This window comes from Rosa rugosa, chromosome 2, assembly GCF_958449725.1.
Source record: "Rosa rugosa chromosome 2, drRosRugo1.1, whole genome shotgun sequence".
Classification (NCBI taxonomy): Eukaryota; Viridiplantae; Streptophyta; class Magnoliopsida; order Rosales; family Rosaceae; genus Rosa; species Rosa rugosa.
The window spans coordinates 19,660,130-19,731,644 of record NC_084821.1 but is presented as its reverse complement, the minus strand read 5'-3'; the positions used below and the strand labels follow the sequence as shown (position 1 = coordinate 19,731,644).

Below are 71,515 nucleotides of genomic sequence, written 5' to 3'. Positions count from 1 at the left end.
TATGATAACATTAAGTTCAATCAAGTATAAGTACTCAAAAATCTGTAACAAGCTGTACCTTCTGGCAAAAGCTTGTATGCACCAGTTGATAATTCCTTTAAATTTACCAGAACCATGGCATTTGGTAATGGTTTCGTAAGCTGCTCTGACAATGGCGTTATAACACCCATACTTACATCTATCAACCTTTTGAGAGCCAGACGCTGATCACAATTTAAAGAATATTATCAGGTCATTGTTCCAGTGAGCTAACTAACAAATAAAATTGAGTTCAATGCTTGGAAAATGTATTCAAATGTAAATCACAATATGTGAGTGTGTGTGACTAGAAATGAAGAAAATTTCAGTAGGGTTCTCACAGAATCATCGTCGTCAACAGGTGGTAGTTGTCTCAATAAGATCGAGTCAACTGTTGCCAGATCCTGTATCAACAGAACTGATATGTCAATGATTGTGGTAAATTTTGATATTGTGCAATCTATCATGCTAAAAAGTGTAATTTGGAAGATAAAAATAGACCTTAAATGGCATGCCCAAGACAAGTTTTGCTGCAAGTGACTTGTACAGAAGCTCTGGTGTCTATAAAGAAGGGAAAAGGTTAACGTACTTTCTCACTAATATCAGAACACATTTCAATACCTACTCCTCTTTTCCATTGGAAGGGAGAGATAAGTAGGAGGTAAGGGATGAAATAAAGGATGTTTGATGACCACTGTACCTTCAACTGATCAAGGGAGACTGACATCAGAACTGAGCCATCACGATGCAGGACCCCTCTATAATCCACCTCATCACCCTGCATATTTTTATGTATCAAAATATCTGTTAAGGGAAGCATTATGAGGCAGAAAGTGGTTCCATATCAAGATCTTAGAGGCTAACCTCCTTTTGCACTGGCAGTTGACCAGATCGCCGCTGAAAATCAAAGTAGTGTCGGTGTTTCTCTTCAAATGGATCCTGATACAGGTAAAGTCGAAAGTTGACAAAGTGTTCCAATTTTTTAAATAAAGGAGAATGAAGGAAGTATTACAAGACAGGAAGTCATAGAATCCTACCACTCCTTGCTGGAGATCAGCTGCTCTTTTACCAAGGTTGGCCAATCTTTTGCAAGGATCGATCTCCTCCTCGGGTGCTTCAGTAAGTGAAACCCTAATTGTATCACCCAAACCATCCTGCATACATAATTCCAAGTTCCATTAACAAATATAATACTTAGTCTAAATCCAACTACAGAGAATAAAGTGCTGGATCACAACCACAGATGCTACCTAGCATCTATTATAGGCACAATCGGCAGTTCATAGAAAATTGATATAGACCTTAAAGTCGGATGCTACCTTATGAAGGTTTAACAGATATCACATTGCTGGCACGGAAACCAGGATAATCCCTTTAAAATTGATGATTTTACACCCATGACAACACCACATCATTAAAATTCTCCACGAATCAGTCATTCTATATAATTAAAGACAAGAATCATACCTGAAGAAGGGTCCCAATACCAATTGCAGATTTCATCCGTCCATCCTCACCTTCTCCAGCTTCAGTGACACCCAAGTGTAATGGATAATCCCAGCCTTGAACATACATTTCAGCCACAAGAAGACGATAAGCTTGGACCATAATAACCGGATTGCTTGCTTTCATTGAGAAAAGAAAGTTATGATAGTCCAACTTCCTGCAGATCCTCGCAAACTCAAATGCAGATTCTACCTGTTTGAGGAATGCCACATAGATGACAACGAATGATATTGTAGTTAGATCAAACAAGCTCGTAGTAGTTTCAGCAAAAGACAGAATATTTTACTCACCATTCCTCTAGGTGAATCTCCATAGTAGCTCATTATACGATCTGAAAGGCTCCCATGGTTTGTGCCAATACGCATTGCTCTTCCATACTTCTTACATTTTTCAACCAATGGAGTAAAAACCTGTTGAAGTAAGAACAAAATTTTCATTACATTGAAAAGAACTGAATGAAAGCAAGTGCTCATTGGTCATATCTGCTAATGACAAATCCCTTTGCATGGAGCAGGTTTATTTCAGTTAGATCAGATTTTCTGCAAATCTGAAGCGAGCTGAGGCATGATACGAAGTCATAAATGTAACAATTATTAATTTGTGAGAATTCACATAACCCACGGAAATGATTTGCTTATTGAAATCCCCAGTTCATCTACACTGACAATATTTGATGTCAATAAGAAGCATCATTGTACTCGACAATACAGCAACATGGGTTTCATAGTTTGTAAAAGACTTGCCTCCTTAATTTTATTTTCAATAAAGCTCGGTGAACCACCTAGCCACCTTATGTGACAGTTAATGTGGCACATCCGCATCATTTAATGGAAATTTACGATTGGTCTAATAGTTTAAGTGGCTATGCCACACTAGCTGCCACATAAGGTGGTCTCTAGGTGGCACGCCAAAAGGTTATTATTCTCCTAGCATTACTCACATATACATACAGGGAATAGAAGCTTGTAATCATGCATATTAGAAAAGACCACATATGTATAGAATTATGGTTTAACCTGCTCAATGTGCTCAAGTTCTTTCTCGTAGTCATCTTCTGTGTACTCTAACTTCTCAAATTGTGCGCGTCTATCAGCTGCAACAAAACACCTCAATGAAACCACAATCACTGCTTTCATTTAGAAAACATACACCTCAATTGAACTTGTTTACCAAAATTTCCAGGGTTGACACGAATTTTGTCAAAGCATTCAGCAACTCGCAACGCAACAGAAGGAGCAAAATGAATATCTGCCACCAGAGGTATATTGTAACTGCACCAACAGATTACAACATGGTTAATCCTTATACAATGTATAAAGTAGATTCTAAATACAAATGGAAATAAGAGAAAGCAAGCCTACTTTTTCTGCACCAGGGAATTTTTAATCTCATAACAAGCATCTGCTTCCTTCTTCCCTTGAACTGTTATCCGAACAATATCTGCACCCTTGTCTGCTATTCTCATCACCTACCAACAGCACAGTTATTTTAATCAAATTTCAGGTACCAGTAACAAGTCTCCAGCTTTTTCAAGTCATTACTGATATAGTTGCAGTTATTCTCTAGAGTTCAAAATATTAAACAATTTCCGGTTGAAAAAACATTGTTAAGTTGTTATCCATAAAAAGAAAACAGTTTGACAATGCCAAGGATGTCATACTAACACATCTTCAGCTAATTTAAGAATGGTTTCACACTTTCAATCAAATCTTGTCTTTGGCAGTGCAACCTAAACCTTTCTCATTATCATACTTTGTGTATCTAAACTTAAGACTAAGGATTTTGAAAACTCATATACTAGATTTGGGATTGAAGTAAGGAAAAGTAAATCCGACTATCAGAGTACACAGAAAGAGGAGAATTATGCCAGATATCAGAGTTTGCTCAAAACTAAGTAGTTCCACTTACCTCTTCAACTGTAGCAGATACATCCTTTGTGTCACTTGTTGTCATCGTTTGAATCCTTATGGGATGCTCACTGCCAATAGCCACATTTCCAACCATCACTGTCCTTGTCTTTCTTCTGACAGTTTTGTGTATGGATTCACAATACTTTTGTCGAGGAACTACATTAAAGACAAAAACAAAAATTTAGATAAAATAAAAGAAACCCATAGAGGTAGAAAGAAATACATAGTTGTGCTAATATGTACTACCAATTGCATCTTATCTGCTTAGCCAAAACGAACACAGAAGTAAACGATAAAGCAACCACTACCTAATATCCCATTCAACTGAGACGTGCAAATCAGCCATTATTAACCAAGGCGAGGCTTAGTTCAACAAATCTAATACAATAACTTGGTCCACTTGAGGGAAGACTTCTACTTCTCATAATTCAGAAGGTTTTGGGAGTTACTATGTAGTTTTCTTCAGAAAAATATCCAACGAAAGCAAGATCTTTTCCTACGTTGCAAATGAATCATTGACCAATCGTAGACTTACAATCAACTAGTAATAACTAAAATTATCTCTCGTTCAGCATTTCTAGATAAACCAGGAAGCTGACCAAAGCAAACATATTGATCACTGCATATCTGCTTTCCCTTTCCTCCAAATCATCAGCTACTAAAATAGTTTGAATTATTAAAACACAACAATATGCATTAAAGCAAAGGCGGAATAACACTAATTGATCACGAGGCAGTTTAACAACCTAACAAAGGGCTGCCTTCAGATGCAGGCTTGAGTTCAGCGATATCCGATCCAGGATTCGAGTTCCTTATCACTGAAATCCTAGTTCTGCCAGACTTAAACCGCTTCAAATCAGAGAGCCTCACAAAATCCATGCTTTTAGTGAACCCCAACCTCGTCTCCCTGCCTTTTAGGCCCGTAAAGGAAGCCGGTACAGCTCCGGTAGCCATTTCTGCAACACCAAAGCTTTTACCTTCACAAATTCCAAAGCAAAAATTTCCACAAACTCAGTACACTCATCATTTCTTAATTATAACAGAAACAAAATACAACAATCGCTCATCATTTTATCTTAGAATTTAAACAAATAGCAAAACTTCAAATTCTTAGAACTTAAAAATTTGATCTTTCCCAGCAACCAAACAGTAAACTGATTCACAGCAACTGAATTCTTCCTTTTGTGGGTAAATTTCACATGAACATCAAAACAAAACAAAAAAACTACCTTGAATCAATTGTACTGAAAACATGCAAACCCAAAAGCGTGTTTCACAAAATCAACAATCAGAGAGAGCTTAAAAAGATGCCCAATTGGTGGATTGTGTACTTGTGTTGATGGTTTGCTTACCTTGGTGTTGATGTTCAGACAGGTACTGAGAGTGAAAGGAGAAGAATAAGAAGGCTCTGGATTCTGGGAGGGAGAGGAAAACTGGTGGTGGGATTGAAATGGGTTGTCAAAGGTAGAGAGAGACTTGTGTTTTTCTGAGGATTTGGATTTTTGGAAATGCGTTTAATTTATTGGAGGAATTTTGTATTGTTTTCGTGGATTTCTGGACTCATGCAAAATGGACAAAACCGTTTCTTTTGGTATCTTTTTTTTTTCGGTAATTGTTCCCTTTTTGGTATCTTAAAATTTAAAAAACCACACACAAAATGTAGTCATTAACGAAGTGCGTGTATTGTTGGTTGTAGTTTATTTGTTTATATCCACTTACTATGAAATTCATTTTATTTACAGTAATTAATAACTGTCGCGTTCATCTTAGCAAAACTTTATACCACATATATCGCGTGTTGTCTAATTATGTAGATTATTTTTCACTCTTAAATTGATCTCTTGAGATAATAGTTGATGTTGATAGTATAGTTCAATCATTTGTATAAATGTACTCCATTGCTATTAATCACTCTGTGAGTCTGTGAACAAACTTATATGTTTAGCTAGCGTTTAATTCACTATCGAGATTAGGAAAAAATGAGTTAGGATGAAGATTCAAGACAAGTTATGGAAATTATTCTATGCACCGACGGTGCAAGGTTAAAATTCCATTTAGGCAAAACAGCATAGACCTATGGGAAATGATGGGATTGGAAAAACTAGGAATCTAGTCAGCAATGTTATGCGAGATTCTGTTTCTGTCGCGGGAAAGACGACTATCCAAACAAACTGCCTACAATATACCTAAATCCTAGGTCACGTGAAGACCACGCGCTCACCCCCTAAAGTGGATCACTATTTTAATTTTTTCTTAGTGGTTCGTTTTGGGTGGATCACTATTAATTCCCTTCTTTTATTGACCACCAAGTCCAAAACAAAACCATATTTATTTTGTGTATGAATACACAAAATAAATGTTTATTTCGTGTTTGTAGAGAAACTTGTCACAAGATGTATGATTGAATCAAGGACAGGGACACGAGAAGCAGAGGAGAGAGATTAATGGTCACGAGGAATAGTAGTTGAGGACTTGAGGTCTTCTATTGCATCACAATCATGCACATATAGAAAAGTAGGGTTAAACGAAAATCCAACCCAACAATTAGTTAGAGCATCTCCAGCAACATCCTGATGTAGAAAACTCGGTTTAATTCTAGGGAAGCTGTTGAGAAATATTGCTCCCCAACAGGCTCCAACATGGATGGGACAAGAACTGATTATCGCATTTTGCACTGCCATTAAGCATAAGGCCATATCTAGTAATGGAGGGCTATATTGGGACCGGGTCTAAATTTTAGCCCTCAAAATATAATTGTTTAATAAATTGTTTCCAGCAACGCATGACCAAAATTTACCTCTTTCTAATATTTTATTAATCAAATAATTTTTTTTTTTTAATTTATGATCTTATTAGTTGTAACTATTCTAAGCTAGATTATATTTTGAGATGTAAATATTTTTTCTAACGTGCAAAATTTTGACAAGATAAAAAATATCTTTTTTTTTTTTTTTTTTTGAAATAAGGGCGGTGCGGCTGCCCTCAGGCCTTTACTAATGAAACGAATGAATACATAGGGGGGGACATGATGCCTAAACCCCTCATTACAATACATATCAAGAGAAACTCCGGAATAATATCAGCAGTCTCTACAACTACAATGTATTCAAACATGCACCTGATAGCAAAGAGTGTCATACCGACTACTCCATTTGCTTTACAATGACGGTAGCACATCGGAAAGATAAGGTAGTGTCATAGTATTAATAGATAAGTAGCTTTCCCCACATGCTACCGATCGAGAACAATACCGACGACACGTCGTTTCATCCTACCACCAGGAGGTTGCAACCAATGCATGATTTCCCGCCTCGCTAGGGCAGACAAGGCATACTGAGTTTGCAGACAAGGACGAAGCCCACATGTCCTCACCAAGGGTCGGCAAGGATTTATTGTATGTAAAATACACCTACAATTGAAACCTACTAAAAGGAAAACATAATACCTAGTACAGACCCACAAGCAAAGGCCCAAAACCACAGTGGTGGCCCAAAGCCGTCTGACAAGCCCATAGTCACATAAGAGGCCCAAACCCGCAGGACGGCTCCACGACCCGGACCCGACAGTTATCTCATTCGCGTCCCCTCTGAGACGAACCACCATCGCTGATGAAACATGCCGCCAACTTGTCGCAACCGGCATTAGTGGCCGGACCAGGTGGTGATCTTGTGAACACCGACGTTGCAAGAACGCCAAAGATCTCCAAACACGGTGGTCCTCCATGGTGCCCAGTAGCCAGGTAGATCCAGAACTCAGCCCTTCACCAGACCGCCAAAGTCCCGGGAAGAGTGGGATGCCGGCCTGGGTGACCCACGTTGGTGGTTGCAGACATGGCCGCCAAAACACAGTGCTCCAACTCCGATTCTTCCTGTCCCCGTCGCCACTCGGAATCCGGCCTTTACTTGACAAACGAAACCTACCACATCGACGAGTACGACGACCACGTCACAGGGACGGGTCGCCGAACGGAGCAACACAACCTCAGAAACCTCCAAGCACGAAACCGCTTCTAGTCCTTTGTAACCGTATTTGTTTTTGTTTTTGTTTTTGATAAAAAATATCTATGTTGAGGTGAATTATAAAGGAAAATAGAAGGTGTGAAATAATAGAGAAATGATGTATGTATTTATAGGAAAAATGAGATTTTGAAAATTTTTATGTTTTGATAAGAAAAAAACAAAAAAAAAAAAATTAATTAGTGGTTGCATGTAATCCTAGCTATTCATTTAGTCCCTTTAAATTTGGCCTGAGCTAGCCAAAGGGTAACATTTGGCCATTTTCTAAGCCCTTTGGCCCTTTTATAGTCCTTTAGCCTTTTTCTTGGTTGTTGTTGGAGATTAAAAAGGGACTACAATTTAGGAAATGGCCCTTTAAACCCAATTACAAGAGATGGCCTGATGATCAAATCTTTTGCGTTGCCTGGCAAAAAACTGGTTGTTTAACTTGTTTTGAAGGTGTCAATGAGTAGTGTTACTACTTACTAGTAATCCACCTTGCTGCTTTTGGGGCTTCGATTGCCACAGGCATTTTATCAGTAAAATTACAATCCCTAAACCAATGAAGCTAATAACAAATATCGAGGCCAAAGGAGGTTCCCCATATCCCCCACACAACTTAAACTAGCACTGAAAGCATGCGAGCTAAGGAGGCAGCTCAATTTGTTATATCACGTGGATCATATATAAGGACCTACGAAGCGGGTGTGGGGATTGCTCAGGAAAAAAAAAAAATACACGCACACACACACATATCAAGTATGAGAACAATTCTGGTGAGTACAACTGATGTGCCCAAAACCATAACAATCAATAAACACATACTGAAGGCCAAAAGGTTAAAAATAGCAAGGCAATTTATGGAACAATATCAGCAAAATGAATCAGGTATCTACCTGGTGCAAGCAGTTATGAGATAGAAATAACTAACTAGTCTCGGGTGCTTCACAATAAATTCATGTTTTCTTAAGGGAAAATTTTGCAAACAGTACACCAACTAAAGGCCACTAATAATTTCTATACATAAAGTTCCAAACCGAGCATTTTGGTACATGAAATATGAAGATCGACCCACTATCTAGACACGACGTCTATGACGCCGTTAGTTTCAGTGCCACCTGGCCTAATTTGAAGGGTAATTTGGTCTCTTCAAGTTTTTACTCTGAGCACCCTCTCTCTCTCTTACTTTGGGCACCCAGAGCTCACCCTCTCTTTCTCTCTCTCTCTCGCTGGGCACCCTTCGATGCTCAAGCTTCTCCGCCGAAACCATCTAATCGCAATCCCGGTAATTTCTTACCAAACCAAAGCAGCACAAGATAACAACAGGGGTCTCTCATCTCATCAATCTCTCTCTCTCTTCTCCTTCTTCTTCTTCCTCTTTTTTTCTCCTCACTCATTTCTCTCTGTAATCAGACGCTCATCTATGGAAACCTCTCCCAGAAGAGCGACCAACACCAACCCAAACGCTCTCCCATCCCCAAACAGCCACACCTCCAACAACAATAACAACAATGGACTCCAAGCATCCCCAATAACCCCAATCGCCCAACCCCCGAAACCCATGACCAGATCCGACTCCGCTAACATACCCGACCACCTTCGTCCGGCTTCAAGCTCTACGAGCGCCGCAACAACGCCATGAAGAATCTCTTGTTGAACCCTCTAATCCCAATCCTAGTGTTAAATTCCAACAACAACAACAACTTCGGATTCTCGCCGAGAAACCCGAAGATTTTGTCGCCGAGCGTTCTCGATTTTCCTGCGCTGGTGCTCAGCCCCGTCACGCCTCTCATATCCAACCCGTTTAACCGAAGAGACAGCGATCAAAGAAAAAGGGTTTGTCGCCAAGTACGACGCCGAGGGAATCGGAGCCCCGACTGTTGCCCTTATTCCCAATGAGGTCGCCTAATCTTCCTCTTGAATTACAAATGTTAGTCTGCAAATCAGAGAGAGTCAGAAAGAATAAAATAAGAAATGTAAGCAAGTGCTCCCGTCGCGGCTCACTTTAAGAGGGAGGAAAAGTACTAAATTACCCTCTTGTAAATGAGTAATGACATAAGAGTAAACGGCGTCATTGACGTCGTGTCTATATAGTGAGTCGGGCTTCAGATTTCGTGTACCAAAGTGCTCGGTTTGAAACTTTATGTATAAAACTTATTAGTGGTCTTTAGTTGGTGTACTGTTTGCAAAATTTTCCCTTTTCTTAAAGTCTAAAATCTATGGAGACAATCATGTGACAAATGACACATGCTTCCTATCCTAATCCTAGAAGAGCACTACACATCATTTGTAATCATGCTGGAGTTCCAAATCATAGATGGCAAATTGATCCCTGATACTTCAACAACTTACACATGAGCAAACAAAAACTGCAAATAACTAGCTCCCAAAGCTTTCACAAAATGTCAATTTTCTATGCTTCAGAATTTTTACCAGATGTGAAGAATTCCTTAGCTTCTGTCACCGCATCTCCAACAAAAACAATCCAGGTTTGAAAATAAGAATGAATCAGTTACGTCATTGAAAATAAGAATGAATCAGTTACATTCTAAGAATTAGAGACAAATAAAAATAAATAAATAAATTTAAAAAAAAAAACTGTATATCCTAGAACCTTTTTTTTTTTTTTTTTTAATACCCCCTCTTCAATTGTAAGAGCTAGCATTCAGTCCAACAGAGATGAAAAATGTAGGAGCTATGGCCTTGATGTTCTTTTATTTATGAGTTTTGAGCAAAGCGTTCATGGGATTTGAAAGGCCTCGTAACTAGAATCACGCTCATGATAATAATACTATAGATCAAACCAGAAAAATAACAACAGGAGTGATATTACCATGTACTTTAACACACATATCAATGATCAAGATCTAAGTATCATCAAATACTGGCCAAAATCCCAACGTACTGACAATAATCCAGCAGTCCAAAGATGCGTTGGACTCATGGAAGCTTAACCTAATGGCTTCTTGAGAAGTTTAGCACCTACAATGAGAATTTATCTCACCCAACCTTTAGAAAAAGATCATAATTGTACAAAACCCTTTATCTTGGTGCCACATTGAGCCAACTGAGACTAAGAGAGCCTACTGAAAGTCTTATTCTTCAGATTATGTGACGTGACCTTTGCAGTATGCTTAATAACATTAGTAGTCTTTTCTATCCCATACAAGAGGATGTGTAAAACACCTTGATTAAATTGCAGAGGCAAAATTTCTGCATCACAAAAAAAGCAGTCTAGCTATACATTAAATTCAGCATCTCTAAACTTGGCCGGTTTAATAAGCAAATGTAAAGTATCAAAATATGCATAATTATCTAAAGCCAACAATCCGCCCCAATGAAGATCTTGGTGCACCCTTACTTTTAAGTATGACAATCACAAAACATAGTTAGTCCACTTACAAGTTCAAGATACTATTAGATTGATGAGCCAAATGAAATTAGTCAATACCAAACATTCTTAGTTTTCACAAGTAAAAGCTGAACAGAAAAAAGAGATCGGAATACAATTACCATTTACACACAAGCCAAAGTCTCCATATATTGATAGGCATCTCTCCATCCAATTACTGGATGTGAGAACAAATCACGAAGTGTCTTACAGCTCTTATCCCTGATGTTATAGGAGATGAACTTATCACCTATGCGCAGCACAATAACTGGATTCTGTTCCTCGTTTTCCTCTACATCAAGAAAGAAAAATGGATGACAGGATGCAGCAGGAGTATAAGGAAAGGCTGTCATGAGATTAAGATCAACCCGGTACTTGACAAACCAGCCAGAGTAGTCCTTCCCCATCTCCAGCACATGAAGCTTGTTTAGACCAATCCCATTCCCATACATCTCAATAAGATGCAAACGGCCACCAGACTCCCCAAAACAAATGCATTCCCTTTCCACCGAAAAATCGTGACCAGGAAGACCCACCACTCCATAATGCCCTTCATCTATGTCATAGTGAACCAACCAACAAAATCTGCTGAACCAATGAATCCTCCCATTGCAGTATACACCAGGTAGGAACTCACCAATTGTTGGAAACCTCATATGAGCAGACTTACAAGCCCTCCAGGTTCGAGTCTCAGACGAATATATCTCAATCTCAATCTCCCGATGGACTGAGACGGTACTGGAGCCAGAAACGCAAACCAGCTTATAATGAAGCGATTTGGAAGGATCAAAAGCCAAAGCAACACTCAAGAGCCTTGCGGGTTCGGGTTTAGTAGGAGAGGGAGGTGGAAGAGCTATTTCCGAGAATCGGCTAGTTGTGGGATTGACAACATAGAATTTGAATTGTCTGGAGATTGTGAATTTATCTGCGGGAGAAGTACACAGAAGCAAGCCATTGCAGGACTGAAGAATCATGAGGCCTTGTGGGTCCGGGATGAAGTTGAGATTGGGGTTAGGAAGGAGAGAGATGAACCAAGTTGTGGCGTCTGTTGTGGCGGAGGAGAATTTAGGGATTGGGTTTTGGAGGGTGTGAGATTCGCAGAATTTGGGGCTGGAGATGAGAGAGAGCCAAAGTTTGGAGACGCATTTGAAGCGGATGAGTGATCGAGCTGGTAAGCGCAGGAGGAGCTGTTTGAGGAGGTCTTCGTTGTGACCAACTGTTTCTGCGGCTGCTATGCCACTCTGCATTTTCTGTCTCAGTGTGAGAGCGACGGAGTCATTGAATCAAGCTCACCACATATGTTTTGGACTTTTGGGTGCCCAAAACAGGGAAAACATTACAATCTGTAAAGGAAAATAGCAATTCTTTCTTACTCCTCGTTCACTCTCAGTTTCATAGCATACCAGAGCAATTGATTTCGACCGCAATGTTCATCTGACCACGAAATCTTCAATCCACTGCTAAATCAAAACCCACCAAATTGAATATTATATCAATTGATTGATTGCCTGAAATTGAAGAGGAAGACTGACAGAAGTAGGTTAATTTGATCTCTGAGAGAAGTAGAGAAGGTGAGAATCTGAAAGACTGAGAAGGAGTGAAAGGAGTTAAATAAGACAAGATTGAGAGAATGAACTTTCTGATATCTTATTCGTCTCACAGTGGAGGTATATAAAGAAGATTACCGGAATATAATAGGTAAGTACTAACTATGAAATAATTACAATATATTCTATTCCTAATGTTAAGCCATGACTCACGCTAACACTCCCCCTCAAGTTGGCGCATACACATCAACCATGCCCAACTTGCTTAGTGAGTCATAGAACGCCTTCCAGGAAACTCCTTTGGTAAGTACATCTGCAAGTTGCTCTTCAGTCGGAACAAAAGGAAAGCTAATAATTTTGGCATCTAGCTTCTCCTTTATAAAGTGACGATCAACCTCCACATGCTTAGTACGATCATGTTGTACTGGATTCTGTGATATGTCAATGGTTGCCTTGTTGTCACAATACAACTGCATAGTACTTTTGAGTTTGAAACCCAGATCACGTAACAGATTTCTCAGCCACAGCAATTCACACACTCCGTGAGCCATACCTCTATACTCGGCTTCAGCACTAGAACGTGCCACAACTTTCTGTTTCTTACTCTTCCATGTAACTAAATTACCTCCCACAAAGGTAAAGTAACCTGATGTTGACCTCCTGTCTGTGATATTTCCAGCCCAATCTGCATCTGTGAAACCACAAACCTCAAGGATGTTGTTGTGTTTAGAAAACAGTACTCCCCTTCCTGGAGCTGACTTCAAGTACTTCAGAATTCGCATAACAGCATCCATGTGACTCTCACTCGGATTATGCATGAACTGACTCACCACACTCACTGCATATGCAACGTCTGGTCTAGTATGAGCCAAATAAATCAAGCGCCCAACTAACCTCTGATAGCGAGCTCGATCAGTAGGTACCTGATCTGGATACTCAGCTAAACAATGGTTCTGCTCAATAGGAGTATCAAAAGGTCTGCAATCCAACAAACCTGTCTCTGACAGCAAGTCAAGAACATACTTCCTCTGGCACAGATAGATTCCTTCTCTCCCCCTGGCTACCTCAATTCCTAAGAAGTACTTAAGCTCACCCAAGTCCTTCATCTCAAACTCAGAGGCTAGCTGTCTCTGCAGTCTATCCATCTCAACAGTATCATTACCAATGATTACCATATCATCCACATAAATAATTAGAGCTATTACCTTCCCTTGTTGATGCTTGAGAAACAAGGTATGGTCTGAGTTGCTCTGCCTGTAACCAACCTTCCGCATGAACTGTGAAAATCTTCCAAACCAAGCACGAGGTGACTGTTTGAGACCATACAGAGATTTTCTCAATCTACAGACAAAATCACCAGGAGAAGCAACTACATATCCAGGTGGAAGGCTCATGTACACTTCCTCGGCTAACTCTCCATGAAGAAATGCATTCTTGACATCAAACTGTCGGAGTGGCCAGTTTAAACTAGCAGCAAATGAGAGCAGAACCCGAATAGTGTTCATCTTGGCAACAGGGGCAAATGTTTCATCATAGTCTATACCATACGTCTGAGTAAACCCCTTTGCTAAAAGGCGTGCTTTGTACCGATTCACTGATCCATCTGCATTATGCTTCACGGTAAACACCCAACGACAACCTATAGCCTTCTTGCCTTGTGGTGGAGGCACAAGTTGCCAAGTATTGTTCTTCTGCAACGCCTCCATCTCTTCCTCCATTGCCTTCCTCCACTTTGGATCCCCCAATGCATCCTGCACTTTGTTAGGTACTGACACAGCAGATATTTGATTCACAAATGATTCATATGACTTAGACAACCTCCTGGTGGACATATAATTGGCTACTGGGTATTTTGATTTGGCAGTAAGAGTAGGTTCATATCTTTTGGCTGATTGACCCCGAGTTGTCCTATTTGGTAACACATATTGCTCAACATTAGACTCACTACTACTAGTACTAGTGGGCGGACATACCTCAAATGAGTGATCTTCAGTACCAGGAAGCTGTGGGTCAGGGGTAGAAGCGATGGCAGGAGGGGCAGTTGCGTGTTCAGCTTCATTTTCAGCCATAGAAACTGGTGTGTGGATGTTTGGAGCTACTGCTTCAAGAGGTGGTGAGCTGATGGTCTCATCTGGATCCGTCAAAATACCTCCTGCCTGTGTGACTTCTTCTTCTCCTCCTTCTGATTCCTCCCCCTCTCCATGATACAGTTCTTCAAAATATGAATTCTCCCCCTGAAGAGCTGTATCTGAAGAGGAAAAATAACTCATGTCCTCAAAGAAGGTAACATCCATAGTGACATAGTACTTCTTGGTAGGTGGATGATAGCACTTGTACCCTTTTTGATAGCCTCCGTAACCAACAAACACACACTTAAGTGCCCGGGCATCCAACTTAGACCTTTGGTTTTTAGGGACATGGACAAAAGCAACACAACCAAAGACACGAGCTGGAAGATTATGAAATGAAGGTAGGGCGACATGAGATGCAAGAACTTCAAATGGAATTTTTCCCTGAAGGACACTGGATGGAAGACGATTGATAAGATGGGAGGAAGCATGTACGGTATCGCCCCAAAGATACTTAGGCATATGAGCACTAAAGAGGAGGGCGCGAGCCATATCAAGTAAATGACGGTTTTTCCTTTCAGACACACCATTTTGTTCTGGTGTTTGTGGACATGTAGTTTGGTGAACAATCCCATGGGTTTTGAAAAACTCTTGGAAAACATGATTAACATATTCTCCCCCATTGTCAGAACGAAGGACTTTAATGGTGCTATGGTATTGTGTTTGAACAAGTGTGCGAAAGGTTTGAAAAGCTGGAAATACTTCTTCTTTGGTTTTAAGAAGAGCAACCCATGACAATCTTGTACAATCATCAATAAACAATACAAAGTATCTCATACCCGATACAGTGGGTTCTCTAGAAGGTCCCCAAACATCAGAATGAATCAACTCAAAAGGAGTAACACTTTTATTAGAAATACTAGGAGAATAAGTAGCACGATGACTCTTTGCCAAACCACATGTTTCACAATGTAAAATAGACGCATTCACACCAATAAACAAAGTAGGCATGGTTTTTCTCATAAGACTAAAAGAAGGATGCCCTAAACGGCGATGCCACAACCAAATTTCACTTAGCTTATCAGAACTCGAAGTCAAAGCGGCGCGGGACGGTGCTCCTGGTTTCTCTCCTGTGTATGTCTGATCCAGATGGAACAACCTGCCCCTCAGATACCCCAGACCGATTATCTCCCTGGTGAGAAGATCCTGAAAAATCATATACATAGGATAAAAGGTTACGGAGCATTTAGACTCAGTATTCAACTGGGGAACAGATATCAAATGGGGAGACAAGTCAGGCACATATAACACATTATGAAGTTCCAAGGTGGGAGTAATACGAACTGACCCTGACCCTAACACAGGAAAGGCCTCACCATTGGCATTGGTTACATAGGACACTGGTGGGGAAGACAATTCAGTAAAGTATGATTTGTCATAAGTCATATGATCGGAGGCACCAGAATCAATAATCCATGTATCAGAACCAACAAAGTTAGAGACCTTTAAAGCCATACCAATTTTACCTCGACCAGCTATAGAGGCTGTAGGAGTAGCTCTACCTGCTGTATGATGATCTTGTCCAGCCACACCATAGAAATCTGGTTCTGGGACCAACTGAACCGCAGCCGCTTTCCCCTTAGGTCGATAACCTTGCTTTTTAGGTTTAAGGTGTGGGTTCAACTTCCAACAAGTCTCCCGAACATGCCCAAGGTCGTTGCAATAAGTACATTGAGGATGAGGGCGGTTGGTGAAACCTTGTGGGAAACCTTGCTGATGAAGTGGGGCTGAACTCTGCTGCTGAAGGAAAGGTGCCGGTGACTTGGCCTGAATGAAAGGTGCTGGTGACTTGGCCTGAATGGCTAGGCTAGATACTTCAACCTGTGCTTGTTTGACACTTTCCTGCTGAGACTCATCCTCGCGGATGTATGTAAAAGCTGTGGTCAAACTAGGAGGGTCTGTCATTCTGAGCAATTCTCCCTTGGCACTACTATGCTTCTCATCAAGACCTCTCAGGAATACATGAACCCTTTCTAGCTCCTTCTCCTTCTGGTACCACACAAGATCTTCCTGATTCTTGATCTTGCAAGGACGCTTCTGATCAATTTCAGCCCATACATTCTTCAGCTTGGTGAAATACACAGCTACTGGTTGCCCATTCTGTTGCATACTAGCAGCTTTACACATCAATTCATGAACCTGTATAAAATCAGACTCGTTGGTATACAAATCCCCCAATGTCTTCCATATTGTTTCAGCAGTCTCACACTCTTCCACCAATTGTAACACATCGTCAGTCATGGCTTTGAACAAGAGAGCCATCACAGATCCATCATCATCCTCCCATTTAGCATAGGCAACCACATCATCCTCACCAGGAGCTTTGGTTGTTCCATTTACATGCCCCATCTTGTGTATGCCACGAAGATGGACAGACATAAACTTCTTCCATGTTCGAAAATTGGTACCATTGAGTTTTGGACCACCAAAAGAACCACCATCTGAACTTCGAACAGAAACCTCAATCTTTTGGACCTCATTGATCTTAGAACTCTGTCCGTCACTATCAGCACCACCCATTGCAACAGTACAGTAGCAAAAACAACACACAAATCTCAAAGTATGCAGCGGAAATGAGACGAATAGAATACTCCAATATAACAATAACAGAAACCCTTTTTTTTTTTTTTTTTTTTTTTTTTTTTTTTTTTTTAAGGTAACCTGTTGCTGACCGAGTGAGACTGAGTTGACTCGGTCCGAGTTGGCTAAATTGACTCTGACCGAGTTAGAGTGATCGAGTTGACCGACTGTGGCTCCGACCGAGTAATGCGAGCGACCGGAAGATGACGCCGGACTGAGTCAAGTCTGGGCACAATCGTGGACTAAAGCACGGTCGGAGATGGATCAGGTGGCCGGAAGGGACTGGATTAGGTGGCTGGACGGGACTGGATCGAGATCGGTGCCGGAAGAGATTGGTTGGTGCCTGGAGACAGAGAAAACCCAACCCGAAGATGAAGACCGGCCGACTATCTGGGTGCTTTTCAGTGACGCCGGGAACTGCTCTTTAGTGACGCAGGGAACTGCTCGATCCGAAGAGATGGAGGTGACCTGGGCAATCTGGAAGATGAAGCCGGTCTTGAACGTGAAGCTGATGGTCAACCTTGAAGGGAACAGAGAGGACAACGCCGATCTTTTGACAAATGAAGGCTGATGTCGGCTGGAGTTAAAACCCTAACAAATGGGGTTCTAAAACTATTTTTCTTTTTTTTAAAAAACAAAGAGATAATAAAGAGACAAAGTCCTTTTCGGATCTTTGCTATGATACCAAGTTAAATAAGACAAGATTGAGAGAATGAACTTTCTGATATCTTATTCGTCTCACAGTGGAGGTATATAAAGAAGATTACCGGAATACAACAGGTAAGTACTAACTATGAAATAATTACAATATATTCTATTCCTAATGTTAAGCCATGACTCACGCTAACAAAAGGAACCGTCTGGCGAACAGGTCGTATCGTAGACTCAGCCACTCGAGATTCCAGTTCGGTACTTCGGCAGTTTATGACTTGGGGTGGAGAGAATTGAGTCGTGTTTTAATTGATAATAGGGGTCTCTTTATATAGAGGATTACAAGACATAGAATCAGAGTTGAACAAGGAAATATAATCGTACAATTAATTGGATATTTATGAATATTTCCGAGAATATCTCTAATTCTAAACCCTATTACAACTAGGTCAAGTAACCTAGAGTTTGGGCCAGACACATATTCTAGATTTACTCTTGAACACTCCCCCTTGTGTCGCCCAAACGTGGTGCTCATCTCGTTGCCTCATTAAAAACCTTGCCGAGTAACAAAAACCCAGTGGGACAAAAATAACCTCGGTCGAAGGGAAAAAAGAGCACAACACACCCTTCACGTTTCGAGACCATACATGTAGACATCTCCCCCTAATTTCTGCATCTCCCCCTGATGACTACGGTCATGGGAGTTCAGATAACTTCCACAAATGATGCTATCAACATGTTTCCCGAAAGTATCCAGACAATGATTTAGTGAGTAAGCCTGCCGTTTGAACCCTCTCCACCCAGAATATCTTCTACTGCACTTGACAAGAAAGCTCCCTCTGTCCTCCCCATTGTCATCTGAAGAACCATTAAGACTTCTCAAACCATCTGATTCACTTCCACCCTCCTCTAATGTAATCCCTTCAAATCCCATGTCATCCCACTCATGCACCCTGCTCGTATCTCCATGCACATTGTGATTAAAGTCAATGTCATCATCCTTTTCAAACAATCACTGTTTCAGCCTATTTTCTTAATTTTAAGTAAGTAAACGTGCTATAAATGTTTTATTCACTCTCACACAGGTACTTAGACTTTCAAAGAAGGCTCTGGATTTTGGGAGGGAGAGGAAAACTGTTGATGGGATTGAAATGAGTTGTCAAAGGTAGAGAGACTTGTGTTTTTCTAAGGATTTGGATTTTGTGGAAATGCATTTTATTTATTCGATGAATTTTGTGTTGTTTTTTTTTATTTTTGGTACAGAACAAATAAAAATTTTGTATTGTTTCTGGACTAATGCAAAACGGACAAAACCGTTTATTTTGGTATCTATATTTTGGGGAGTGAAATTTGCACTCCCCTTTTTGCATTCTGCACTTCCTCTTATGTTTTGAAACTTGAGTTTCCAAATCTGCCCTTAAAACAATAACGTTCAACACCAAAATGGAGAGAGTACAGTAAATCTTCACCCAAAATCTTCTACCAAGAGAAGGGAAGTATTGCTCCTCGAAACTTGTCGCCAAAATCTTCTACCAAGATCTTGGCTAACAAAGGTTATAATACAAATTATATGCAATTGAAGATTCGCACAGAGAGAGGTATTTCTTCTTCTTCTTTTTTGAATTTTTTGACTCTCTTCTTCTGGGTTGTTTCAGAATCTCTTGCAGGGAGAACATCTCTTAATTTCCAAACTTTTAAATTTCAGTTTGATCTATTGGGTTTACAAGATTCAAGCTTTTTTTTGCATCAATGAGTTGGAGCTTTGAAAAACTGTTGATTGGACTGGGATTTAGCTGAAAGTAAGAAAGATTGGGTTGTGATTTGAAAAATTAATTGGGGTTTTCTGTGTTTAGGGAATCAAGGAATGGGTTTCATACCAAAAAGAAACTGAACCCAAAACCAAGTTCTTACCTTTTAACTTCAAACAAACTCCTCTCTCCTTCTGTCTCGTTTCCGATCTCCTCTCCCTTAGAAAGCAACCCCTCTGTAAGACAGTTCTCTTCTTATTTCTTCTTCTTTTCTTTCTCTCTAATCTTCTCTCTGTCATCCATCTTTCCCATCTCCTCTTCTTTTTCTTTCCGTCTTTTTTTTTTCCCTTCTCTATCTTTCTTCTTCGTTCTCTTTGTTTCTCAACCTTCCTCTATTCTCTTCCCTCTCATCTCTTTCCCTTTTAGATAAGTTTACTTTGTTCGGTAGAATCGAAAACTTAAGGGGGGTGTATTGTATATGAAATTAGTGGAACTTTTAAAGAAATCTATGGAATTTAAAAGTCTGGGTATATTCAATATAAACTTTTAACAGTCCATGAAAGTCCTAAGGTATTCAATTAGGATTTTTAAAGACTTCATGAATTCCACCAAAATCTAGGGGTATTCAATTAGGACTTTTAAAAATGAATAAAAGTACAGAGGTATTCAAAATATCATTCATACTTATGGAATTAGAAAATCATGGATAATCATGTACTTTGTAGTGTTAACTATACATACCAAACTCCAATAATTTTCCAGCCTCCAGACCAAAGAGTTGAAAAAGTCTATCAAAGTTTCCTCTTAAAAAAAAAAAAAAAAAAAAGGTCTATCAAAGTTCTTCTCTCTACGCACGAAGAAGTTTGTCCTTCATCATCTCTCTTTCTTATTTTTTTGTTTTTTTTTTCTCTAATCTTTTATGATATCAACGTTTTTTGATATCAACGTTTTTTGATATCCAACATGTTCATTGTAGTTCTTAAATGTGATTTTTTTTTTTTTTTCAATTGTGATACTTCGAACCCTAATAGCAATAAAAATGATTTATGAAACCCTAAAACTCAAATATTGTGGTCTACCCCTAAGACCTTGAATAGTGTTGCTATGGCATACTAAATTTTATCTTATTAATTAATTATTCTCATTAATTTGAATTTATATTATAGTTCAAAGAAAGGTTGAATAATTGAATTTCAATTGATTGATTATGGATCAAGACATTGACCAATATTGCTACAATATATGTTAATTGGCGAAAACAAAATTGATGAGAATAATTAACCATAAACATCAAGTGATCTATATTGCATATTTATGTTGTTGGGAGATTAGGAATGAAAACAAACTCGCTAGACAGATTAACGATAATTTATTTGAGTCAATTTGTATTAGAAGATACTTGAGGAGACAACGAGTTATTATCTTATTTTGTGTTTAGGCTGCATTTGTTTTGTTTTTTTGTTTTTTGTTTTTTGTTTTTATATTTTGTACATGCTAGGAAATCTGTAGAAGTCATTCATATATAGATTTGAATGAATCAATAAAAGTCTGTTGTTAAAATCAATGGTTTTAAGAAATCCATAACAGTCTATCAACTTTTCAAAGAGTCTGTAGACTTTTCAAAAAGTCTATCATTTAAAAAAAGTCTGCACAAATCCAAATACAATACACCCCCCTTAACTTCTTTGGTTTCAAAAAGTCAATCGATCGAGGTTTGAGATAATAAGTCTTTAGGTCTACATAATGCTCAAAAACCCACTTTAATCTGCACAAGCTAGTCTAACGTTGTCATATGATACTCTTCTATCTCAAAGAATGGAATTTACGAAGAAGAAGTCATGGCAGAAGACCAAAACTGGAGAGTGAAGAAAACAGAAGCATTGCACAATTGTTGGGTCAAAAGTGGAATTTCACACAATAAAATAATATAAAGATTGAAGTGGGAGTGCAGAATGCAAAAAGGGGAGTGCAAATTTCACTCCCCTATATTTTTGGTAATTGTTCCCTTTTGGTATCTAAAAATTTAAAAAACCACACAGAAAATGCAATCATTAATTTGGGTGCGTGTATTCTTGGTTGTTGTTTATTTGTTCACATCCACTGACTATGAATCTCATTTTATTTACAGTAAATAATAAACTGTGGCGTTCATCTTAGCAAAACTCTATGCGACATATATGGTGTATTGTCCAACTATAGATTATTTTTCACTCTCAAATTTGATCTCTTGATATAATAATTGATGTTGCTAGTATTGTTTAATTGTAAATCATTTGTATAAATTTACTCCATTGCGACTAATCACGCTGTGTACAACTTGTATGCTTGACTACTTGTGATTAATTGAATGCAGAGAATATGAAGAAGAAATGAGTTTGGGTGAAGATTCAAGACAAGTTAAAATTCAATTTGTACTCAAAAACAATTTTTATAAGGAGGATTCAAAGCAGACGTGCACTTGCACCAACATGAATGAACGGTTGAATAACATTAAATACACTTTTTGATTATTAAAAAAAATATATTAATTATAAATATCGAGGGTTGAGATTACCTAATAAGTATTGAGTCACTTGCACCATCGGTGTATAGAGAAGAATATTTTAGGGGGTGAGCGCCTATGGGAAAGGATGAGATTTTAAAAACTAGGAATCTAGTGAACAATGTTATTCGAGATTCTCTTTCTATCGCGGGAAAGACGACTCTCCAAACAAAGAAAACAAACTCCCAGCAGCCTAATATACCTAGCTCACGTGAAAACCACGCGCTCACCCCCTAAATTGGATTTTTTTTACTGTTTCATTTTAGGTGAGACCTAATTCACTTATTTTATTGACCACTAAGTCCAAAATAGTAGGCCTATGCATTTTAGCCCGAAAACTCAAACTGGACTGATCTTGACCGTCAGATCCGGGCCGGGTTTTGAGAAAAAAAAAAAAAAAAAGCCTGGACCATTTGAATTTAAACGGGCCAGTCCCGAGCCTCGGTATCCATTCCCGAAATCTTGAAAAACCCGACCATTAATAACCGGGAAAATGACCCAAACAGTGTCCCACCTTTTTCCCATTCTAAACTTTCGTACCTCACCTTTTATAACTATTAGACTGGTATTTGAGGTTTTCACCCCGACCCAATTTTGGTATCTGGAGTTGTTAGCTCCGTTACGGTGCCATCCACGTGGCATATAATGAGGGGTATTTTCGTCCCTCCTGGTATTCCCGCCATTTCAATGATATATATTCCCTCCTTTTTTTCCTTTGACCAATTTGCCGCCAATTTTGAAGTCAGGTTTCCTTTGACCTATTTCCCTCCAATTTGGAAGAGAATGGTTATTCCTCCATCAGAGGACTAAAGTATATATAAGGTTGGTACCTCATGTTGTGACCCCGACCCAAAAAAAGTGCCTCTAAGTTTTGAAGCTCTGTTTATCATACTATGGCACTATCTGACAAACTATGCAACCAAACTAATAAAAATAACATGACCTGAAATAAAGCTTGCATTGCCACAAAGTCTCAAATACAATTGTTGTCTCAAAAGACACAAATGTATCAAATTTGGAACAACAACATACAAAAACAGATGTGCACTATGTGAACAAGACAAGAAACTGAAATAAAGCAATATAAATTCATTCCAATCCCATAACTATTCTCTACTCATCTGAAGTAGCTGGTGGTGAAGGGGCATTCTTTGGCTTGGGCTTTCTCTGTGCTAGTGATTTGAACCTCTTATGCTTAAATTGGGGCATGGATGAGCCTTCTTGAGCAATACTGGTCTGGGACTGCTGAGTGGGCAAAAATGCAGGTTGGGACTCTTGCTGTTGTGCAATGTGAGCTTCATGTTGTGTCACATTCACTGTACTCTCTTCTTCCACATGCACAGCTTCCTCATGCTACACATTTTCTGCACCCTGTTCTTGCACATTCACATGTTCCTCCTGCTGGACATTATTTCCTTCCTGATATCCCAAAATACAAATCAATATAGGTATATAACTTCACTATGAAGTCAAATGAACATCAATTCAATTCAACAGTACACAACAATTCAAATCCAAATCAATTCATTTCAACTTTCACCATATCCTCAAATTCTACCTGATTTCTTGCTTTGCAGGTCCTCCTATTGTTGCCCTTTTTCTTGCAGATTGTGCAAGTTACCTGGGAGTAATACACCTTAGGTAACTTGGTTGTGCCAGGAGGTTGTGCTACCTCACCTACAATTATTTAAAGGCAATATGCCTAAAAATTAGTTACAAATGCAAAGAATCATAAAAAAATGAGCTAGAAATGAAAGTGGACATTTCATAGGCTAACCTGGTTCTTTGTTTCTTGCCATTTTGGGCCTCCCAGGCTGCCTCCTATACAGAGGAGGGGCAATTGGCCTATGTATCTTCTCCCACTCAATGACTCCAGCAATTGGAAAAAGGACTGGTTCATATGCTTTCATATAAACATCCTCGGTAAAATAGTCATTAACAAAATCATCAGGGGACTCTCCTATAGTGAGAATATGGCAGCTACTACATGGCCACAAGGTATCCCAGAGACATCCCACCTCATGAGAGTGCAGGTCTTCAAATCCAAAGCTACTGACTGAGCTGCAACCACACCAGTTTGGCAAGCTACACCCCTCCTTTGAATCTCAAACCTCCAAGGACTTGATTGTATAGCTCTGTATTCACTGCTCCACTCTACTGCCTTCTTTAGTGTCTTTTCCACTCTTGGCCCAACTTTACACCTCCATCTACCCCTAGATGTCCTCCTATTTTCCATCCTCACCATGATCTGTGTTCGAACTTCTTCCAAACAGCTCAGGATTAGCTTCTTCCTTGCCTGGAGAATACTATTGTTGAAGCTCTCACTGTGGTTATTGAGCAGCAAGTCACATTTGAATTTGTGATCAAAGTGTGACTTTGACCAATGGATTGCAGGCCTATCCATGCACTATTGTCATGTTGGGACTGAACTCTTCTTCATGTCCTCCATTGCTGCTGTGAATGTGTTTAGGGTACAACTCCTAGCAACTGCCCACATATTTTGCTTCAACTCCAAACCTTCAAGCAAAGTTATGAAACCAGTTAAAAATTCCCATCATTTTCTTAGTTAACCAAGTTAAGCAAGTTATGTAGGGTTAAATGAAAAAATACATAAGCAAGTTATGTAGGGTTAAATGAAAAAATACATACCTCTATGTCCATCATTTCTAAAGTTGTTATGCAAGTGTCTCACACAATGCCTGTGTCCTGCATCTGAAAACAGCTCTTTGATTGCTTGCTCAAGTCCTTTTTGTTTATCACTCATGAAGCTGTAATGGCTTAAGTGGTAGATGTCCAGGTCTTCCTTCAGAAACTCCAAAAATCAAGTCCAACTTTCCCTGCACTCTGCCTCCACTATAGCCATGCAATGGGGTAAATTCCATTATTCCCATCTACCCTAACTGCAGATAGCAACTGACCCTTGTGCACCCCCTTCAGGTGACAGCCATCCAAACTTATAATTGGCCTACAGCCTTCCTTCCACCCCTTTTTCAAGGCAGCCAAGCAGATGTATATCCTCTTGAACCTGTGACCTCCCTATCTAATTCTGTTTGAATCCACACTGATGTCCCATGATTCCTTTTCTTTAGTTCATGAGCATAGCTCTCCAACATGTTGTATTGGTCCTGATGGCTCCCTTGTGCCATCTTCATTGGTCTTTGCTCTATAGCACATTTGGTAGTCCACTTCCATACCAAAGTCCTTGTTGATTACATTCTGCATGCCTTCTCTAGTCCAATTTGGATCGGTTATGAAAAAATCAGCATACTCCACTGCTATGAAGGGTGCATGCATCTAAAACACCTTCTTCTTAATACTGGTACACTTGTGCTAAGTTTGAATGCTTCTAATCCAGATTGTTGGATTTGACTTGTCTGTTGTAGATGCATATATCCTCCAAGGACACTTTGGAGATGTTACACACTGGGCACAAACCTTGTAAAACATCCACAAATGCAACAAAATTATTCACACAAAAAAACATAAACCAAGGTACATAACGTGCTGCTGTATTACAAAAAAAAAAAAAAAAAAAAAAAAACAAGTAAAAAATGACACACCTTGTGTCTTGAATTGGTAGGGAACCTGATCTCCTTCTTTGTCAACACTAAATTAATGCTTCCTAATGGCTGCCTTGAAAACCTTTGAGCTTGCAAATTCCATACCCAATTCAAAAGTTGGGTCCATATCTTCCTTCTGTTTGAACCCTCTCCACCCAGAATATCTTCTACTGCACTTGACAGGAAAGCTCCCTTTGTCCTTCCCATTGTCATCTGAAGAACCATTAAGACTTCTCAAACCATCTGATTCACTTCCACCCTCCTCTGATATAATCCCTTCAAATCCCATGTCATCCCACTCATGCACCCTGCTGGTATCTCCATGCACATTGTGATTAAAGTCAATGTCATCATCCTCTGAATTCATATCATAGTCTGAATCAACAATACCCTCAAAGTTAGGGTCATCTGAATCTGTGCTGCTATCAGAAGACACTTCTAAGTCTTCTTGATGTCTTGAGGTCTCTCCTCCATATCTGGTTGAGTACCTTCGTTGCACAGGATTCTTTGGTCTTGCCTTCTTCTTCTGAGGTGTAGGATCATCATGGTCTTCAATTGGCCTCTTACCCTTGTCAACTTGCCTTTTTCTTCTGCTTACTGAAGCTCCCTCTGCTCTATCACTGTGTGGCCCAATATCTTCACTAGCTGGCTCTTCAGGCCTTTGTCCCATAGGCCCATCCTCTGCCCTATGTCCCATTTCTGCATTCCCAGGCCCATCCTTTGCACTATGTCCAATTTCTGCATTCCCAGGCCCATCCTCATTAACAGCCTCATCACACATATCCTCCAAAATCACAACCTCAGGCACAAGCTGTGGATCCCAATCTTCTTCACTTGCCTCATCATCCCCATCAAAAAATACAACCCCTTCTTCAATATCATCAATCCACCACCCTAAAAAGCTAGTGTGATCTAGGTTTTTTACAAACACATCCAGTTTATCATCCAAAAATACCCTTCTTTCCCTTGTACACACTATGTACATCTCCAACATCTTTGTACTTTCAGGAACAAACCTACACATATCCAATGCTTCCTTATCATTGGTTATAGGAAGAAAGCCACTCCCAGTTTCACTACCTGGGATCCTAAACCAGAATTGCATTAGGGGGGGGGGGGGGGTTCATATCCAATGTCATGAGCCTAGTATATCAAACCAGTCATGGACATCTTGTCCGGGTCTACACCATCAACAAACAAGAACTCCCCCCCTTTATACTGCCTATTACACCCATTCTCACTATGAAACCTACCTCCATGGTAGATTTTCATAGTGAACACATTAGGATCTGCATCAACAAAATCACCAAACAATTTATTAAACATTGTCCACATTAAGCATTTGTTTTGCAGAAAAATTCATAAACCCTAAACTTGCAGACCCATTATACCCTCATTTGAAGCCCTAAAATATTGTACCCTAGTTATGACTGTCATCAACCCTAAAGCAATAAAAACCTTAAACCAGAATACCCACAAATCTGCTGGGATTTTTAATACCTCACCAACCCAGCCCCAGTGGGATAATGTATCAAAACAAAAAAGGGGACCAGTTTACCTGCATAAGCTGGTGCATCTCCTGCCACGCGAAAGTACCTCCACTTTTGGGCCATTGCTTGGAATCTTATGGATTCGTACTCAGAGAATCTCAGACAAAAGGGGAGAGAGAGAAACTCTGTTTCTGATTTCGATTTCGATTTGGGAATGGGGAATAACGGGATAGAGAGATAGTTACAAACATAAGGCTGAAAAGACCATATTGCCCTTGCACATTTGAATTTTGGATGGCACCGTAACAGAGCTAACAGCTCCAACTACCAAAATTGGGTTGGGGTAAAAACCTCAGATACCAATCTGATAGTTTTAAAAGGTGAGGTATGAAAGTTTAGAATGGAAAAAATGTGGGACACTGTTTGAGCCATTTTCCCTTAATAACCCGCACCCACACCATGTTTTCTCTACCTAATACACATGTCCACCGGATAATATACGCTCTCGCATATACTGGGCATCCCCAACTCCTCTCTTTTTCTTTTTTCTTTTTTCTTCTCCTCCAAAATTCCACTCCTTTTCTCACTCACCCTCTCTCTTCTTGACCATTCTCAACTTCACCCACTGGGTATCTCCCCATTATTCATATCTCAAATGGGTTTCTCTTCCTTTCTGCTCTAGCCAGTCGGAGGGCAGTGATGAGAGTGAGCCGACAGGTGGTTCGACGAGCATGAAGAGAGAGAGAGTCTGAGCAGCGCCGGGTTAAGAATTTTTCGACCAGCAGTTTTTGTAATGCAAAAATCTGAAAATTTTCAATTCTGTTGTTGGGCCCGAAAAACCCATAGGATCGGCCCGTTTAATAACGATCCGGGCCGGAGCGGTCCCTGAAAATAAAAATCTAAATTTGAGCCCGACCCGAGATATTCGGGCTTGATCCTGGGCCCTATAAAATCCATACCCCAGGCCTACAAAAAAGAAACATTTCCATACACACACAAAATGTTTATTTCACGAGAATAGTAGTTGAGGACTTGAGGTCTTCTATTGCTTGAGCAACACCATAAAGAATGGGTTAGGCATATTGCGAGGTAACTGAATGGTATTTGTATCACAATCATGCACATAGAGAAGTAGGTTAAATGAAAATCTAATCGAACAAGAAATTAGAGCATCTCCATCGACATTCTGATGTAGAAATTCCAGGAGGCTGCTGGGAATATTGCTCCCCCAACAGACTCCTATATGGATAGAACAGGACCTTACCTTACATATCAGATGAGTCTAGATGTAGAGAAGAAAATACTTCAAGAATCATTTCGCTTGTGAAATGATAACAATTTTACAAAATCATGAAAATCAAGCATCCAATATATTTCACCTAAACTCTTCTTACAAGCCATCGCTCATAATATATTCAAAACATACGCAAAAGGGAGGTTACGCGTGGTTTAAGTAGATGATCCGTCTTCTTCAAGAGAATGGCTTTCAAGAATAGCAACAGTCTCTTCCCTTGCACTGCAATGCCAAAACATAGTCCAGTTAAAAAAACTTGATACCGGTAGACTGATGGACCAATTTATTAGGAGTGAAAATAAGAATTTACAGAGCCAAAAGCAAAAGAAACAATAGTAACAAAGAAACATAGATAAAGGAACTTTTTCTTTTCATGTTATGTGCATAAGTCCAAACTTATCATAAAGAGAATTAACCACTTATGAGCCTTATTCCACCACCTTGTTGATCCATAAAAAAGAAATGTTACTACTGTCATCTTTAGGGATGCACTTGACAAACCACCTAAGATATCTTAAAATTAGAATCCACTCAAGAGATAATTCTACTTCCATCTATAGTAAGATGCGAATTACTACTGGCTCGAGAAGTTCTTCTAGATCCAAATAACAAAGCATCAAAAGCAATGTCTAATAATTCCTTTTGCTCAGCCATTTAACAGTAAGGTAAAGTATCTTAGTCAATCGGATTGGATGCCTACCTTCCAGATCTAAGAATCTTGAACTTGCCTAGCCTGGTAAGGTCCACAACTGTTGAGCCTGCACGACCTGAAGGAAGCACACCACCCTGATAAACATACGCACAATGTTGCCAGAGGTTCTCGAAATCTTTGATGCAAACACTACTTGGCTGCCCACTTAGGTTTGCACTGGTAAGGGCCAATGCACTCCCCAGTCCACGGGCAATCCCCCTGATGAAGTTACAGTCCGGGACTCTGACTCCTATACTTTCCAATCCAGGGTTCAAAGACTTCTCAAGCATACTAGACTCCCCTGCAAAAGACCCAAGCTAGCTTTTCTTATTCAACACTGAACTTGAAAGATTGTAAAACTGAAAACAAAATCATCCCTATTGATTTACAGCATCGTTATATGGTGGTGGCTATCAAAAATATGTTATTTTCGTTCTGCATCCACAAATGCAATAAGGCTATCAGTTACAAACCTCGTTTCAGTACAAGAGTAACAGGTCCTGGAAGGAGAGACTCAAGCAAGCCATGAGGCAAGTGATCAGTGACAGCAAAGCGCTGAATATCCGGCACATCCCCAACACAAATTGCGAGAGGACTCGTATGATTTCGCCCTTTAATCTCATAAATCCGATGAACTGCTTCCAATGAACTGCAATCACACTCCACCATTACAGGGATACACAATCACACCATACTATATATGGGTTTCCAAGAAGACCCAATACCCAAGAAACAAGAATGTACTCATTGAGGCATTTCAACAAACACGTAGAGTGCGTCAGAAGTTTCACATACCAAGCATCACAGGCAAAGCCGTATAGCGTATCCGTAGGGACAGCAATGACTTTTCCAGCTCTAAGAGCTTCAACAGCCTCCTCGGTGTGAGCTTCATTCGCCGGACGAACCACCCCCAACTGAGAAATTTCAACGCCGGCGGCGTCCACTTTCTCCAAGCTCCAAGCCATTTTCTGCTCAACGCCGCGCTTCAATCTCCGGCTGCGGACTATAGGCACTAAACCCAATCTGCGCAGGCCTAAAGCAAACGAAGAACAAGACGAAACAAAATAGTTGAGCTCAGTGTGTTTGTTTTACGTTTGCTATAAGCTTGAAATGGAAAAAGAAAATGAGAGAGAGACTGACAGTTGGGAGTGATTAAAGAGCACCTCTGGGACGAAGAGAAAAGGAGGGAAGCAGAGAAGCAGAAGAGAGTAGTAGTAGGGGAAATCTGCCTGCGATTTTGGTTGGAACGTTCATTATACCCGGCACACTAGCTATTTTGGATCGACTGTGAAGAGGAGATGCCTCGCAAAAAGCGGGCAAATTTATTTTTTGGAAGAGAAAAATTTTCAAACAATACCTGAATTTAGGCCGACTCCTAACTTCAGTACCCGACTATGCAAAACTATTACTTTGGTACTCCAAGTTTGAAGCCCGACCAAACATTCATACACACCAAGTTTCACAGATCTAGGACTTGAATTTTTTTTTTTTTTTTTTTAAACTAAAGGGATAGGAAAATTCAGCGCAATATCAAATATTTAACTAAAATACTTTATTGAGATGAAAAAAATAAGAAGCAAATCAAAACTACTATCAAATCGATTACCGAAGAGAAATTTTTTTAAATAAAATAAATGAGAGATTGAGAAAAGAGCTTAATCAAAACTAATTTCAAATAGACTACCAAAAAAGACATTAAAAAAAAAAATTCTATTTATTGCCAATATATTGATCCGTTTCTTATAGTCTAACAATTATTACAGACCTACAGGCCACGGCTCCAAAGAAAGCTAATTATTCATCATTGTCAGTGGCGGAACGTTATGGGGGCTGGAGGTTGCCCCCTTCACCCCCCAGGGGTGGAGCCACAGTGGGGCCTAGTGGGTCCAGTGACTCACTAGAGTTTTTATTTTTTTTTATTCTGAAGTATCTGGTTACGGTATATATAATATTGGTTTGGTTAATTTAATGTGTGGCTGCTGCTGCGTAGTGGATGTTGGCATGGTCCAGAATAAGTAGGTGCATGGTTCGATTGGCAGTGGTGGGTTTTCTTTTTTTGTCTTGATCTGAATATTTGTGTTCACATATTATATTTTATCTTTTAGATATTAACACTACTTTTATTCTACTTTTGAATTATTTTTTAAAAACTTTAATATAGTTATTAGCTGATTTATTATTTATTTTTTATGAAGTATTAGGAACAGCAAAGCTAGCTAAGAACCATATCGTTGGTACAGGAGAATGAGCAATTGATGCCACCTAATTGTAGGGCTCTGCAAATTAAGTGCATGGGGATTCTTCAATTAGGTTACAACTTGCCCTTTATGCTCTGCAGACTCTAAAATTTTGTTTTAATTCATGTTGAGAACTGAACTAAATTCATGTTCTTGTTGCAATTATAGAGATTCCATAATTCATTGTTCTTGCTAACAAAATAAGTATTATTATATTTTTTAAGTGCCCCACTTCAACTTAAATTCTGGCTCCGCCACTACCCCCCCCTCCCCACAAAAAAAAAATGGGGCGTGGTAGTGTATAGTGTATGATTGGCTGAACATTAGTTTAGAAAATTGAAAATAAATAAGTTACGGCCCCTCCTATTGCTCTGTTTTCTATGTTTTGTGAAAGGAAAATATTAATTAATTTCTCATTGTAGCGTTTAATTATTACTTCACCTAGTTATTAGTGTTATGGAAAAAGAAATTTTTCAAAGATAAATATTAATACAGATTTTAATATGTACATTTTTATTTATTTTTTAAAATAATAATTATATTATTTTTTGGCCCCTCCAAAAATAACTTTTTTTTTTGAGTAAATGAAGACTTTCATTGATAATCGCAGGCCAGAACGGCACTTGCAAATTTTCTAGAAACGAGAATTATGCACCGTTAGCTTAAGACATCGAAACTCAATTAAGGAGCCTAACAAACTACAACATTACCCTATAAAGAGATAATTTTGAGTGAAAATTTTTTTTGCCAATGAGCTCAATTGCAATGCGCCAGAAGCTTCCATTATAGAGATGTAAAAAGAAACATCATAATTTGCAGGCTAAAAAACCACCTAACTACCCGTTAGCGCTCATTAAGGAACTAACAAGCATAGCTCCTTAAAAAAATAGAGAATTATTGGAAAATTAATGAAAATAGAAATAACTGAAAAAAAATAAAGTTTGGGCCTAGGGCCAAATTCCAGGCCCAACCTGCAAATGCAGGCTGCTGATGTTGCACCGCCACCATCTTGTAGGAAGACACACTTGCTATCCCACCACCGGCAGCATGCCCAAAAATTACTTTCAAGTTCGTCGTCATCCTGAACAACACCTAGAAGCCAAGGACATCGACTTCTCAATCACAAGAAGAACAGAGCCAAACAAAGTTTACTAATTAGTTATTGTTATGCATTCTTGTTATTGCGGTTTTTTTGTTGATGATTCTTATGTTTTTTTTTTCTTTTGTTTCTTTTTTTCCCGGTACAAGGTAAAAGAATAAGGTTATATTGGTTGTTGATGTCGAGGCAGATAAATAAAATATAGGATGAAAAGTTATTCATGCATCATGTATAAAGTGCTAATCGTGATCATTGCAACCTAATAAGGCATATAGCAATGTCTCTGAGCAGTTGGCTTGCAAACCTCGGCGGTCAGCACTCGAGACATTGCTGCTTTATCGGGGTCTTAATTTTCATTGAACTTTCCCTCGTATGTGCCCATCCACTTTCCTTCAATATCAGTCGCTTCGATCCAAGTGTGAAGGACATACTCTACGAAGGTGATGCCGTGCCTACATCAGGAGCAATCGAACTCAACATGATCACGCAAGCATTCCGCACTGGCCGGGTTACTAGCGCACAGCCTCTGCACTTGTGGGACTCTTCCAAGGGATCACTGGCTGCAAACTTCACTACTAATTTCTCTTTTACGGTTGACACTCTTAACCAGACAAAATTTGCTGATGGTTTTGCCTTTTTTCTTGCTCCTGTTCACTATCCCATTCCACCTGACTCTGCCGGATGTGATCTCGGATTGTACAACACCACCACTCGTTTTGCAGCCTCCCAAAACCAACTTGTGACAGTCGAGTTTGACACCTTCTTAAATGACTGGGATCCACAGGAGACGCATGTCGGCATCAATATCAACACCATCTCCTCAGTTGTTCATTCCAGTTGGGATCCTATTCTTCACAGTGGTAAGGTGGGCAATGTCCAGATATCATACAAAGCTGCGACCACCAATTTTAGTGTGCTCTGGACATACGAGGGCAATGCTTCTTATATTTCGTACCTTATTGACCTACGAAAGGTTCTTCCCGAGTGGGTTACAGTTGGTTTTTCATCTGCTACTGGCATTTATAATGAGCGCCATATTATATACTCATGGGAGTTCAATTCAGATTTGGATTCAAGCGGCAAAAACAAGAAGAGAGGAATGTTATTCTTGATTAAGGTGGCTGCACTACCTTCTTTATTTGCTTTTATTCTTGGAGTTGGTGTAGCCATATATTGTTTGGTGGCAAGCAAGCGAAAGAAGAGCAGTGGCGTAATTAGTAATGACCTTGAGAGACACGCCTTACCAAAGCAGTTTAGTCCCAAAGAATTGCATGTTGCCACCAATGGCTTCTCACCAGATAGAAAGCTAGGCAGAGGAGCGTCTGGACAAGTTTATAAAGGACTACTACAAGGTCTAGGCCGTGAAGTAGCTATCAAGAAAATCTGCACAGGAACTGATCAACGCTACGAGGAAATCTTTATGAATGAAGTCAAAATAATAAGCTGCTTAAACCATCGAAATCTGGTGCAACTCATTGGATGGTGTCATGATCAACAGCACAAAGAGTGCTTGGTTGTTTATGAATACATGCCAAATGGCAGCCTTGACGAGCACTTATATGGCCGTAGAAACAGCCTGCAATGGAATTCAAGATACGAGATAGCTTTAGGCTTGGCCAGAGCCCTTTATTACCTGCATGAAGATGCAGGGGATTGTGTCTTTCACAGGGATATCAAGTCAGCTAACGTGTTGTTGGACAAGGATTTGAGAACTAAACTTGGTGACTTTGGGATTTCTAAGCGATTGGATCCCCAGTTCCCAACTCAGACAACAGAAGTAGTTGGGACTGTGGGCTACATTGCCCCCGAATATGTTATTGAAGGGAGGGCTAGTAAAGAATCTGACATGTTTAGTTTTGGAGTTGTGGCCTTAGAAATTGCTTGTGGAAGGAAGAGTTACAATGTCAATGACAACTTGCCACTTTATAAGTGGGTTTGGAAATTCTACCTTGAAGGGCATCTTCTCGATGCAGCCGATGAAAGTTTGGAAATGGAATTTGAACAAGAAGAAATGAAATGCTTGTTAATTGTGGGATTATGGTGTACCCATCCCCATAATAAGGAAAGACCAAACGCAGGACAAGTGATGAAAGTACTTAAGCTTGAAGAACCATTGCCGGAACTGCCACTTGACATGCATCTTCAACAGCCTTTGCCTCAACCTCAACTACAATCTGGCTCAACTTCGGCTTCTCACATTTAATCAGAACCAACCTTTTATAGCTCCCACACCACGGGCTGAAGCAAAGCACAAGGAAGACGCCTTGTATGTTTTGATGTGGGATAAAGACACTATATTAAGTAATGGTGCTGGTTTAATAGTTGTAACTTGTAAGTGATTACAGTTTCTTGAATATTGTACGTTTGGACTTCGACTTTTTCCTTATTTATGTTTACTTGATTAATGTCCCAATAATCATATCCCACTACTAGAAATTTCCCCATTCCACACTGATCTGAATTAGTCCCCATTGTCCCAATACACACTGATAAGAGTGGGTAATCTCATTAGCCACTATGCAGCCACTAATGAAGAATCAGTCCCCTCTATTGCAGGTGCTATTGGGACAATAGGCACTGATAAAACAACAGTGTCATCACTTCATCCAAGATGAAGTCAGCATCTAAATTCACACTGATATTAGTGGCTTTGGAATACCACTGATATCAGTGGCAAATTTATGAGGTTATATTAAAAAAATAAGGTGCCATTTGGCACCTTTACATTCTTGTACTGTACTTTATAATGTATTTTAAATTGTATAATACAATAAATGTACTAACTATAAATTTACAGAGGCACCCATCAATATATAAACATCAAGACTTCATCCCACAGCTGCAACTCTTCTTCTGATACGGACAAACCTGCACATTATATCAGGTTAGTTAGTTCTTATTCTAACAATTACAGACCAACTTAACATATAAAAAACATTAGAGTGAAGCTAGAGGTGTCTCTTTGGTTCTGAACATGTAGTATACAAGGATATAATATATCAGCTACTATTGAAATTTAGCATTCGAATAAACATAACTACAGAAAAGTAGGTATAAAAAACTGACGGACATGACAATGAAAAGGGATAGCAGTGCACATTTGCATACACACTCTCAATTTCAAACCCTTTTGGTCATGAAAACAATTTGTAGAAAACATAGGAAAATACCTCAAAGCCACACGATATTTCTGACCCAACTTTTCAAGCTCTGCCATTACATAATCTGTGATACCAGGAGTGTCTGTATATTTAAAAGACAGATAAACAATTAGAGAAAAATAAACAAGAGAAATGGAACATTACCATGCATTAACTATCAAAACTTTTGGTGACTATCATAAGTTAACCAATTTCTCTGAATCATTCTTGTTATATATAAAACTGAACATTCAAAGCCAATTCCTAAGAAACACTAAACATTAATACAACTGAATAACTCTAAGACTCACACCTGAGCAGTGACCTATTATAGACTGGAACATACAAGAAACATCATCAGCAAAGCCACACATACTGAAAGATAGAGAAAGAGCAAGAGATATTACAATTTTAGTGCAATACATTTTGGAATACTAATTCAAACTATATCTATCAACATGAAAATCACCCACACCGTCTTGTGAAACAAGCACAAGTTTATGTCTATGTTTCTCAGTTATAATTGCTAGTTATGATTGTACAACTCACATTCGATAATTTCTTTAGTTACCAATATAGACTGCACAACTAAATAAAGATCATTTGAAATGTTACTTGCCCTCTGCAAAGTTTTCTTCTCTATCACACTATAACTTTCAACTATTCAATAACACAGAAGATTGTACAACAGACAGAAAATTGCAGTACAAAGACAGTAAGCAATTTATTTCATGATTTAAAGGGGTTTAACAAATTAAAACGGTATATACCTGAAGGCAAAGTTCCTCAATTGGCATTCTCCTGATCTGACACGAAAAATTAAGCAGATCATCCTTTTGAACCTATGTAACAAATAAAATTTGAAACAGGAGGAAATAAGTGTCCAAGTGGCATGGTGAAGAAAATAAAAATTTAACACATGAAAAAGACTACAACACAGTCACTTCTCATCACTCGGCAGTGACTGACAAGGTACTTCACTAGTTAAGGTCATACATGTTTACTTCACTAGATATCAAAGAAAAGCTAAACTAAGCAACTCATTGGGCTTTGGAGATTACCGGCAGTTGGAAAGGTGCTCGAAAGCCACCAAAACATTACTTCTTGTACTCTAGAACTTAACTACATTCCAGCAAATATTTCAATGATAGACATATACAAATACCTTGTATTGTTTATGTAATCAAGAAAGGCCATATTGTCATCAATTTTCAGAGTATTACGCAGAGGTTTTGAAATCTCTGCAACATAAATTAGTGTCAGAATGAAATATACTTATCAGCCAACAATTATGAACTTTCATGAACTCAATAGAATTACGCTTCAAAAGCAGTCATAATTCCAACAATCAAGCCCTACACGCAATTGAATAAAAAGAGATTACCTAAAGAATCTCATAGGTGGCAATATAAACCAACTTGTCTGGCTTCTGCAAAACAACAAGTAATGAGGAAGTAAGTACGGTAATAGAAAGAACAGAAAGCTCATAAGTAATGAAAATAGGACTACCCCTGTGGCATTGTGAGTTAAAAATCTCAGTTCTCAACACCAAATAAATGCATCCTCTGGAGAGCCTCAATTATCCAATGAATTGCACTAACCTGTGCTTTCGAATCCTATACATCCAATGCATGCAAACTACAGAAATGGAGAAAGGTATCACTTTGCTTCACGTGCATATTAGGACTACAGAAAATTACCTCTTTTGCCAAAGAAAATATAATTGTCAAAAAAAGTTGTAACGGAAACCTCAAACTTACTTTATGTTTGAAGTGTCGAATGTGAAGAAGTTATTCACCACTGACTGCCTGCACAAGTCATTAACTGATCATGTATGGAAATCATTGATAGTATTAGTACCTACTAAAGATGCAAGAAGAGACTAGAAAGGGAATACATTTAGCAATCTTGTCGTACTGACAGGAGAAGATTGATGACAAAGAAGTTTTTACTGCACGGATTTCTTATTACTTATTCCTTGATGTTGCTCATATATTATTATATAAATGTTGGTCATATATACACAATAAACAATGAAAGAAGCTATCTCAAATCAAATGCAGGCAATCTAAATCATAAAAAGCTGAAAGATGGAAACAGTCAAAAAAACCACATAAACAGATGTGATATTGAGGTCACCCATGGGGGAAGACTTCTGGATAAATAGTTCTAATACAAATCTCTGCACATAAAAGTCCAGCAGTGTACCGTGAAAAAATGGGTATCCTTGAGGCCAGCAAATCTTCTCAACTTCTCCAATCAGTTTTTCCAGCTGGTTGATTATCCTGATATCCCATTTACCCACATAAACAAAATTCCATCAGACAAAAACATTCAAGATCTGCAACATGCAAGGCTAAAGATTGAAACTTTAAAAACATAAGAGAAGAGAAACAAGAACGTTACTGCGAGCACCAATGCTCTAGGCTCAGGGCCGCTCCCCTGCCCCATCGAACGCCTTCGATGCCTCGTAGATCCAAACCGTTGTCGTCGTCAGAGAACACTACAACAGATCCGCCACTCCACCCTAAGCCAACCTCAAAGGCCAAAAAATAACATGGATTTGAAACTCTGATCCAGGAAATCAAGCGATTCTGGAGTAACACCCACAAATTATGGAGCAGAAGAAAACGATAACCATAGAGAGAGAGAGAGATCAGAGATTAGGGTTTCTAACCTGATAGAAAGGCGCCACACACAGAAAAAGGGGACAGGAAGAAGAGGCAAAGAGAAAGCTAGGGTTTTAATCGGAGCAAATGAATATATACGAAAGAGGAGTTCTTCGCTGTCTCGGCACCACACCATAAGAAGTTGAAAACCACAGGAAGACTGGAGCCCACTTATATTATTGTTAAATGTTATTATAAGGCGTTTGGCTCTGTTTAGAGCGGATACAGTAATATCAAAACCCCTGTTCCACCCAATCCCCACTGATGTACAGTGTGAGAAAAAATTAGAAACTGATGATCAGTGACAGAAGGCAAAATAACCACTGATTGTTTATATCAGTGTGAAACTATTCATTTATCACACTGAAGATTTTTAGTGGCAGATAAAGAGGTGCTAATGGGGAAATTTCTAGTAGTGTCCATTGCATATTCTGTCTAAACAAATGTAACTGGTTGGTTGCATTTTCCCAAGCTACTCATTTTCCTTCCCAGTTCAACCCGTTCAGGTGAGTAGAGAACATATAGTTATCCATCGTCTGTATAATATATTTTTTAGTTTAATGTTTTGGAATGAAAATCATTTACGGTGTTGTTTGTACAACTATATTTGGAAACCGTACTTAAACTAATATGTGAAATTGAATTTGGAACAAAATTTGCATCAATTTCATTCATAGCATCCTTATTGTATCATAGCTATATTATTATAAGGTATTAATATTATGAAAACCAAAAACCACTATCAATTATCCCACACCCCTTGGGTGTGCTAGCAGATTCTAGTTGTACTTAGACAACGTTTGGTTCACGGAAAGTAAGCCTCAGGAAATGAAATTTGTTCATTTCCTGCGTTTGAAATACAAAAAGAAAGGATATACTTTCCTGAAGGGAAGGAAAATAAGGGGGAAAGTGATTCCTTTGGCGGTGATTCCTTCTAAACACCAAAAAAATCATTTTCCCCCTTTCTTTCCTTATATTTATTACTCACAATATAGTATTTTATTCTATTGATTATAAATTTTTTAACAACTTTCCTAATGTTACCAAACATCGGAATGAAAAGTTATCTGGAAATGTCATTTCCCTTCTCATGGAAAAGACAAAGGAATTACTTTCATTTCCACGAATCAAATGAGGCCTTAAGGTAAATGACTCTCTAATCTCTAGTGACCACACATAAACAGTTTCAATTCAAAATTTCAAACTCATAAATTTGCTTATTTAAATCGATAGAAAGTATTTAGTATTTAGCAAACTCTCGAAAGAATACAATGGCCAATGATTAAAGACTAAACTATAAAAAAAATAAAATAAAAAATCATTGCTTGAGTTTCATTGATGGTTTACAGTTCAAATGCATGATGAAAATAGAGGTGGAAAAGGTGAGTACGGGGATAATGAGAAGTGAGTGACCAGAATTTGAATGCATTAATCAATTATGTGCGGAAACTAGACTCCATTGGTATGCAATCATAAAACTAGACTCTTCTACAATTATAAGTCGAATCGAGTTAAGATTGAACATAAAAAAAAAAAAAAAAAAAAAAAAATCAAGCTTCAGTACAACTCTACAAAAAAACATATAAGGTCTCTCCTTGGAGTCAGTGCCAGTGGACTCCGCCGCTCTCACACGACTGACTTGTCGGAGCGAAGCAAGCAAACGGAAAATGCAGAGTAGCATAGCAGCAGCAGAAACAGTTGGTCACAACGAAGACCTCCTCAAACAGCTTCTCCTGCGCTTACCAGCTAAATCACTCATCCGCTTCAAATGCGTCTCTAAGCTTTGGCTCTCTCTCATCTCCAGTCCCAAATTCTGCGACTCCCACACCCTCCGAAACCCAATCCTTAAATTCCCCTCCGCCTTCTTCTTGAGCAGAACCGCCACAACAGACCCCCAATTCATCTCCCTCCTTCCAAGCACCAATCCAAACCCATCCAAGCCTCTCAATTTCATCCCCGACCCACAAGGCCTCCAGATTCTTCAGTCCTGCAATGGCTTGCTCTTGTGTTGTTCCTCCACAGATAAATTCACAATCTCCAGACAATTCAAATTCTATGTTGTCAATCCCACAACTAGCCGATTCTCGGAAATAGCTCTTCCACCTCCCTCTCCTACTAAACCCGAACCCGCAAGGCTCTTGAGTGTTGCTTTGGCTTTTGATCCTTCCAAATCGCTTCATTATAAGCTGGTTTGCGTTTCGGGCTCGGGTACCATTCCTTCATTGCATCTGGAGATTGAGATTGAGATATATTCGTCTCATACTCGAACCTGGAGGGCTGGTGAGTCTACTCATATGTGGTTTCCATCAATTGGTAAGTTCCTACCCGGTGTATACTGCAATGGGAGGATTCATTGGCTCAGCACGTTTTGTTGGTTGGTTTACTATGACATAGATGAAGAGCATTATGGAGTGGTGGATGAGCTGGGTGCTCCCGGTTTTTCGGTGGAGAAGGAATGCATGTGTTTTGGGGAGTCTGGTGGCCGTTTGCATCTTATTGAAATGTATGGGAGTGGCCTAAACAAGCTTCGTGTGCTGGAGATGGGGAAGGACTACTCTGGCTGGTTTGTCAAGTACCGGGTTGATCTTAATCTCATGACTCCCGCCTTTCCTTATACTCCTGCTGCATCCTGTCGTCCATTTTTCTTTCTTGATGCGGAGGAAAACGAGGAACAGAATCCAGTTCTTGTGCTGCGCATGGGTTATAAGTTCATCTCCTATGACATCAGGGATAAGAGCTGTAAGACACTCTGTGATTTGTTCATACCTTCGCTGGTTGGATGGAGAGATGCCTATCAATATATGGAGACTTTGGCTTGTGTGTAAATGGTAATTGTATTTCGATCTCTTTTCTCTGTTCAGCTTTTACTTGTGGAAACTAAGAATGTTTGGTATTAACTAATTTCGTTTGCCTCATCAATCTAATAGTATCTTGAACTTATAAGTGGACTAGCGGTGTTTTGTGATTGTCATACTTCAAGTAAGGGTGCGCACCAAGATCTTCATTGGGGTGGATTGTTGGCTTTAGATAATTATGCATATTTTGGTACTTTAGATTTGCTTATTACACCAGCCAAGTTGAGATGCTGAATGTAGTGTATAGCTAGACTGCTTTTTTTGTGAAGCAGAAATTTTGCCCCTGCAGTTTAATATAGGTGTTTTACACATCCTCTTGTTTGGGATAGAAAAGACTACTAATGTTATTAAGCATACTGCAAAGATCACGTCGCATAATCTGAAGAGTAAGACTTTCAATAAGCTCTCTTAGTCTCAGTTGGCTCCATGCGGCACCAAGATAAAGGGTTATCTACAATTATGATCTTTATTCTAAGGGTTGGGTGACGTAAATTCTCATTGTAAGTGCTAAACTCTCAAGAAGCCATTAGGTTAAGCTTCCGTGAGTCCTATGCATCTTTGAACAGCTAGATTATTATCGGTACACTGGGAGTTTGGCCGCCAGTATTTATGATGCTTAGATCCTAATCATTGATATGTGTGTTAAAGTATATGGTAATATCACTCCTGTTATTATTTTGGTGGTTTGATCTATAGTATTATTATCATGAGCGTGATTCTAGTTACAAGACCGTTCAAATCCCATGGACTCTTTGCTCAAAACTCATAAATAAAAGAACTTTATCAAGGCCTACAACAGAGACCCTTCCACATTCTTCATCTTTGTTGGACTGAATGCTAGCTCTTACAATTGAAGAGGGTTGGTATGTAAAAATAAATAAAATAAAATAAAAAATTCTAGGATGTTTAGTTTTGTCACTAATTCTTATAAGGTTTTGACAGCGATGTAACTGATTCATTCTTATTTTCAACCTCTCGACTGTTTTTGTTGGAGATGTGGTGAAAGAAGTTGAGGAGTTCTTAACATCTGGTGAAAATTCTGAAGCATAGAGAATTGACATTTTGTGAAAGCTTAGGGAGCTAGTTATTTCACTTATTTGCAGTGTTTGTTTGGAAGCATGTGTCATTTGTATGCCACATGATTGTCTCCATAGATTTTAGACTTGTAAGGAAACATGACTACAATTTGTTGTGAAGCACCCGAGAAGTCGGTTAGTTATTTCCATCTTATAACTGCTTGCACCAGGTTCTTTGCTGACATTGTTCCATAAAATGCCTTGTTATTGTTAGCCTTTTGGCCTTCAGTATGTGTTGTTAGCGTCATATCAATTTTGGTATGTTTTGGTGTATTGATTGTTATGGTTTTAGTTACATTTGTTGTACACTTGTCCTTACCAGAACTGTTCTCATACTTGATCTATCGTAGGTCCTTATATATGATCTATGCGATGTAACAAATTCAGCTGCCTCCTTGGTTCTTATGCTTAAAGTGCTAGTTCAAATTGTTTGGGGGATATGAGGAACCTTCTGCCAGTAAGTAATAAGCCTTATGCGATCTCCATTTCTGTTGAAAAGTTACATATTGCTAGGCGCTATCTTATGTTTTAGTCTATAAGTATGCCTACGGTAGCTTTCCTTTGTTACGTTGGATTACAAGTTGATGCCATTTTAAAATTTCAAGTTGTGGTAAAGAAAAATTAGTTCTTATCTTCTCCTTGTACAAGCTATAGCCAGTAATAACTGCGCCAGGTAAATAATGTGCTTATTAGTCCCAAAACTGACTTGGTATGCTGATGCCCTTTTGGCCACGTAGCTTCATATTGATTTGGGGATTGTAATTTTACTGATTATTGTCATGAAATGCCTGTGTGGCAATCGAAGCCCCGAAAGCAGCAAGAGGCCAAAATCAGTAACGAGGATAATGTCTTCTCCTGTGTCGGAGATGGGCCGGATTGGTTCAAGGAGATGATTTTCTTAATTTCAATGAACTGTTAATTTCAATGAACGGTTTTCTTATTTGATCAATATATATATGGGTTCAAGCATGAGAAATTACTTGGGTTTATAAGTGAAATTTGTTAGTCCCACCCTCTTTTTTTTTTTTTTTGAATAAAGGGCTGGTGCGGCTGCCCTCAAGCCTTAATTAATGAAACTGTCGAATACGGGGGGGGGGGGGGTGGGGGGGGGGGGGACATTGAGCCTAAACTCCTGATTACAATAAGCATCTAGAGTATTTTCTGAAATAATATTAGAAAGCTCTACAGGAGACTTGTATTCTAACAAGCATCAACTAGCAAAGAGTGCACAATTAGCTACTCTACTTGCTTTAACATAGCAGTGACACAGCGGAAAGATAACTCGATATGTAACTTGATTACAATATAGCATAATTACCAGCTTTAGCACAGCTTTCCTCCTATGTTGCCGCCGGAGAATAGATCCGGCGACACTTGGTCTCACCCTGTCACTAGGCGGTAGCGACCACTTGACGAAGCAAGGAATTCATCTCCTACCCAGAGCAGACAAGGCACTTGGTGTGCATACATAGGCACAAAGCCCGACTAGTTCTACACAAAAAGTGTAGGCACTTATTACTCGCAATAAGCGAAAATAAACTAAGAAAACAAAATAAATAACTATAAATAAAATAAAATCTGAGATAGGGCCCACTATGTGAACCCAACCCATAACTCTAGCCCAAATCGGGCCCAAAGGCAGAATCCAAGCCCAAAGAACCAAATCAGCAAGTGGATCATTTCCAATCCTCCCAGCCCAAGAAAGTTGCTGCATTGCGCCGCCACCAATCTTGCCTCCCCTCCACTGGCGCCGAGCCACCGTCATGTCACCGTCATCCTTCGACCATTGGAGGGCCGCGCCAACCATTACGATCCCCACCCAACACCAAGCGGAAAAAGGGAAGCTCGCCATCTGTCTCTGAATCCGACGTCCAAGCACTACCGTCAACCAGCCCAACAAGCCTTCAATCCCTACCAACCAGCCTTCGATCTACTCTAGCTGGCCATAGAACTCGACCTGCCCACCATTGACAGCCACCAAACGCCGATCTGACTCGTTCACACTCCGATCTCACTCCAGTCCCAACTCACCGCCACGACGCCGCCACTCCCTTCAACCGAAAACAAAGAAGAAAACCACCTCCCGATCCTAGCTCTCGAGCTTGAGACATGCCCTTGAAACATGACACCCTTCCGGCTGCACACATCGTGCACCGGCTAGGCCAGAAGCCATCACTAACGCCCCAACGCAGCCGGACAGGAACAGAGGCAGACAACGACCTTCTCTAGGTTTTCAGCGCGTGGAAATTTAGTTTACAACTGAGTTCTTTATTTCCTTTCACTTCTGCAAGTGTTCCTTTTATTTTGTTTAAAAGATAACAGCCACTGTCGAAATCTATTCTTATTTGGTTAATTTTATTTTCTTTAATTACTGGAAACTACAAGTCCAAGACTTCCTTTAAAGTCAAAGCTTTGTGAATGAATCACCATCAAGATACTCAACTGAAACACAAAGGAACTTGGCTTGGGGAACGCCTTGCTGGAGGTGGATTACAAGTAACACTACCCATTGACACCTTCAAAACAACTAGTGTTGTGCCAGGCAACGCAAAAGATTTGATGGTCAGGCCAAAGAGTAAGCTCAAGTTTGAGAATCTTGTGCTTAATGACAGTACAAAATGCAATAATTACATTATAAACGCGAGATAATTCTTCAGACTCAATTAAGATAGTAAGTCATATACATTAAGAGAGAATTTTCATATGTCTCTCATGACTGAGGGAAATTAATGATTGTCATTTAAATCAAGATCCAAAAGACACTTCTATAAGCTGTTCCATCTTTAAGACAGGATGGGGATTCACACAGCTTGTAATGTTGGAAGGAAAAAGAGAATATAACAAACAGGCAATCAAACAAATATTGCATTAATCAAAGAATGGAGATTGTAGTAGCGCAGAAGATGATTTAGTGCAAAAATTTCCAGGCATTGACATGAATAACAGAATTCCAAACAGGCCAAATATAGACCAGTTTTTGTTTTTTTGGGGGAATCACCTAGATTTGGGAATTACCAACTTTTAGGTGGTCATGAAGTGTGCTCGATCGACTATGACAAAACGTATTATAATAAGTCATGTTATATATAGTAGGAGAATGAGAACTAATTAAATAGTTGACACGACGTACGTACCCGCCCTGTTTATAATAATGTGTTAGCTTGAAATTAAATTAACGAACGTTACCTATGAAAGCGAGTGATTCGTCTACCAATACATAAATAATCCAAGATCTGAATGATAAATGAGTCACAATATCAGCTACACGAAGAAGTCCCTTTTATCACTATTAGTTTTAAATGTTGTAACCAAGGAAATTAAGCTCAATGTCTCTTCTGTTATATGCTTTGGCTCATCTTCCTGGCTTTAATTTCGTGCCTTGCTGTTAAGGTAAAAGCTAGCTGCTTGTTTTTTACGTATAATCATTATTATCGAATGGAAAGGGAAATTTGAATTTAGGTACTCTCCTAACCTGTAGGCAACTATTAGTTTGATGAAAGAGTCTCGCTAGTCAAGACCGATTCACAGAGTGCCCTCAAGGTCCAACCCACTTGAGCCACTAATGAAAGAGTCTCACTAGCCGAGACCAATTCACAGGATGCCTTCGAGGTCCAACTCACTTGAGTAACAGGTGAGCGAGTCTTAAACAGCTAAGACTAACACACATAGTGCACTCAAGGTCCGACTCACTTGAGTAGCCAAGTGAGAGAGTCCCAATAGCCGAGACTCGCAAAGAACACTCGAGGCTAGTCGACTCCCAATTACCACCACCAATTGTGAGATTTTTAGACCGAACAATAGTTAGAGGTCTTACACTACCTTATAAATTATGCTAATAATCTAGTTGGATTGGCAAGTGTAGGCACAATGCACTTAGGTGCAAAAGTAGAGCCAATAGTTAGAGCTTAAAGGGAAACAAAACGAAGCCACTTAACTCATCCTCCTTTGTCAATTATGTAACCCTTCTTTCTATTGGAGATCACTCACCAACGAGTTTAGTCTCCTACTATGGACTTTCGCCATTCAAGCTCATCATCCCTTCTAGTCGAGGATGTCGTCCTCACCCACTTAGGACCTCAATAGTTCAACCTTCAAGCTACCTTGATAATGTCATATCACATATAGAAACTCACCCCCACACAACATGGTTAACTTTTTTTTTTTTACATCCACTCTTAGCCTTTCACTAAGAACCACTTACTCAAGCTTAATTCAGCAAATTCTTCCTCATATTGAGTTTCCTACCCAACATAGGCCTTGGCTGGCCAGGGAACTAGGGGCTTGTTGATGTCATAATTTGGTTCGATAAATACTTTTGACTTTTCAACCCATTCCACATAGGACGCATTGAAATATCAAAGAGTCCACGCAGGATTAACTTTCAATGCACTTAAACCTTTCATCTAGAAAGAAAATGAATCCTTAGACATAAATAACCATGACTAGTAAGATGCCTAACCTTGGTATTCCAAGTCTTTAACCTTAGACCTTCACCTCTTTAATCTTGGACGGTCACCATGTGATTGACTCACCATCTTGGATGGCAAGGCAAAAACATATCATGACCTCACTACCAGAGAAGCATAATCCAAAGAAATCAAGAGCCTCAACCCCCAAGACCAAGAGTTTGACCCCCAAGCTTAGAAGCCACGACCTTCAAGGCTAAGGCCTCAACTACCAGGATCACTCTTAGACAAAGTGATTCCAAAGAAGTTATAGTTAGTGGAAATCAACTCTTACCTTCTAAGCCAGGTGTCACGCTCTGATGACAAGTATGGTCTATGGGCATGGCCTAAGAGTGATGTGAGGGGATGAGACCACATAGTGGTGACACCAATCACATACCAACTCTGTCAACCCATCACTTGGAGTGTCAGTAAGTAGAAAGTAGGGGTTGACACCCCCGATTTTAGGGAAGAGCCCATACCCTCCCTTTCCACCTCAACTACTCCTTCTCCTATAAATACCAATCCTTCACAAGTAGGAAGGGAACTTCAGCTCTCTCTTCTCTTCCAACACTATGCCAAAATATATATGCCATTAAGCTCTGCCAGTTGGAGGCGGTGGAGGTCCAACATCAAGTGAAGGAAGTCTGAGATGAGACTATCACTTTCACCCAACAAGAAGCTTGGATGCCTAACATCAGGTGAAGGAAGCCCGAGGTGAGGCTATCAGTTTCATCCAACAAGGTATCTTGGAGGCCCAACATCAGGTGAAGGAAGCTCGAGGTGAGGCTATCAGTTTCACCTAACAAGGCGGCTTGGACTCCCAACATTAGGTGAAGGAAGTCCGAGATGAGACTATCAGTTTCACCTAACAAGAAGCTTGGACACCCAATATTAGGTGAAGGAAGCCCGAGGCGAGGCTATCAATTTCACCAAACAAGGCAGTTTAGAAGCCCAACATCAGATGAAGGGAGCCCAAGACCAAACTATCAGTTTCACCCACCAAGGAGCTTGGATGCCCAACATCAGGTGAAGAAAGCCCAAGGTGAGGCTATCAGTTTCACGCAACAAGGTAGCTTGGAGGCCCAACATCAGGTGAAGGAAGCCTGAGGCGAGGCTATCAGTTTCACCAAACAAGGCGGCTTAGATGCCCAACATTAGGTGAAGGAAGTCTGAAACGAGACTATCAGTTTCACCCAACAAGGAGCTTGGACGCCCAACATCAGGTGAAGGAAGCCCGAGGCGAGGCTATCAGTTTCACCTAACAAGACAGCTTGGAGGCCCAAAATCAGGTGAAGGAAGTCTAAGACGAGACTATCAGTTTCACCCAACAAGGAGCTTGGACGCCCAACATCAGGTGAAGAAAGCCCGAGATGAGGCTATCAGTTTTACCCAACAAGGCAGCTTGACATCAAGCGAAGGGAGCTCAAGACCAAACTATTAGTTTGACCCACAAAGGAGCTTGGATGCCTAACATCAGGTGAAGGAAGCCCGAGATGAGGCTATCAGTTTCACCCAACAAGGCAACTTGGAGGCCCAACATCAGGCGAAGGGATCCCAAGACCAAACTATCAATTTCACCCAACAAGGAGCTTGGATGCCCAACACCAGGTGAAGGAAGCCCGAGGCGAGGCTATCAGTTTCACTCAACATGGCAACTTAGAGACCCAACATCAGGCGAAGGGAGCCCAAGACCAAACTATCAGTTTCACCCAATAAGGCATCTTAGAGGCCCAATATCAAGAAAAGGGAGCCCAAGGCCAAACTATATCACTTTCACCCAACATAGGAGCTTGGAAGCCCAAGACCAGGCATAAGACCATCGAGGTCGTATCTTCAGTAATTCAGTCACAAGAGGTGGATGACCAAGACTAGGCACAAGACCGCTGAGGCCATACCTTTAGTCACACGAGGTAGAAGACCGAGGCTACTTATGTTGTTAAATTAATCGAAGGAAAAGATAAGCCCACTTGAAGAAAACAACCCCACCACTTTACACTTGGATTTCAACCGAACTTCCATTGACTCATTGATGCTGAAATTGGCATCAACGAGTAGAAAATATAGTTTAGAAGGATTTATAACTTTATAGCCACTTGAAATCACAAACTAAACTGACAAAAGCAAATGGTACATTGAAGATATATTATCACGAGAGTCACTCAGTTTAATCTCTGGTATTAACTAAAATCAAATAAAGAACGAATGATATAGGGATTCAAATGTGAGTATGTAGAGTAAAATCGAGGAGTGACTAAGCATAATTTGAATACAGGGATCAATCATTCATCCAAGTGAAAGTAGACTCTCTTCATATTCAATCATGTCAGGTCTATGCTTGGTAAATGTTGGATCATAATTCATATACATATTTGTGCCCTAAAACATGAAAATTACATGTTCTAAAAGTCCAATTTAATGTTGACTAATCCAATTTCATTATTTTCCTAATCTTGTACTTTACTTAATCTTTGTGTTTATTTATATATATTTATTTTTCTTATCATATTAGGAAATAATGGAGAAGAGAAACTGAGCTAGACATTTTCCTACTCTGGCTAAGAGAAAGTGAGCTAGACAAGAAAGGAGGGGTAGCCGCCTGACCAAATGAACTCCGAATGAGTTGAAACTCTCCAGTTTCATCCTAGACATCCCAATGATCATTTGTTATGAAGAGTACCAGAGCTAGTTTTGAGTGGAAAGCCTTCAAACAGTCAGTCCAATCTTCTACAAGACGAAAACTGGAAAACCTGACCTGTACGTATTTCAGAAGCATTTACAGCCAAACTACAATGAATTTAACTCTGAGATTTTACCAGGATGATCTAGACTCATGGAGGAACATTTGATATGAAGAAGTCAGAGACCCATTCTGAATCATTGATGGAGATATAATTGAAGGAATAAATAGGAAGAAAGTGACCTAAAAAACAGCTCAACATATTCCTACCCACATGAAGAAATCTAGATGCTTTTATCTTTTTCCTTGGATATATTTTTCTACTCCATTCTCTTTAATATATCATCATCACTTCCATATTTCTGCACCTTCATGCTTTGCTTTCATTTCATAATTACTCCATCTTTTCCATATTTTACAAACTACTTCCATACTCCACTTTCATTATTTTTATTTCACTCATCATTTCACTCTTCTTTTTGTTCCTTATATAAACACATTCTCTTCTCACTCTCAACATCAACCATTCCATCCCATTGCATCTTCTTTCTCTGTTCATCTCCTTCATAAAACCTCCATATCCACCTCCCAAAATCCAAACCCACAATACCCAATCTACTCCATCTCCTCCATCATCACCACCACAACTACCATCTTCCACCACCATAAACTCCATCACTACCACTCAAAGTTAGCCAAAGGAGTATCATATCTTCATCACAATTCCATTCATCATCACCATCAAGAAGTTCATCATCCATCCATTCCACCATCAAGGAGGATTCAAGGAGCATTGAAGGAGAAAAATGAAGGAGAAGCTACCCATTGATTTGTCAAGCTTCAACTATTTCTTTCTTCCCTTAACTCTTTAACTTACCTTGATTTACTTTATAGATTTGATGCCAATTTGTATGACTATGAGTGAATAGTTACTTTGTTGGGGCTAGGGTTCAAAGCCCTAGCCAAACTTGTATGAATTGTTGTTTTAATTTACATTTGATGTTATTTGTGATTTTCATCTTCATATGCTAATTCAAGAAGTGAATGCATTCATTCAAACTTAACTACTTTGAATGTGTTGTGTTTGTCATCTCATGAAAAATGTTTAGGGAGTAGTTAACGTTGAACATTGATAGCATGATAGCATCCTCTATGTGCATATGAAGGTTGTGAGTTAAAATCACCTAGATCTAGGATTTGTTTGCTTGCATGATTATCGAAACTCAAAGCTTTATGCATCTAGGAACAATGAATTGAGACTTAACCGGTAATAGGAATTGTTCTTAGATAGTTAATTCTAGACTTATCCGGTTGGAATTAATAACATTAAAGGAGTTTAAGCCTTTGTAGTCTTATCCAGATGCAAAGAGGGTAATTGGAAAATTAGAATAGCATCGCTTGTATTTGAACTTCAATACTTGCAAGGGAGGTTAGTGGTAGACAATTCAACCCCTAACTTTATCCATTATTTTACTAGTTTAGTTTATATTTGAGCATTTATTTTAATTTGGTTCACCACTCTATCCAACAAACAATTTCACTATCACCACAATGCACATACTCACCATAAACCTAGATTTACTTGTAAATTTAGGTTTGTGATTGTACATTTGTCTATTCTAGCTCTCCTTAGGTTAACACCCTAGCTAGTGAAAAGAATCTAATCCTCGTGGGTTCGACAACCTTTCTTAAATCCCTATACTATTACTTGTACCCCTTATACTTGAGGGTGTCTATTTGGCTAACAGTAAACATATATGTGTGAATCTTCTCTTCCTCATGACCACTCCTTATCACTTTATAATACATCCCCTTGCCACTAGTATGAGTTCATTTATACAGAAATGTACCGGTTTCTGTCACCAAGATGGGCCTCAAGAAATATGTCTCCTTAGGCAGATCAGAAACCTTCAAGTCAACAGCTTCGTCCACAACTCTGCCATGTTATATTATCTCATGATCCACGAATCAGCAGAGCCAACATCATAAGTATTCCTATGACCCAATACACATAGGTTCCTCTAAAGGAAGCCCCTAGATAAACTAGATGCTCCTCATCAAAGTGATAGTCAAGAACAGGCGGCGACATTCTTCAGAACTCTCTTTGGCCAGATCAAAAGCAACGACATCAGCCAGGTCTTCCTTCTTCCCATGATATTCAAGTTCTGCAAGAACTGTGTAATCGTTAGTGGCCGACAAATAGCTCGGTATTTGGAAGGGCACCTAAGCTTTCTGACCGAAGAATTCTCTCCAAACGATGACGACGACGATGTCGCTGCCAACTCTCAGGATTCAAATTCAGATTCATTGGGGGTAGAGATGAGGACTCAGTGAAGGAAGGATTTGATCGGCAACCTTTCCAGGATTTGAGCTATCACATCTTCGGTTATGTGCTCCGCCATTAGCGGTGCAGTGTGGACAAATGATAATTTAGATGTGGACTAGACTAGACTGAGGGTGTACAATTTCACCAGCGAAACCTGAAGATTTGAAATTGAAAACTAGCAAGGGTTAAAAGAATAGGCACATGACTATTTATGATAAGAATAAAAGGGACATCTTCATCTCCATCTAAATTTACAATTAACTGAACAAAAACTAAAAAGCCTCTTGGGTAGTCGTCTCTCTCCATGCTGCTTTTGTATCTCTCTCTCTCTCTCTCTCTCTCTCTCTCTCTATATATATATATATATATATATCACTCATATTGAATATCTAAGGCCTCGTTTGGTTCACGGAAGGGAAATCGATTCCCTTGTCTTTCCCGTGGGGAAGGAAGGGAAACTAAAGTTCCTGTCAGATTTCCTTTCCTGTGTTTGGTAAAGCAGGGAAAACATCTAGGAAAGATCATTTGATTTCCCTTCCGATGTTTGGTTGGTGTAGGAAAGGAAAGTAAAAATATATCAATGTTTCAATAATACCCTTCTATTTTGAAATAAAAACAACCTAGAATGAATTTTCAACACTACCAAGGGTACTCAAGCAATTAATGCTAGGGTATTATTGTCCAAAATTATTGCAATTAATGCTGGGAAATGGGATGGGAAACTCAATCCCATGAAGTTTGAGTGGAATAAGTTTACCCCCAACTTTCCCCTATGTCGGGAAAGCATTTCCGGACTTTGTGGTTACCAAACAAAGGAAAGGAATAACTTTCCTTTCCCAAGTTCTCAAATCCGCTAAACAAACGAGGCCTAAATTAAAATTCATAGTATAATCTATAAGATTGAAATTCGAAGACAAAGGGGGGTTCACGTTGGAGGAGAAGGTTTTCTGTAACTTGAAGACTACGTACTAGTTCGTGGACGTCAGAAGAGACTTTTTTTTTTCTTCCCTTTTTTTGTCCTTGTTAGTAATTTAATATGAGTTGACAGAAAATTATAACATGGTTCCGGACCGTTGTACACATAGTGGTCCGGGGTGATATTATTGGCACATGTGACATAGTGATTGGTCTCTTAAATTAATTTTTCTTTTCTTTTTTAACCCCCCTGCATGGTCTCCACCACATTCGAGTGATATTATTTGTTGGAATCACCACATGACAATGTCACGTGGTACTTCGGGACCATGGAATAATTCATCGAGTTGACTAAGTTAATTATAACTTCGAAAAAAAGAGAGATCCAAATGCTAATTTGAGAGGTATGAATAGAAACTCTCTTGATACTTTTGTTGTAGAGTGGAGAAAAAGAATAAATTTGCTGATAATAGATGTCAGGATGAGAGCAAAATCGTAATTATGGTTGTTTACACTATATATATATATATATATATATATATATATATATATATATATATATATATATATAGTACACAAACACCGGACTAACACGGTCAACTGGCCACTAGAAGAGACTTGGGCGTTAATTCCATAAGACGAGCCCAACTTCAATAGGCCACTTTTAGGTCCACATGAGAAATAAAAGGGTGACAAGCTCAAATCTACATTATATATACATACATATCCTCTCATTTAAGGTAAACAATCATTCTCCACTTACTCCTACCTTATCTACATTCTTACATGTATCTGACTTAGGCATCGGAGAGTCGAAGGTCAGCAACCCCTGTCTTCCCTCTGACGTCTGTTCATGGATGACATATATGAAACTCGAAGATGGTTGCTCTCATGGTGATTCTCGATTCCTCTCGGAACCACACAGAAACAATGGTAACAAAAGAATAACATGCAAACCATCATCTTCATTATTCAAAAAAGATTTGAGTATTAGTGTTCTGACTATCGATGCCCAGTCCATAACAACTCACTTTATTTTAAACGGTGGTACATAACTTTTAATACACACTAATTCCAAAATAGTGGCCCAAATCATAATCTTATGACCGATTTTGTAGTAATCAGCTATATGTAACCAATTATTCATAAGACTTGTAGGGAGATCATAATAATAGTTATACAAACAAAATGAATAGTAACTTGAAATATTATACAGGCACTTGTTGGATAAGCGTAGAAGTTATAAGATCCTTGAGTATACCATGCTGAGTAGTGTAACCATCTTCATACTTGTAAACAACATCCATGACGCATGCTAAATTAAGAATTCGAGTCAGCAGTGGCCTTGAAATAGCATTGGGGAAGAGGAACGATTCGTTTATGTCCTTTCATGCGCCACTCACTTTTCTACGCAATGCAATTATTGCTTCTTCTTCTGTGACACCAAATTCTTTCATGTAGCACTCTACAGCTGACGCAACATGTCCTCTTTTTTGCTCAAACTACAAATGGAGAGACATACGTATGTGATTATGTAGATTAAAATGCAGAGATTTAAAAAGTTGTTTTAATCATTGAAAGAGAAAAATAGTTTGTATAATTGTGTGTGTATGTATGTACCTTGTGAGACACGAAGTCATCCATAAGTCGGGCAACTACTGCACACCCTTTCACAGGTTTGGGATAAGTGGCCAACCAGTCAAAGGAATCTTGTGTAGCAATATCTCCCATTGTAACAAAAGAGGTGGTTACAAGCAGCGGGTAGCCTGAGGTCAGTGATGTTAGGGCAATATACTCATCCACTGTTGGTACATGTTTCTGGTGGAACCATTTCGCTTCAAGAAAGTAACATTTAGCTAGCTTTTTCATCTATATGAGACACAATGATCAACTCAAATTAATTGATCAATAATTTCTAATTGCTAAAAAAAGTTGTTCTTTACCGTAAACTAGTGTGTGTATATCTACACACACACACAGAGACACACTCAAAAGTAGACAGAGACACACTCATAAGTAATGGATGAGCTTACAGCTTCTATGGCATAGTGGATTCGATACAACTTTTCCTCCTTTGCAAGCTCTTCTTCAACTTCAGTATACACGTCTAATAGTGCCTTATAATAGACTTTCATATAGTTTGGCAGTGCGTCCGTGAAACATATATCCCACCTAATCAAAATTATTAAATAAATAAATTAAGCTAAGAAATACAAAACTAACTTTCTCGATTAAGTTCAGACCGAAAAAAAACCCTAGAGAGTGAGCGCCGTGCTCGAGTGAGTTCTACGTGGGTTTCCTTCCCCGTCCGGCGGCACGTCCTTGAGACCTCATCGTCAGACGGGTCTGTCAGACTGTGGGGCTTGGTGAGACCTCTAGGCTTGGACGGAGACGTGGTTGAAACGGTTTGTGGCTGGCATGTTGTAATCCAGATCTGAAATGATCTGGTTACTAAGAGGTTCCGGTGGTTGGCTGGGTTGCCCGGCGGTGCAGGTGCTGATGAGGAGTGTGATCCTGGGTTAGGAGAAAGGGCAGTATGGGGATCTGATGGGGATGAGGCGGGTTGTCCAATTAGACTTCCCAGTTATCTTCTGGGTCCGATTGGGTGGTCGAATGTGAAGAAGGAGGCGTCTGATGGTTGCTCTGGTAATGGGTTTACGGTTTGGCAACTGGGAAGCTGCTTTCATGGTGCGCAGGCGGAGGTGTGGGCGGCTGGGGCTGGAAGGAATTCGAGATCCGATCTGGATCGGGTCGGCCTTCTGGGAGGCTTACCTGTGTACACTGGGGTGACTAATCGGTGGTGGCAACAAGGGGCGACGGCGGTGCTACTGCGTGGTTGGTGGTGCGTGTCTGCTATGGTCCTACGTCACCTGGAGGATGGGCTTAGGGTTTTTGGGCTGCTGCTGTTTGGACCATTTTCTTGGGCTAGGGCTATGGGTCTCTCCTACTTGGGATGGATGTGGGGTTTGGGCTCAATTTTGGGCCCTGCCCTGGTTATCTTTTTTTAATGTTGTTTTTAAAGTTGTTTTGTTGGTAATAAGATCGGGATTGCCATGGTGGCCGGATTGGCTATTACTAGTGTTTTAAGGTTGGGTTTTATTTATTGTTGGTAATAAGACACTACTAAAGGTGTGGTAGAGACAATCTTCTCTTTCGCAGTCTTAGGGGTCGTTCTTGTTTTGGAGTTGGGTCAGCAACGGTGGCAAAAAAGTCTGGCATAGACAATCATCCTTGGCCTTCTAGTGGGTCCTTCCTGTCTGGGATCGGGTCGGAGGTGATGGCGTTTTGGAGTAGTGGTGGATGGATGGTGTTGACAATAGGGAGGTGATGGTGTTGGTTTTTTTAGTCCCAGGTCTGAATGTCCGGTGATCCATTTGGTTGAGTTTAGGTCACAACGAGTGTTGGCTTGGTCAATCAAATGCTGGTTAGGAGGACTCTGGTTGGTGAGTTTAGTGTCAACACAAGTGAGTTGTCTAGTCTTAGAGTTATTACTGGCTGGACGAGATGTGAGATGTTAATGATTCACTGCTCCTGCGCTTTTGTCTTTGTCATACAGTTGTAATGCAAGTTTAGAGTCAGTCATTATAGAGTTCCAGTGTGAAGTCTAGAGGCCATTTCTGGGTTAGAGATGTCGCCTAAAACTCGTTGTAAGCAGTTCATTATTAACGAAGTTCTTATTTGATCAAAAAAAAAAAACTTTCTCGACTAAGCCTAGATTGTTTTGATGAATATTTTCACCATTTGACTAGTTCTAGTTAGTCTATTTTAGGGGTTCAGGAGTTAGCCCTTCAATTTAAAATTACCCAAAATACTCTTTAACCTAAATACGGATATATGAGATAACACACTATATTTCAATAATTCTTCACTATTGGACGATCAATTTTAGATAGCACTGGCTAGGTAATGAAAAGTAATTTCAGATTAGAATAGATACCTCTCAATAGCTTCAGTAAAGAGCTCTAGTTCTTCGAATGTGCCATACAAATCATAAATGTCATCGAGAATGGATGCCAGGGCAGTAACTTTGCATAATGTCCTCCTAGCAAAGGAATATTCAGGTTCAAAGCAGACTGATGAAGCCCAACAGAAGTAAACCTCGGTAACTCTGTCTCTTGTAAATGGCAGCTCGTTTCTCACGTCCAAGTCCTTCCACCACCTACAATTAAGTTACATTGAGTAATTCTTAAAAGCACCTAGCATTTATTTATCCAGTAGATACATATATATGGACCTGGCTTAATGGTTGATTAACCTTGTAATTTCACAAAGTTCGTTTTGATGGAGCTTCTGCAACAGGTTGAAATCCAACTTGGCAAAAGTCAGGAGAGTTTCATTATGTGAATCGCATTCATGGTAGATTGACAAGTAATATCTTGCTTCCACCCTGGTGATACCCTTACGTAGTGGCTGATTTAAGGAATGGGCTACTTGTTTCGAAAGTGGAGGGCTTAAACTGTCTTTCATCGACTCGAGATGTGTGGTGGTGAAGGCTAGTGCCTCTTCGAGTATGTCTTCTCCGTGTATCCTAAGATGGGTGGCTTCGTACAAACTTAATAGTCCTGATACATCACTCAAAAGAGATTCCTTAAATTTCTCATCATTACCCTCCTTGAAGTACTTGTTGAACATATCTGCCTCACCAGCCGATGCCCGCAATAGATGAGCCTCTATATATCATATTATCTATATATAGACAGAGATAACAAATACTAGGCATGGGATTATAAATTCAAATAAGAGATTACAAAATCATGATGAAGCTAATGTATATAGCAAGTATCTGGCTAGTGACATATATAATTTTGTGTTGTCTAAATACAAAACACAGATGAGGAACACCTACCACTTGAAACATTATAACCGTGTTGTCTAAGTAACCGAAAACAAAGAGCAGTAGTGTAAAGGTCATCATCATATTCCACAATACTACCATAAGTAGTCTGGTAAATTTGTTTCAGAATTTCATCGATCTCATTTTCAAAATGGTAAGATATGCCGAGGTGCTGAATGTCATCAACTAAGTCCAATTTTTGTGAAGGTTCTTTTGCTGGCGCCATGAGGATCATTTTCACTTCTCTTTTAAGTTCTTGGACTCGTTGCTCGAGATTAAAGTCCGCTTCCTATGGAGCCAAATTAAGAAAAGAGAGACTGTGTGATCACATGTAGGGAAATCAAACCAATATATAAATCCTATCCAGAGCGAGGCCTTACTCTGAAATTAAAGTGCGATGTTAGAGTTTATGGTTACTTTTCGGTCCTCATATCCAAATCTCAACTGTTCAGTTTTTAGGTACTAATGTATAGATCATCTCTGCAAAATTTCAGCCAAATTGATGGTCATTAAGCCATTCATAATTGCCTTAAAGCTAGTACGGTTCAAGTTGGATAGATTTAGTTCGTCCATTGGTTTGAACGAGTTAGATACCTTAACGATCATTAATTTGGCTGAAATTTTGCAGAGATGATCTATACATTAGTACCTAAAACCTGAACGGTTGAGATGTGGATATGAGACCGAAAAGTGACCCTAAACTCCAACCTCGTACTTTAATTTCAGAGCGAGACCTCGCTCTGGATAGGATCTATATATACAGATCCTATCCAGAGCGAGGTCTCGCTCTGAAATTAAAGTACGAGGTTGGAGTTTAGGGTCACTTTTCGGTCTCATATCCACATCTCAACCGTTCAAGTTTTAGGTACTAATGTATAGATCATCTCTGCAAAATTTCAGCCAAATTAATGATCGTTAAGGTATCTAACTCGTTCAAACCAATGAACGAACTAAATCTATCCAACCTGAACCGTACTAGCTTTAACGTATCAATGCCTTAACGACCATCAATTTGACTGAAATTTTGCAGAGATAATCTATACATTAGTACCTAAAAACTGAACGGTCGAGATGTGAATATGCGACCGAAAAGTGACCCTAAACCCTAACCTCGCTCTGGATAGGATCTGTATGTATGTATGTATGTATGTATATATATATATATATATATATATATATATATATATATATATGACTAAAATTCACTTCATATAGAGGCAAATTCAACACAGAAAAACTAATTTGTTTGTAACCAAAACAAAAAAAAAATAATCAAGAAAGAATAATTGTCTGATCATATATATATGGATGAAAATCAAACCAATATATGCTCTAATTGTACGCATATATGCTAGTAGGAATTGCTATATATCTTACCGCCTTAGCATAAGAGAGAAAATGATCACCCCAAATGCTTGGAGTGTAATTAGCTGAAGGTCTGGTATTTGGAGCTTGAGATTGAGATGCTAAAACTTGTGAAGACATTTTATCACTAATTCAATATTGAGTCGAAAGTTTTCGAATGAATGACTTGTGAGTTGAAGAGCGTTGTGCTGCATTGCTATTTATAATAGAATAGCTACGCCCGGTACAAGTCTTGCTAATTAATGGACTTATGTGGGGTCTTAGAGCATTTTTAGCAATGCTAGCTATTTTTAAGTCAAATTTTAGCTAAAGTAGCTAAAAAGTCATTTTAGCTAGCCACTTTAGAATTACGTCAACATCAATGCTCTCTATTTTAGCTAGTTTTGAATTTATATTATTTTTAAATGAATATTAAATAGTTTAAATGTATTTATAAATTAAATAAAATGACTTAAAAGGAATGTTTTAAATTATAGAGAGCCTCATCCCGCTCTCTATATTTAGGAGCGAGATAGTTAAAAGTTATAATAGAGAGCCACTTAGGAGTCTGGTGCAGTTGCTAAAATAGATAAAAAGCTAAACATGCTCTCTAAAATAGCTAAGGAGCAACAATAGAGAGTCTGCTAAATATACTCTTAGAGATCGAGAGGAGACACAAAATTTATTCAAGCCAAGCCTACATTAATTTGGTATGATAAATTTTGGCTTCAAATCCTCTCCTCTGTCCCAAAATCCCCGTCTCCCATTCAAGTTGTGACACATGTCCTGCCACCTAAGACAATTTGACAGCCATTTAGGCATTTACCTTCGTTAACCTACTGATATGAATAGCAATGCAGACCTGATCATCGACAACACCATACAAACTGACCCATATGAATTCCGAGTTTTCGACCTCTACAACAAGTATGCATAACATCTGGTCTTTTTCTTTCTTCACTATCTGCTCCTAATAGAAGAATCATGGCATTTTAGATTTAGGGAGGTAGAATAGCCTTAATCAATTTCAGTTTCTAGATTCCTTTGCTTCTTATGCCCATATCATGCGGGTTATTTGGACTTTCCTTGAAATCAAAAGACTACTTAAGTTTGTTTTTAATATCATGAATCCTGGATTTCATAGATTGAAATTTATTGATGAGAATTACTAGGGAAAGTTAGTCTGGACTGGCCGACTGGGCAAGAGAAGAGGAAGATAAGAACTCTAAATTTACTTTTATTAGTTTTTTTTTTTTTGTGTAATTAAGAGTTAACACTTAATAGATGAAAAAAAAAAAAACTAGTTAATAGAGTATTAATAAGTGAGACAGGTGTCGTAATTCTTGGGACAGAGGATTTTATGCCAAAAATTTTGTACAACAAGTCAAGGGGTCCCCAAGCTTTCATGTCACAATTAATTATGGCAACTATTTATTCATGTCACAATTAATTGTGGCAACTATCCAATACAAATTCACAAATATTTCTGTGCATGAACATGACAGAGATCACTAAGCACGTTTACTTACTTGGAATGAAAATAATCATGAATCGGAGATAATTTGAATGAGAGAAGAAAGGAATCGGTATTGATTCCGGAGGAGTTGATTCCTAAACTCATCTCCCCCCTTCGTAATTAAATTCTTGAGTATTCAGGAATCGATTCCTTATAAGGAGGTGAGACCTACACCAATTCCGATCCCTTCATGTGTTTACACCGTAATCATTCCCTCCTATTCCAAGTAAGTAAACATGTTGTTAAGGTAGTTAGCGTGACTCCAGTATCTAAAAATTTAATGCCTATTGGTTTTCTATTTTGTTTTTATGCCATGAATATATTTCATTGGTTACTTATTCTAAATATATGATACTTAGTGATGTTCATGGCTATGAGGTAGGTTGTTTTATGATATGAGTTTCCTCTGATACCATGTCAAGATGTATATAATTTTAATATCACGTTGCTATTTGATTTATTACTTACCTATTCTATAGATATGTTATTTAATATCATGTTTGTAAAGTAGTAGGCGTGACTTTCAAGTTCTAAAAATTTAATGTCTGCTAGCTTATTTCAAAGGTATGATATTTAGTTATGTTCATGGATATGAGATAGGTTGTTTTATGTTATGATTTTTTTCCGACACCCCGTCAAGTGGTCTATATATATATTTTTAGATATGTCATTTTTTGTGATTTATTAGTTACTTATTCTAAAGGTATGTTATTTAATATCATGGATAATATGTTGAGGATGCGACTATTGTCACCCTACTAACTACTTTGTTCACCCTACAAGTTTCTAATTTTTTTAAGGGCTAAATACTGGTTACTACCTCGTACTTTAGGTCCAAAATCGATTCTGTCCCTGAACTTCTAATTTCATCAAAAACACCCCTGCGCTATAAGTTTTCATCCAATAGATCATTCAGTTAGATCTCCGTCAAAGTTGAATATTAACTCGCTGATGTATCAACTCGGTGGGGCCCATTTCAAAGGTAAAATTTTCATTATAACCCTGACTTGAGATTGACCAAAAAACTGACTTGATTCCTTCTCGATTTTTTTAATTATTTTTTTGATCCCATCTTTTTCTTTTTTTTTTTATGCAAATTCAAAAGCTCTTAATTTCCATTAGACAATTCTGATAACCATGATATCTAAAGATCCAAATAATTTGCAACCAGACTATACTAGATTTCATGGGTATATTTTGCAGAGCCATTAGCAATGAAAAAGAAGCTCAGGGTAGGATTTGGCCCATGCCTTCATCATAAAGGGGTCATTCACACCGAGGCAGAGAATTTTGTCAACACCCTTGGATTTAAGCTCATATTCTCAATATATCCAGGAACATGCTTCAAACTGCAAGTGTGGGTGAAGGCATTGGGGACGCCGAAGAGGACGATCTTCTTGCCAGCGGTGAGGGAGTGAATGTTGACGATTTGCATATGGTCTTGGTCGTCAAAGTAGGATAAAATACCATTCGGAATCGAATTGCCAAAGGCAATTAGGGCCTTGGTAGCTTCTAATTGATGGTGGTGAGATTAACGGCAGTAAGAGACGGCGGAGGACGAGTGACGATTAATAGCGTTATGTCACGCCCCTGATTTTTAACACAATTAAAAATCGATATATAACCCCATAATTATACATGCGTGAACGTTCATCCATCAATACTAAATACCTGGAAAACTTTTTCCCTTTATACAATATACATGTTGATGCCTTGAACCTACTATGTCAATATTGACCCGCCCACAGAGTCATATATTACATAAGCTTACGAATTAAATTGTCAACAACAAGATAAAATGTAAAAGCTCCTCAGAGTTTACTACAAAGCGGAAGTCATAACAATGACAAAGCAAATCAAATTGCTTCCTACCAGTTCTGCTGCCAACAAGATACCTCAGCTTCAGCCACGATTTTCCTGACCTGCAAGATTAACCCCTACACCGTTTGAATAGTGCACCGGGTTGTCACACAACAAACCCGGTAAGCTTTTGCAAGTCCGTATGAGTAACTCAAAACAACTCACACCAAATTACGGGATAAAAGTCCGCACAACTCATGCCAACACGAGGAAAACCTTTCGACTCGAGAATAAGGAAAACATACCATGCTTCCCAAAACAATACTCTTTTCCAAAAAGGAATTCACAAAAGTCACACCGTGACAAACTCATATAAATCGTTAACCTAACAATTCAAATATGATTAATCGATCCAACCTGGATAAAACACATAAGCACATCAATCATACCTATCGTTAACCTAACAATAGCATATGATTCACAAGTCCTCCCAGGACATTTAAAAGAAAGAATCCCCGAAACTCTCTTTTAAAAACACGTACTCATGAGCATCAGATAGCTCATTAGTCACCATCTGCAACCTATCACCATCTGTGACTCTTGGTTTTCAAACCCCGTCTGGTCATAGAACCAACCGTTGGTCACCATCTGCGACCCATGCTTTTCAGACCCCATCTGGTCTCAAGTCAACGTTAAGTAAGTCACACCTGACCTAAAACGTTACGACCATCTAGTTCCGGCTTTCTCCATCCCTGCTCACCATCTGTGACCCTTGGTACAAGGACCAATACATTTAAAATGAGTCACGCTTGACTCCAAAATGTAACATCTAACTCAATACTTCTCAAACAATAGAAAACATCTTTTTCCACAATATTGTTTCTATGAAAAGTCTCATTCAACAATAATATGAACCCATCATGCATATTATTCATCACACATCATCCACAAGAATATATATATTTCACGTAAATATATATATATATATATATATATATATATATATATATATACGTAGTCATTCGCTCAGGAATGCCTACTAATACCAACTACAGCTTGCAGTTAAATAATTAACGCCAAAACAATAATGGTAATTCCGTTCATAATGAACCTTGTGAGATTACTCACCTCGAAACTCCCGCTGCATCTTCAATAAAGAACAAAGCAGCCAAATCACAATAGCCGTCCAAAGAATACTTCGTCAAGTACCTAAGGAAACACAATTCTGATTCAATTAACGAATCACAAGGAATAACGTTCGAAACCCTAAATCGAACCAAAATTCCCAAGGTGACGCCAATCAAGGCGAAACCACATCCGAGACCTCCCAAAGTCTCCGGGACACTTCCACGATCGATGTGTCCAAGCCACAAGTCGATCCGATGCTTAAATCCTCACGGATCGAAACATCGAACGGTCCGTAACCGTAAAAATCACAACATGCTCATACGATCTCCAAAAATTACAAACAATATATCGAAATGCTCGTATCGACGAGTAGATCGAACTCAGGAACAGAAACTATCCCTGAGGTGGCCGGAAACCGCCGGAAAACACCACCACAGTGGAGGCACCGCCGCCAAACCAAACTCGGAATTTGACAAAACTTCCAACACCAAAGTTCTTCATCTCAACCCCAATTTCAACTTTCATAACTACAACAAAGTCCAATTATAAACCAATCGATCGAATTTTACCTTAGAACAAACCGGACCGATTGAAACCCTAGAATTTCAATTCCAAAATTCGGCCTCCACGAGTTGAATCGATGCAAGCCACCTTGTGGGAAGCATCAACGTCTTCCAAGCTCCAAAAGCCCTCCAGAACCACCGGAAAAGGTGGCCGGAATCTCTGACTCCGATCAAGGCGATTTCATCCCCGAAGCGGCCACTTCCAGTCGATGTAGCTCCCTCCACAGCTCGAATCTCTCTTCAATCCTTCCACAGACCTCTAGAGGGGATTAAGGCGAGCAAAACCCACTTTTGAATTGAAGCAAACGATGGCCGGACGAGCGAGAACGACGCCGGCGAAGTGGCTGGTGCAACTCGGGCTCGGGAAGAGCTGGGTTTCCGTTTTTGGAAATCTGGCCTTCTCTGCAATTTTCGGAAAATTTTGTCCTTTTATACCAAAATGGAAAGTTTTTCCGAAGCCCATAACTTCTTCATACGAACTCCGATTCTCACGTTCCACATGTCCACGAACTCGTATCGACGCGCTCTACAACTTTCGTGAAGAAAGTTTTCGGAGAATCTCAACGTATCAAAAGTCAACCTTGAACCCCCCCTAAATCCACACTTTTCGAATACAAATTCATCCGAAACACTTCCGCTCTGTCCACGAGCCACGAAACCATCCAATAACCAAAATTTAAATTCCGGAAAATCCTCGGAAAATAAATACGAATTTCCGGGGCATCACACGTTACCTATTTTTTCATGTGTTAGTAAACGCAGTAATACTTTTATCCGTAATAATTCCAATTCCTTCATGTGTTAGTAAACGCAGGAATAAAGTTACCCCGTAATCATTCCCTCCTATTGCAAGTAAGTAAACATGTTGTAAATGTAGTAACTTTCAAACCTTTTGTGAATGAAAGTAAATTACAAACCTTCTCTCGTACTAACTCATGAATTAGAGAGTTTATATTTGTCCTAATCGAAAATCACATAGCAATGACGTATCTAAAACTATATATCTCTTAACAAGGTAAACTCATAGCATAACACTACCTACCTCATAACCATGAACGTCACTAAATATCATATATTTGGAATAAGTAACCAATGAAACTCATAACATAAAAAAAAAAAAAAAATTAAAAAACTTGTAGGCATCAAATTTTTATAACTTGAAAGTCCCGCCTACTACTTTATGGGAAAACTTCTAATGAGGACCACTAAAATGAGAACTAGTTGAGGGTTTTTTTGTGAGACTCATTTTTTAATCACATTTCAGCAAATCAACTGTTAGATGATTAAATATTCATGTGTAGATCATTTATATATTTTTTTCCAACCAAATTGGAAATCATAATTAAGACATTCATAATCGTGATTAGTTATGAACATGAACGATCATGTTTGACAGATTTGTCTCGTCTATTGATTTAATCTAGTTCGATACCTTAATGATTAGCAATTTGGAAGAAATTTTTTTACTGTGGTTTACTCATGCATACATAAAATCTAATGATTGATTTGCCGTAATGTAATCCAAAAGTGGGTCTCCTAAACCGTTCATTAGAAAGTTATTAAAGTGGTCACCTACTGATAGCCATGATGTTAAACATAAGGTGCGGCTATTGCCACCCTACTAACTACTTTGATCACCATACATTCTCTTCTCACCCTACACATATTTTTCTAGTTTCATGTTTACTTTGTTCACACATTTGCAGTACCAAAAATACCCTTTTCCAATATAGGGCTTAACTCAAATTCTTTTTCTATTTGGCTTCCTCAGTGTCTCTCTCAGGAAGCCAAAATCCTCCTTCTCTCTCTTAGTCAATCTCATAAAGTCTTAGTCAATTAGTCTCACCGGATTTAACAATGAATGAAAAGATTACAAATGAAGTTTAAGTACGTATTCTGTAAAGGTAATAAAAAAAACTAATCGTAATTTTTAGTAAGATTTTATCTTTTATTGTAATTTCATATTAGGATATTTTAGTATTTTTGAAAAAATGCTAAATACTAGTTACTACCTCGTACTTTAGGTCCAAAATCGATTCAGTCCCTGAACTTCTAATTTAATCAAAAACACCCATGCACTATAAGTTCTCATCCAATAGATCATTTCGTCAGATCTCTGTTAATGTGGAACATTAACTTGTTGATGTGGCATGCCGATTAAGCTTTTGTGGGTCCCACATGTAAAAGAAAATTCCCATATTAGCCCTGGCTCACTCTTTTAGGTACTCTGTGATTAAAGCTAAAACTAAGCTGAAGGACTTTTTCTTTTGACAAAGACTAAATCAAAGATGAAAAATTTGGATCTAGTATTTACTGTGTGATCGAATTATTGGCTTTGAATGAGATTAATTTGAACTTGAAAGTGGCCCTTTGTTTTTTTGAAAGGCGAAAAGATTTTGAAAGTGACCTTTTTTTTTTCTTCAGAGATAACATTACGGAGGAAGAGAAAAGAAAGGAGACTGTTCCCAAAACAACCAAAGAGGAAACAAAAGATTAATTCCCAGCAATTGTTTATGTTCATGTTCATGTTCTTAATTCTTGCAATTGTTCAAGCTCTTGAACCCAGATTAACCAAAACGCCAAAATACCAAACAAAAAAGAAACCAACAAATTTTCATGTTCTTCAATCTATTCCAGACAAAGAGGAGAAGAAAAGAATCGAAGCAATACTTCTCTTGAACCTAGATCAGACACTACCACACAACATAGACCTAGATTTACTCTTGATGAGAGAGAAACAGATTTGGGATCTACTCTCTTAATTCTTCGTCAATCGGAGCTCTACCAGCTACACAGCCACAGCTACCGACCTCGCCGGCATTCATCGAACCAAGCCCAAGGCCAGGTTCCATTAGGTAACGCTATTAATCGCCACTCGTCCTCCGCCGTCTCTTAATGCCGTTAATCTCACCACCATCAATTAGAAGCTACCAAGGCCCTGATTCATGCCTTTGGCGATTCGATTCCGAATGGTATTTCATCCTACTTTGACGACCAAGACCATATGCAAATCGTCAACATTCACTCCCTCACTGCGGGCAAGAAGATCGTCCTCTTCGGCGTCCCCAATGCCTTCACCCACACTTGCAGTTTGAAGCATGTTCCTGGATATATTGAGAATACATATGAGCTTAAATCCAAGGGTGTTGACAAAATTCTCTGCCTCGGTGTGAATGACCCCTTTATGATGAAGGCATGGGCCAAGTCCTACCCTGAGCTTCTCTTTCATTGCTAATGGCTCTGCAAAATATACCCATGAAATCTAGTATAGTCTGGTTATCAGAATTGTCTAATGGAAATAAAGAGCTTTTGAATTTGCATAAAAAAAAGAAAGATGGGTTATTAAAAAAAAAAGATGGGAACAAAAAAATAATTAAAAAAATCGGAAAGGAATCAAGTCAGTTTTTTTCTTTTTCTTTTTTTGGTCAATCTCAAGTTAGGGTTATAATGAAAATTTTACCTTTGAAATGGGCCCCACCGAGTTGACACATCAGTGAGTTAACATTCAACTTTGACGGAGATCTATTGGATGAAAATTTATAGTACTGGGGTGTTTTTGATGAAATTAGAATTAGTTCAGGGATTGAATCAATTTTGGACCTAAAGTACGAGGTAGTAACCAGTATTTAGCCCTTAAAAAAATTAGAAACTTGTAAGGTGAACAAACTAGTTAGTAGGGTGGCAATAGTCGCACACTAAACATATTATTCATGATATTAAATAACATACCTCTAGAATAAGTAACTAATAAATCATAAAAAAATGAAATATCTAAAAATATATATAGACCTCTTGACGGGGTGTCGGAAAAAAATCATAACATAAAACAACCTACCTCATATCCATGAACATAACTAAATATCATACCTTTGAAATAAGCTGGCAGACATTAAATTTTTAGAACTTGAAAGTCACGCCTACTACTTCACAAACATGATATTAAATAACATATCTATAGAATAGGTAAGTAATAAATCAAATAGCAATGTGATATTAAAATTATATACATCTTGACATGATATCGGAGGAAACTCATATCATAAAACAACCTACCTCATAGCCATGAACATCACTAAGTACCATATATTTAGAATAAGTAACCAATGAAATATATTCATGGCATAAAAACAAAATGGAAAGCCAATAGGCATTGAATTTTTAGATACTGGAGTCACACCAACTACCTTAGAGCCATAACATTAAATAATATACCCTAGAATAGGTAACCAATAAGTCATATAACGAAAAGATATCTAAACCTATATACCTCTTGACAAGGTAACAAAAAAATTAATGTCAAAGCATAAAACAACCAATCTCATAGCCATGAATATAACTAAATGTCATACATTTGGAATATGTAACCAATGAAACTCACAGCATAAAAAAATAAAGGATCCAAAAATAAAATAAAATAACGGGTAGGCATTAAAATTTTGGAACTTGAAAGTCCCGCCTACTACATTTTATCCAATTCTTTTGAGTAGGAGGGGGTAAACCATTTTATCAATAAGAAAAAGCAATATTACATAGTGACCCGCCCTAGTGGGGCCGTCAAAAAGAGAGACCGCTAAACATAATACCACTCCACCTATTGAGTGAAGCTTGGGGAGAGTAAACTAAAGAAACAGACAACAAAATTTTTCTGCAGAATCTATTGGTAGACTTGCTGACAACTTCAGACCAATAAGTCATGCAGTTCCTCGCTGGTATTGATCCCAATAAAAATAAAAGATTAGGTAATGAATTGAGGTATGTCCGGGATCCAAAATTTTATGGAAAAGCCACCCGGATCCTAAACCTGAATCCAGAGCTTGGTAAGGCCAATATCCTCTACCGTAGGCCAGCTAGTAAGACTCAGGCCTAAGTCCAAGTAACATACTTGTCACGCCCTGATTTTCAAACACAATTAACAAGCAAGATAAAGAATCAAAAATACATAGGGCGTGATGGTTCAGACATAGATACAAAATACATGAATATATTTTTTTCTTTAAAACAAGTATATGATAATGTCCTGAAACCACAATGTCAATACAGATGTATTGATCTGGATTTTCATTTTAATTTCTTGTATTTTACGTGAAATTAATAAATGTCCTAGTTGGTAAGAATTATGGTTTCGATGTTTTGTTCTTATGATTAATCGATAATTAGAAATTTTTTCAAACAATTATTTGCTTGGAGTGCTTCGATTCAAGGGTTGACTTTTTATATGTTAAGATTCTGTGAAAACTTCCTTCACGAAAATCATAGAGCGCGTCGATACGAGTTTGAAGACCTTGCGAGGTCTCGGAGGAAGTTTTATCTCGATTGACGAAATCTTTGGTTTTGGGTTTAAATGCTCAGTTCAAACCGTAACCACTTTCGTTTTAATCGTGTACTGAGTTGAGACATTATTTTAATTAGGTGATTGACGGAGTGTGTTACTATACTTTATCTTGGCTGTAAGAGAAGACGCAGCGGGATTTAGTGGTGAGTAAACCTTGTGTGGTTCATTTATGAACAGAGTTACTTTATTGTTCGGTTTAATCGCTAAATTGTGAAATTATTTTCTGGAAATAAATATTTGTTTTAAATTATATGAACTTGATCGGTTGCGGTTCATAGGTAAGTAAAATGAGATTTTAATTATAAAAATGATTTTCCCGAGTTTTGCTATTGTGAACTATAGTTGATATTAGTGGCATTCCTAAGTGGATGACTATGTATGTATGTATGTATGTATGTATGTATATATATATATATATATATATATATATATATATATTTTACATGAAATATATATTGATGGTGTGGTGTTGTGGTACTCTTTGCGAGAAAACAATATACTTGAGAATGTTGATTTATATTATTTTGAAATAGTACCTTGTGTTGTGGTATAACATTTTGGGGTCGAGTGGGATTCCTTTAAGGTCTCGTTTGGTTTTACATAAATGAAAGTAATTCCTTTGTCTTTCCCATGGGAAGGGAAATGAAATTTCCCAACAACTTTTCATTCCAATGTTTGGTGATGTAAGGAAAATTATCACGAAAGTTGTTAAAAAGTTTGTAAATAATGTAATAAAATAATATGTTGTGAGTAATAAATGCAAGGAAATTAAGAAGGGGGAAAAGTGATTCTTTTGGGGTTTGGAAGGAACCACTTTCCCTCTGATTTCCCCTCCCTTAAGTAAATGCTTTCCTTTCCTTTTGCATCCCAAACGCAGGAAATGAACAAGTTTTCTTTCCTGATGCTTAATTTTCGTGAACCAAACGTGGCCTAAATGTTTTGTTCTAAGGGCCGAAAGGCCTAAAGTCTGAAGGTTACAGTGATAACCTCAGTGCAAGTAAATCGAGATACTGAGCCTTTGGCCTGGTGATTGGTTACGATTCAGTCAGAGCTCTAGTCTGTCTGCAGGGTACTGTCATGGTGGTAATTGTGTGTTATTGCACCATGAGTATGTAATTTTCAAAGATTTTCTTTCTTTTGCGGTCCATGAGGGACTTGGGATTTTTACTTAATGGTGGAGTTGATTTGGATGCTTTAAAAAATTGATACGCCCAAAATAGACGCTCAACTTAACCCTGCAAGAATGTCAATTGTCAGTATAGAATAAGTAGGGATCGTTCTAGCCGGGGATTGAGGGTAACTTATTATTCACACAAAATAAAAACAAACTAATTTAAACTAACTAAAACACAAATCAAACAAATAAAATCTGAAACTAAACAAAACAAAAACGTCAAATACTAGAAAAGAGAGAAAAAGATGGCAGTAAACAGAAGGGGATAGAAAGGGGCTTTGCAATCCTAAGAAAGAACAATATTTTGGGATTTTTGGTTTTTTAACGAAAATAAAAGAAAATACAAAAGGAAAACGATTTTGACTTTTGATTTTGAGAAAATAAGATGGAGAACATGTTAGAGACTTGGAAATCCACCACCAATTACTTTCAAACAATGTTAAGTTAACCTAATTTCAATTACTAAGGTGTGAAACAGAAACCAACCAAGAAACAAGTCGGAGCAGATCATGTCCCTTATTAATGTTTCCCTAATTACTTAGTCTACATGAACGCACAATAGCTAAGCCTATCAAATATGCAATCAAGGTATAGAACGCTATCCTATCAACAAAACATTTAGTGTCAACATATTTGAAGCATTAAGATCTCATGGAAATGATTGATTATAGAGTTGCAGTCTAGTGTGGAACGCCTACCTAGCATGCTCTTCTAGTTGTTTAAAACATCAGCTTTTGTCCAAAGCCTTGCATACTTGTGGATTAGAAAACAAGACGATTAGGTGAATTATTTTCTAAACCTAGCTCCAATTACACGCATATATCCTAAGTGTCGACCCAAAGAACATAAACACCTAAAAGTTTTCAATCAAGTAGAAATAAACAACCAATTCACACCAAAGATCAAGAGACTAGATTTAAACAAACATATGTTCTACATAATTGGGGCTTCAAACCTCGGCCTAACAAAAAGAATGTTAGTTACACATTGTTCTAAAAACTAAAATAAAACAAATAGAGAAAGAGAAGAAAAAGATGATGGCGGATGAATAAGAAAGAGAGATAGAAGAGAAGGTGAAAGGACTGGTCGTTTTTCACGTTTGCAGAAGCTTTATATTTATGAGGAGAAGAGCAGCCCTAGTTTCCTTCTTCAACAATACTTTCAAAACCTTCCCTAGTTGCTTGAGGATTCCTTTAATTGGTCCTCAATTAAATGATTTTCAAACCTTGGTAATCTTGCCATAATCTTGTGGAATTATTCTAGGACTCTCCTTCATATTTTCAGCAGCAATAACCTTCCAAAAATGCCCAAGAAATCCGTCCAAAGAAGA

The 71,515-nt window shown here is 38.7% G+C and overlaps 5 protein-coding genes, 1 long non-coding RNA gene and 1 pseudogene across 24 annotated transcripts in view; 2 read left to right on the top strand and 5 right to left on the bottom strand.

Moving 5' to 3' along the window:
• LOC133731877 (4-hydroxy-3-methylbut-2-en-1-yl diphosphate synthase (ferredoxin), chloroplastic) overlaps positions 1–4,944 on the bottom strand; it is a 6,686-nt gene extending 1,742 nt beyond the window's left edge. Inside the window, exons 1-14 of one of the 4 annotated variants that reach the window (XM_062159317.1) lie at positions 4,787–4,944; positions 4,181–4,411; positions 3,433–3,590; positions 2,886–2,992; positions 2,695–2,795; positions 2,541–2,617; positions 1,815–1,934; positions 1,486–1,716; positions 1,056–1,172; positions 883–957; positions 719–796; positions 520–579; positions 360–422; positions 59–203 (exon numbers count right to left, since the gene is read on the bottom strand). In XM_062159317.1, coding sequence (XP_062015301.1) covers positions 59–203; positions 360–422; positions 520–579; positions 719–796; positions 883–957; positions 1,056–1,172; positions 1,486–1,716; positions 1,815–1,934; positions 2,541–2,617; positions 2,695–2,795; positions 2,886–2,992; positions 3,433–3,590; positions 4,181–4,388 — 1,540 coding nt within the window. In that variant the 5' untranslated portion in view covers positions 4,389–4,411; positions 4,787–4,944. Of the gene's footprint in view, positions 1–58; positions 204–359; positions 423–519; positions 580–718; positions 797–882; positions 958–1,055; positions 1,173–1,485; positions 1,717–1,814; positions 1,935–2,540; positions 2,618–2,694; positions 2,796–2,885; positions 2,993–3,432; positions 3,591–4,180; positions 4,412–4,663 lie in introns of all 4 variants that reach the window. The other 3 variants (XM_062159318.1, XM_062159315.1, XM_062159316.1) reach the window with 3 other exon arrangements.
• A 5,981-nt stretch (positions 4,945–10,925) lies between these two features.
• Positions 10,926–12,404, bottom strand: LOC133733941 (F-box protein At5g07610-like). Of its 2 annotated transcripts, XM_062161599.1 has the most exons (2): positions 11,196–12,404; positions 10,926–11,112 (listed from the first exon to the last, which is right to left on the bottom strand). In XM_062161599.1, exons 1-2 carry the CDS (start codon positions 12,065–12,067, stop codon positions 11,067–11,069), a joined length of 918 nt encoding a protein of 305 aa, XP_062017583.1. In that variant the 5' UTR covers positions 12,068–12,404; the 3' UTR covers positions 10,926–11,066. The 2 variants fall into 2 exon arrangements, with proteins under 2 accessions (XP_062017583.1, XP_062017582.1); XM_062161598.1 differs by having other exon boundaries at positions 10,926–12,404.
• A 15,799-nt stretch (positions 12,405–28,203) lies between these two features.
• On the bottom strand, positions 28,204–30,393 carry LOC133732629 (uncharacterized). 2 transcript variants are annotated; one of them, XM_062160217.1, is made up of 5 exons: positions 30,216–30,393; positions 29,848–30,085; positions 29,526–29,701; positions 29,062–29,353; positions 28,204–28,583 (listed from the first exon to the last, which is right to left on the bottom strand). In XM_062160217.1, exons 1-5 carry the CDS (start codon positions 30,304–30,306, stop codon positions 28,517–28,519), a joined length of 864 nt encoding a protein of 287 aa, XP_062016201.1. In that variant the 5' UTR covers positions 30,307–30,393; the 3' UTR covers positions 28,204–28,516. The 2 variants fall into 2 exon arrangements, with proteins under 2 accessions (XP_062016201.1, XP_062016202.1); XM_062160218.1 differs by having other exon boundaries at positions 30,193–30,355.
• Positions 30,394–32,665: 2,272 nt separating this feature from the next.
• On the top strand, positions 32,666–34,591 carry LOC133730507 (L-type lectin-domain containing receptor kinase IX.1-like). Its single transcript, XM_062158085.1, has one exon. It carries the CDS (start codon positions 32,666–32,668, stop codon positions 34,589–34,591), a length of 1,926 nt encoding a protein of 641 aa, XP_062014069.1.
• Positions 34,592–34,876: 285 nt separating this feature from the next.
• Positions 34,877–38,357, bottom strand: LOC133728198 (uncharacterized). Of its 13 annotated transcripts, none has more exons than XR_009855679.1 (10): positions 38,206–38,357; positions 37,935–38,122; positions 37,737–37,813; positions 37,289–37,336; positions 37,038–37,166; positions 36,913–36,957; positions 36,694–36,769; positions 36,299–36,370; positions 35,559–35,613; positions 34,877–35,256 (listed from the first exon to the last, which is right to left on the bottom strand). It is a non-coding gene; the product is annotated as an uncharacterized LOC133728198 (long non-coding RNA). The 13 variants fall into 13 exon arrangements; XR_009855681.1 differs by having other exon boundaries at positions 34,878–35,256; positions 35,559–35,631; positions 36,299–36,329; XR_009855682.1 differs by having other exon boundaries at positions 34,878–35,256; positions 35,559–35,631; positions 36,299–36,334; positions 36,913–36,954.
• A 1,405-nt stretch (positions 38,358–39,762) lies between these two features.
• Positions 39,763–43,077, top strand: LOC133732162 (F-box protein At5g07610-like). Of its 2 annotated transcripts, XM_062159650.1 has the most exons (3): positions 39,763–40,477; positions 40,592–41,025; positions 42,479–43,077. In XM_062159650.1, exons 1-2 carry the CDS (start codon positions 39,865–39,867, stop codon positions 41,020–41,022), a joined length of 1,044 nt encoding a protein of 347 aa, XP_062015634.1. In that variant the 5' UTR covers positions 39,763–39,864; the 3' UTR covers positions 41,023–41,025; positions 42,479–43,077. The 2 variants fall into 2 exon arrangements, with proteins under 2 accessions (XP_062015634.1, XP_062015633.1); XM_062159649.1 differs by having other exon boundaries at positions 39,763–41,025.
• Positions 43,078–53,702: 10,625 nt separating this feature from the next.
• Positions 53,703–58,813, bottom strand: LOC133734372 ((-)-germacrene D synthase-like; annotated as a pseudogene).
• Positions 58,814–71,515: the final 12,702 nt, after the last annotated feature.

Coding starts and splice junctions, on each gene's coding strand:
- LOC133730507 (XM_062158085.1), top strand. CDS start 32,666: ATGTCTCTGAGCAGTTGGCTTGCAAACCTCGGCGGTCAGCACTCGAGA.
- LOC133732629 (XM_062160217.1), bottom strand. CDS start 30,306: ATGAACGTTCCAACCAAAATCGCAGGCAGATTTCCCCTACTACTACTC. Junction 30,086..30,215: donor CTTTTCTCTTCGTCCCAGAG/GTGCTCTTTAAT, acceptor CGTTTGCTTTAG/GCCTGCGCAGATTGGGTTTA. Junction 28,584..29,061: donor AAGATTCTTAGATCTGGAAG/GTAGGCATCCAA, acceptor TTGGCATTGCAG/TGCAAGGGAAGAGACTGTTG.
- LOC133733941 (XM_062161598.1), bottom strand. CDS start 12,067: ATGCAGAGTGGCATAGCAGCCGCAGAAACAGTTGGTCACAACGAAGAC.
- LOC133732162 (XM_062159649.1), top strand. CDS start 39,865: ATGCAGAGTAGCATAGCAGCAGCAGAAACAGTTGGTCACAACGAAGAC.